Source organism: Trachypithecus francoisi, unplaced genomic scaffold (genome assembly GCF_009764315.1).
Source record: "Trachypithecus francoisi isolate TF-2019V2 unplaced genomic scaffold, Tfra_2.0 Contig00626, whole genome shotgun sequence".
Classification (NCBI taxonomy): Eukaryota; Metazoa; Chordata; class Mammalia; order Primates; family Cercopithecidae; genus Trachypithecus; species Trachypithecus francoisi.
The window spans coordinates 4,233-75,644 of record NW_022680774.1 but is presented as its reverse complement, the minus strand read 5'-3'; the positions used below and the strand labels follow the sequence as shown (position 1 = coordinate 75,644).

At 49.5% G+C, this 71,412-nt stretch overlaps 2 protein-coding genes and 1 long non-coding RNA gene across 3 annotated transcripts; all 3 read right to left on the bottom strand.

Annotated features, from left to right (window-relative positions):
* Positions 1 to 26,551: 26,551 nt before the first annotated feature.
* On the bottom strand, positions 26,552 to 30,369 carry LOC117087202. Its single transcript, XR_004438725.1, has 3 exons — positions 29,800 to 30,369; positions 27,665 to 27,806; positions 26,552 to 27,287 (listed from the first exon to the last, which is right to left on the bottom strand). It is a non-coding gene; the product is annotated as an uncharacterized LOC117087202 (long non-coding RNA).
* A 2,663-nt stretch (positions 30,370 to 33,032) lies between these two features.
* Positions 33,033 to 39,043, bottom strand: LOC117087205 (SH3 domain and tetratricopeptide repeat-containing protein 1-like). The gene is made up of 5 exons (XM_033217137.1): positions 39,036 to 39,043; positions 38,676 to 38,856; positions 37,369 to 37,512; positions 34,748 to 34,869; positions 33,033 to 34,033 (listed from the first exon to the last, which is right to left on the bottom strand). The coding sequence occupies exons 1-5, from the start codon at positions 39,041 to 39,043 to the stop codon at positions 33,826 to 33,828; spliced, it is 663 nt and encodes a 220-aa protein (XP_033073028.1). The 3' UTR covers positions 33,033 to 33,825.
* On the bottom strand, positions 38,756 to 45,814 carry LOC117087199 (SH3 domain and tetratricopeptide repeat-containing protein 1-like; the record flags this gene model as incomplete). The annotated part of the gene is given in 4 exon segments (XM_033217114.1): positions 38,756 to 38,856; positions 41,799 to 42,481; positions 42,484 to 44,034; positions 45,769 to 45,814. Coding segments are annotated over 3 exon segments (2,031 nt in total), but the record flags the coding sequence as incomplete, so codon positions are not given.
* Positions 45,815 to 71,412: the final 25,598 nt, after the last annotated feature.

Sequence of the window (71,412 nt, the reverse complement as noted above, 5' to 3'; positions counted from 1 at the left end):
AGGACACAATAAAAAGAGAAAACTATACATCACTACCCCTGATGAACACAGATGCAAAAATCCTCAACAAAATACTAACAAACTGAATCCAACAGGAAATCAAAAAGATAATACACCATGATCAAGTGGGATTTACCCCAGGATGCAAGGATTGCTCAATAAACACAAATCAATAGACACACTACATCACATCAACAGAATTAAGGACAAAAACCATATCACTTCGATAGATACAGAAAAAGCATTTGATAAAATTCAACGCTGCTTCATGATAAAAAGTCTCAACAAACTAGGCACTGAAGGAAACATACCTCAACACAATAAAGGCCATGTGTGACAAACCCACAGCTAACATAATGGTGAATGGGGAAACACTAAGAGCTTTTTCTCTGACATCTGTAACAAGACAAGGACGCCCACTTGTGCCACTCCTATCCAACACAGCACTCAACGTCCTAGTCAAGAGCAGTTAGGCAAGAGAAAGAAATCAAGGGCACCCAAAGTGGAAAGGAGGAACTCTAACTGTCTGCTTTCAGACAATATGCTTTTATATTAAAAAAAAAAAAAAGACTCCAGCAAAAATCCCTTTGAACCGATAAACAAATTCAGTAAAGTTACAGAATACAAAACCAACATATAAAAATCAGTAGCATTTCTATAGACTAACAATGAGCCAGTGGAAAAAGAAATCAAGAAAGCAATCCAATTTAGCTACAAAAATATCAAATAAATATTAAAATACCTCAGAAGAAGTCTAACCAAGAGGGTTAAAGATCTCTATGAGGAGGCCGGGCGCGGTGGCTCAAGCCTGTAATCCCAGCACTTTGGGAGGCCGAGACGGGCGGATCACGAGGTCAGGAGATCGAGACCACCCTGGCTAATACGGTGAAACCCCGTCTCTACTAAAAAAAATACAAAAAACTAGCCGGGCGACGAGGCGGGCGCCTGTAGTCCCAGCTACTCGGAGGCTGAGACAGGAGAATGGCGTGAACCCGGGAGGCGGAGCTTGCAGTGAGCTGAGATCCGCCACTGCACTCCAGCCTGGGCGGCAGAGCAAGACTCCGTCTCAAAAAAAAAAAAAAAAAAAAAAAGGAAGCTTATGAGAGTAGGTAATGAAAATAAATATTCACACAACTCGGCCGGGCGCGGTGGCTCAAGCCTGTAATCCCAGCACTTTGGGAGGCCGAGACGGCCGGATCACGAGGTCAGGAGATCGAGACCATCCTGGCTAACACGGTGAAACCCCGTCTCTACTAAAAAAATACAAAAAAAATCTAGCCGGGCGAGGTGGCGGGCGCCTGTAGTCCCAGCTACTCGGGAGGCTGAGGCAGGAGAATGGCGTGAACCCGGGAGGCGGAGCTTGCAGTGAGCTGAGATCCGGCCACTGCACTCCAGCCTGGGCGACAAAGCGAGACTCCGTCTCAAAAAAAAAAAAAAAAAATTCACACAACTCGAAACAGGGGATGGTGACACATAAAGCTCCAGCCTGGCACAGGTGTCCAGCCAGTGAGGGTGGGGACACAGACTTGTACGGTCCCCACAATCCCCCAGAAGTGCCACAGACATGTGGGTGACCTGAGACAGAGCCAGGCTCCGAATTCCAGGAGTTGTCTGGCTCTTGTGCACCCCATGTGGTCCACAGTGCACGACGATGCCCCACGTCACCAGTCCCGATGCAGAGCACAAGAATGTCCCATGTCATGAGCCCCCGCTGCAGAGCATAGCCCGAAGGTGCCAGCCCAGGCTCCTACACACACTGGCCACCAAGGCACTGGCCTCCAGGAAGGAGGACCCCAGAGGTCGTGGCAGGGTGTGGTTCTGCTCTTCATCATCCCCGAGAAGAGGGGAAAGTCCCAGCAGACATTTGGGGAGCCTCTACAGGTGGCTCTGGGACTCTGAGCAGAGGTTCAAAGATGTCCCCAGATACGCCAGACTCAACCCTAAAACAGGCCATTCTTCCAGATATACCCAGACTGGAACCTACAGAGGCCATCCTTCCTAGCTTTCCTCTGGAAAAGCAGGCTTAAAAGAGTATCGACTAAAAGGGGCCACCAGGAAGAGGGACGTCCTATCTTTAAAAAAAGAAAGATTTTTTTTTTTTAAAAGAGGCATTGAGGCTCTGACCCATCTGAGCACAGAGTACGTGCTCGGCAGCATCTGTCAGAGCAGAGCAAGCACACACATGCTCTCCATACCCTGTGCTCCCGGCCCCCGTGGTCCCCGCACCCATGATCCCCGCACCCGTGCTCCCCACCCCTGTGCTCCTGACACTCGTGCTCCCCACACCCACGATTGCCACACCCACGCTCCCCACACGTATCTATCCTCCCCATGCCTATGCTCCCTGCACCCGTGCTCCCCGCACTGTGTTCCCTGCGCCCATGTCTGCTCCTCGAGCTCTCTTCCACTGATTTCCTCTGTACGTCCCTCTTGATAGTCACTGTCATCTTGAATCACCTGGCTAAATGGAGGTAAAGAAAATGTCTAGAGTAGCACTTTGGAGGACAGAGTGGAAGTGGCTGTTTACCAAGCAGGGCTATGAGATGAGCGCACCTGAACCCCATTAATCCTGATGGTCAGTTGATTAGCCCTGTTCAGCAGCTGGGGACACTGAGGTGCAGAGGGACGGGCTTGCTTACCCGGGACGATGCTGACAGTGTGGGCCCAGCCCAGTCCCACAGCCACCAGGAGGAGGCTCCCGAGTGGGCAGGCGCAGAGGTACAGCCCAGAGAACGCCTGGGACCCTGTCACAGACTCCTTAGGAAGGAAACAGAGAAAGGTCCACAGAGACTCAAGCAGTACAGAAGAAGGTCACCCACAAGTTAAAAATAGATGTTTGTACTTTATCGTCCCAGCGTGCTAAAAATCCAGCTCGCTCACATGAACGGCCTGACGTGAGCCCGGCCTCCTTCAGCACTGGGCTAAGGGAGAGCCGCACCTGCCCCTCTCCCGACAATAGCAGGCTCGGCAGCTATTCTTCAACAGCAGCTATTCTTCAACGTACTTGACACCCTTCTGTGAGGATTAAGCTACACTCTGTCGACACTGGGTAAGTTTAATCTCGACACAGCTAACCGTGTCGATCTGCAGTGAACAAACAACTTACTTTGAATGATTCTGTCCCTGACAAAGGCCCTGAATCTCCCAGTAAAGCTTAGTGACACGACTTACCTTTCTGTTTTCATTTCAGGTACACTGGCCCATGAGGTCTAGTTTACCTGCTGATAATGCCTTGGAAAGACCTCCAGGGGGCCCCACACCATTTTCAGCTTTATAGGGATGTGACTTTCCCTTTGATGACAAAGATGATGGGGAAATAAAACAAGGATCCAAAACAGATGCCTGTGTGTTTCCTGGGAGTGATAAGGTCAGGAACTGCCGCTCTGTGTCAGGTGAAAGAGTCACAGAGAGAATGGCACCAACTCCTGAGACAGGACCTGATGCATGGTGCAGCCACCGCCTGTGGCCACGGAATTTCCAGGGAATGCAGGCCCCAGTTGCATGGTACAGCCACCATCTGCGACCACAGAAATTCCAGGGAATGCAGACCCTCAGTCACATGGTACAGTTACCATCTGCGGCCACAGAAATTCCAGGGACCGCAGACCCTCAGACACATGGTACAGCCACCGTCTATGGCCACGGAAATTCCAGGGAACACAGACCCTCATTCACATGGTACAGCCACCACCTATGGCCACGGAAATTCCAGGGAACATAGACACCAGTTGCGTGATGCAGACATCACCTGCAGCCACAGAAATTCTGGGGAATGCAGACTCCAGTCGCATGGTGCAGCCACCACCTGTGGCCATGGAAATTCTGGGGAATGCAGGCCCCGGTCTCTAAAGTGTTATTTGTTTTATGAACTTTACTGCAGTGAATGTGGAAGAGTTTCTCTCTGTGCAGAGCTCAGTATCCAGAAGGGAAGTCGGCCTTCGGAATGCCTTCCTCCTCTTCAGAGCTCGGGGCCCAGGGCTGACGCCCTTGGGAGGGGTCCTTGTTTGGCAACTGTGCCTGTGGAGGGTTCCCCAACACTCACTGTGCACCTCCTAGGAGCGGAGACTACAACAGGGAGCCAGAGACTAAGCTCTGCTCAGACAACAGTGAGCTGATGGCCTTCCACTCTAAGTTCCAACTGCACGGAGTGTGTATTCCATGAATGCTTGTTAAATGAATGATTCATGTAAGGTCGTCTGGGCTGACCTTTGCTGGTCTGCTGACTGTGGGCTTCAGAGCATAGACCTCATTCTTGAAGCAGCCAGTTCTTCCCAGAGTGAGGGCTGCTGGAGTTTGGACAAAGTGTAGGGCTTCTGTCCTGCAGAAACGTGCTCAGGACCCTGCGCTGGGCACGCTGGGGGCCTCTCCAGCAGGAGATCCCCAGTCCTGACCTTGCAATACCAGTGAACCCCAGGGGAGTCCCAAGTGCTCAAAATCAAGTAAATGTCCGTTGTGATTTAACATATCCATTTTAGAAGAAAGGGCAGATTGTCACCTCCCTCCTCAAACTAGGGACCATAGATCGATCCACGGCCCTAACTGAGGCTCTGCCTTAAATCCTGCTAAAACTACCAGCCAAACACTCAAATTTACATTAGAGTTAAAGGAAAAAAACAAACTAACCCAAACACGTGTAAGAAATTGTCAAGTAACCTGTGATACACCAACCCAAAGATTAAACATTAAAACAATGAAGTAGCAAGATATTAAAAGAATATAAACTCTATGTACATCATGGCTCAAGGTTCTAAAATTACACAGAGACAAATGGAATGGAAGAGGGATAGGTTTACAGATACATTTTTTATTTTTTAATTTTTAATATTACTCCTCTAATGTATGATTTGACTAACCAGATGATAATTCAGCCAAAAAAAAAAAAATCAAGTATGCCTATAGATAAATATATAAAGAATCCTTCTGTCTGATGCCAATGGAATTAGTTTGGGTCTGGCCCACAGTCTTCAATCTTTTAATGAAGACACAAAAACGGTCTTTCAAGCTTCTAGGAAAAAAAAAAAAGAAAAGATTTAAAACCAGGACCCCAGAAGAAAAGGACCCGCTGTGTATCACAGCGTCTCTCCACGCCTCTCCACCCCGGACAGTGCTCCCTCTTTCCCCATTTTCATACCTACTGCACAAAGCACTTAGTAAAGAACTATCTCAATTCATGAGTCGCACAGCGCAAAGGGCCGATGTCGCTGCCAAACATACCCTGCAGCCCCAAAACGAAGCAGCAACCCCCAGTGCAGGAAGAATGACAGGCTGCTGGTTGTAATTTTAAATCTCACAACTCAATGTCTTTGCACTTTCCTGCTTTGTTGGTTTCAAGGGCTTATTAAAATTAACCCCCCCTACTGGATATTGAAGAAAGAAAGCAGGACAGTTGTGCAGGCTCCGAAGAGGCAGAGCCCTAGTTCCGCAGCCACCACTGTCTTTCTACCCACAGCAGACGGGTTAACCAATTAGTCTCCCTTAGAGGGCACTGTTTATGATCATCGCGAACAAATGGATGCAATTGCTTCTTTTGAGATGTAGCAAGTTTTGGGCCCTCAGCAGATAAAACAAACAAACAAACAAACAAACAAACAAACAGAAAAACAGGGCACTGGCACAATAGTCATAACCTCTGCGTGACACACACACAGAGGGAAAATTAAAGCCGTGGAGGCGGAGGTGTTCGGAAAGGGAAGGTGGAAGCAGGAAGGACGCCCACAGAATAGAGTGGTCAGAAACCGACCACGTCACCAAAGGGCGCCTTAGACGGTCCAGAGGACAAAATGCCCCTCTTTCCAGGGTAAACACCCATTTGCCAAACTAAGCCAGTGACCGCAAGCAAGAGTTTGCTTTTTTTTTAAGGCGTCGAGTAACGATGAGAAGAGCAAGAAATGAGCTTAATAATGGGACTGACAGGGCCCTGGGCTGGTGACTCAGTTGATGTGCACAGCATCAAAACCCGGGTTCCTCAATGCGCTCCCTCTGCAGTTCAGGACAGCACTACAACTCACCCCATAAATCACTGCTTAAAAAAGCAGTTCTAAAAAAAGAGACGACCCATTTGAAAGCAGCTGGAGGAGGACGACAGAGAGTGACTCTCAGAATCCAACTGCTTGTAGCCTCGGAACCATAACAAGAATATGAAACTAGCGGGTCCAGTGTGAGGCAGAACAGAGATGCTGTCACGGCTCTCCGGGGGCTGAGCGGGAAGCCCATGGCTCAGTCCTCACAACGCCCTAATGGTGCCCGGAGCAGCCCACAGGCCTGTGTCCTTCGTGTGGGTTCACCTTCCTCGTTTCCTGGGTACATTCAATGTATAGCCTTTATTCGCCAAGAAAAGAACATTCAAATCAAACTACTGTCATAACTGAAGCACTCTTAACACTCCAGTCCACACGTTCAAAAGCCCACAAATATCAGTGCTGCCACTGTGCAGGTAACAATGTTTTTGATGCATCATGCACCTAACCAGTAACGATGTTTTCATGTTTTCTGTAGCCATCTCATTCAGGATACTTAAATATCTGTGACGACTTGACACTTAGTTATCTGTGACTTTCAGATAGATTTCACAAGGCTACCTGGCCAAGAAGGCCTCACCCTCCTGATCCCGGGCACAGGCGCCCCTACGTGCCCCTGGGGCCTGGGGCGCGCACTCTCCATCACCTCCCGCTCTTCAATGTTAAATGTCCTCCGGGGGCGCCCGCGTCGTGGGCCCAGGCTCAGGCCCCTCCTGGAGAGCCGTTTCCACATTGCAGGGCAGGGGAAGCCCAGAGCCCGCGCCGCGGCGCCGCTTACATCCAGGAGTTCCTGCTTTCTGGTCCTTCCCGTCCACGGAGGCTGGCGGGGAGGGCCTGGGACCCATTTTAGTTTTCAGTTTTGTCACCATTCGGAAGGTGACAGCACATGCGAGCGCAAGAAACCCTTTGTGTAAATCTTCCAGCGGAAACGCTAGGGGCTGCCGGACCGCCTCGGAGACGCTAGGCGGGAACCCAGAGCACCCCCGCCGCGTCCTGCATTGCAGCAGCCGGGACCCCGCCCACACCGCGCGGGGCACGAGGCGACAGGAGGCGTGCGGGGACCCGGCCGTTTCTTTCTCGACATGCTGGGTGGTGGCGTGGGGCGGAGTTGGGGGCCGGGGGGCCACTTAGGAAGTGATCGCGCTGTACCCTCGCTTCGGAGGGGAAGCCCGGCCCCGTCCTACAGCTCAGACGCAGAACGACCCCCGAGGGCGCTCCAGGCGACCCCCTCTGCCAGGCTCCATTTAAAACATAAACCGAAGGGGATGAAAAGCGCACTATCTTCCGGATGGAGGTTCCTACCGCCATGTCCCTTCCTCCTCCGCCTCACCCGGCAAGGACCCCGGGGCTGCCTTGCCGGCTGCCGCTGCCGCGCAGGTACCCCTGCCCTGCCGCTCCCGGGCACCAGCTTCGACACAGTTCTCCCGATGGCTTCCCCGCTCTTCTCCCCGGTTCTTCCCATCGCTTCCTCATCTTTCCCCGGGTCCTCCCATCGCTCCCCCAATCTTCTGCCTGGTACCCCCATCCCCTTCGCTCTGTTCTCCCTCTCTCCGTCCGTCCGTCCCTCCCTCGCCGCCTGGAGGGGGGCGCGCACCTTGAGCATCCCCGCCGCTGGTCAGCACGCCGATGGCCTTGCCGGCCCGGAGAGGTGCTCCAGGAACTTCCGCAAGGAGCCCTTACGGGCCCGGGAGTCGTCCACGTCCATGGCGAGGAGGCCGAGGGGAGTCGGTTGTCCGGGTGCGTGGCAGGCAATGGGGACCCTGCCGGCGCGCAACGGACTCCGAACTGCTGCCCCACCCGCGCCCCCGCTCGGCGCCAGGGCCAATGGGCGGTGACGGGCGGGGCCCGAGCGCACCGGAGGGGCTGCGGGGGCGGGGGCGCGGCTCCGGGCAGGAGCAGGGAAAGGGGAGGGAAAGCACAGAGGCTGGCGGGCGGGGGGGGGGGGGGGGCGGGTGTGGGTAGAGCACGTACGCGGGAGTCGTCCTATGTGGGGGCCGCGCTAGCGGTGGGGGAGGCCGCAGATGCGGGGGTACCGCCACAGGTGGGCTGGGTCCCTGCGGGTGGGGCCGCGTTGCTGGTGCGCGAGCCTCGCGGGTGGGTTGGAGGACTCTGGTTGGGGGCTTTAGAGGTGCCCGGAGTGCCACAGGTGGGGACAGGGGCAGCGTTCGGGAGAGAGGAGACCGCAGGGGGGCGAGGTCACAACGTTTGCTGGGTGCGCCATGGCGGGCGCGGAATAGAACGCGGGGAGCATCTCCCGGGGGGGGGGGGGGCAAGGGAGACCGTGAGTGGGCGCGAACGCCGGGGCGAGTGGAAACCCCGCAGTTGCTGGGAGCGCCCATGGTGGGGCGGGATGGAATTGGGGCGCGGAGACCCTACCTGGACGCGGAGGCTTGCGGCAGGCCGGGCTGCTCCTGCTGTTGTCGGCGCCGCCCGGCCGCTCGCACAGCTTCCTGTTGCCCACAGGATTCCTCCGGGGGCTGCGCTGGGAGCCCGGGCGCGGCTTCCTCGATCCCCGCCCCCAAGTTTTCTCTGCAGCCTGAAGTCGGGAAGGACGCACAGACAGTGGATCCTTCAGGTGGTGGGAAAAGCTGAGCGCGGTGGGCTTAGCTATGACGAAACTGAGATTTCCCGGGCCCACGGGGGCTGTGGCACTCCTGGGCCACCAGCCCGGCCCTTTGGGAGAAGAAGCCTTGGGGTGGAGGAGGGTATCGGGGCGCGACCCTCAGAGATGCCTGGGCGCGCGAAAGTCAGAGTGGGGTAGGAGGAGGCGCAACAGGACTGGCCTGGCGGGGAGGCGGGACGACCCTTCCTCCACACGGACACGTGCGCTGCTGTACACTGTGCCTACCTTGGCTGACTTCACTGGCCAACTCCACGAGCTGAAATATGCACATGCAATGCGCTGTGCGGTTGTCCATCCACAGCTTAACAGCCTGGTGCCAGTTACCCTGCGAAGAGAGAGGGGGCAGCCCCCACAAAAGCAGGGGCTTATGGGGCCCCGGTTCCTTCAGTGCTCACCCCACGAAGTAGGGCTGCCAAACGGCCCCACTCGAGGGCTTACCGGAGGATGGTCCTGCGCAGTGGGTGTTTATTGAACAGGTAAGAGACAACAAAAGAGACTAAGAAGAGGTTTGTTCTATGAACCGTTGAAAGTGAAGCAATCGCAGAGGAGAGTTTCGCCAAAGGGCAATCCTGGGGAAAAGATGGAGAGGCATGGATTTTTCTTGGATGTGTGCCTCATCCTGGGGCTCATCCCGCTGAGTATCAAATATTCATTGCAAAAGAGGGAAAAAAAATAGGCTGCGGACAATGCTGGATGTCTGCTCTCCCCCATGGCCAGAATTAACGGGGAAATTCCTAACCTCTCGTGGTCCTCAGAATCACCTGTCCTATGCACACCCCCACTAAACCACTGAAGTCCAGTTTCTGGGAGCGCAGCCAGGGAATGTGTATTTTTAATCAAACCACCTAAGTTACTCTGATGAGTGCAAAGTCAGAGAGCGCTGCTCTCATGCACTGAGCCTGAGCATTATTCTATTAATGAAAAAGGAGAGGAGTATCCTGGGTGTCTTAAGGTGGCAGTTGAGTGTCCTTTGCCTTCTGGCGGGCAGAAAAGCAGACCGAGGCTCTAAGCACCTGCACCCACCGCTGGGCTCAGGATCTATCCAATAGAAGGGCTAATTTAATTATTCATGCCTTTTTAGAGCATATTACTTGTGGAGAAGGTGGGGCACACTGAGTTTTATTTCAACCAAATACCCCTTATCTCCTTATACAATTGATATTTTTATATTGAACATTAGGGGATGGGTCATTTGTCATCAGATTGTCTATAATACAGAAAAAGATAGACACAACCTAACAGTTCAAACATGATGAGTTAAATAAATAATGGTAAAAATAGACGCTACAATAATATTTAGTGCTTTTACCGCTACGAAGATAAGTGTCTACTGACATGGAAATATGTTCAGGACATACAAATAAGTGAAAAGGCAGGCCTAGACACAGTGCGAGCCTGTGCGTGCGAGTGTGTGTGTGTATGATTCTGCATACATGTGTAAATGTTTCTGAGCATTTTATTTCCTTTCTTTTCTTTAGTATAGATAATGCCATTTTTCTCTCCGATGAACAGGTATTGTTTAGGGAATAAAAATAGTTAATTAAAAACAATAAAATTTAGAACGTCAAGACCCCCAAGGTTACGGATTTTGTTCAAAAGTTTGTCTGTATATAAGGGCTTGGGTCAGGATGGTCACTGACGGTCCTCACACATCTGTTCTTATGAGTTTGGCCCATTGCTCAGTCAGTCAGGGAATTAACATATATTAATATATACCTGTACGTAAGATGGAAAAGAATAGCTATGACTCTTTTTTTTTTGTGACAAGTCATGTATTTTAATGGTGCTAAAACGAGAGGTTTGCTTTTTTTTTTTTTTTTTTTTAATATTTGGCCTTAGCAATGACTCCTCTCAACAGGAACATAATCTCATGTGCGTCCGTGTGAAGAGCCCACCAAACAGGCTTTGTGTGAGCAACATGGCTGTTTATTTCACCTGGGTGCAGGTGGGCTGAGTCCGAAAAGAGAGTCAGCAAAGGGAGATAAGGGTGGGGCTGCTTTATAGCATTTGGGTAGGTAAAGGAAAATTACAGTCAAAGGGGGGTTGTTCTCTGGCGGGCAGGAGTGTGGAGCTCACAAGGTGCTCAGTGGGGGAGATTTTTGAGCCAGGATGATCCAGGAAAAGGAATTTCACAAGATACTATCATCGCTTAAGGCAAGGACCGGCCATTTTCACTTCTTTTGTGGTGGAATGTCATCAGTTAAGGCGAGGGAGGGCATTTGCAATTCTTTTGTGATTCTTCAGTTACTTCAGGCCATCTGGGCGTATACTTGCAAGTCACAGGGGATGCTATGGCTTGGCTTGGGCTCAGAGGCCTGACAGATATTACATGCCGTGCTGACCCTGCAGCTTCTACCCAGTAGGACCTGAGTTGTGTGTTCTTTATTGTCCCCGGACAGATGACTCCAAACTGTGGCCCACACCAGCACACAGTTATACCACAGGAATGATTATTCCTTGGGCCACGAGTGCAGGCTTCACTGGGCCCTCTGCCCCAGGGGCTCTCCGCGGCTGCAGCAGGTGTCTGCTCAGGGCTGCCATGTCTTCTGAAGGCTCAGGCTCATCAGGGGAGGAGCTGCTTCCACGCTCGCTTCTGTGTTGCTGGCAGAATTCTATTGCTTGCAGGCTGTTGGACTGAAGGCCCCAGTCTCTCCGTAGCATCAGCTTCAGGCTACCCTCTGCCCTGGGCAGGTGACTGGCTTTGCCAGAACTAGCACCCATCAAGAGGCAGGGGGAGAGTTCCAGTGGACGGAACCTGCAGCCCCTCCCAATCCAATCTCAGGAGAGACCGCCATCTCTTTTGCCTGGTTCTATTCATTAGAAGTGAGCCGCTGAGTCCAGCCCTCTTCGAGGGTCTGGCTGTGCACACTAGGGGCAGGGACCAAGGGGAGCCACTTGGGAGGGGAGGTGCTGCCTGGGACCTGCCTAGGACAAGGTGAAGGAGAACATGCATAGGGACAGACGCCCTTCCCACTTCCCCTCTGTGGTGAGTGCAGGAGTTGCGGATGTGCCCTAAAGGAGTTGTGGCATCCCAGGAGGGAAGCAGCTCCCAGCCATGAGGGCACCATGACCCAGTGCCCCAGCATGTCGGGCTGCACATTTCAGGGCTACCTGAGCTGCAGCCTCTTCCCCTTCCCTGCTGTCTCTGCCTGTGCATGGAGTGGGCATCTCAAATCTGCAGAGGCCAAACTGAGCTCAGGCCTCTGCACCCCCGCACAATTCCCCACCGCTCAGTCTTCCTCAGCTCAGCTCCTGGTGACTCCATCTTCCCAGGGGCTCAGGCTGAAGCCTTGCAGTTCTCCTCCACCCCGGCATCTAAGTCCCTCAGGAAAGTCCCTCGGCTCTTCGTTGCATCTGGAGCCACTGGGGCCAAGCCACCACCTCTGACCTGGACCGGAACAGGCTCCCTCCCCATCCCCTGCTCTGCCCCCACCTCCATGCCTCATGTGTCCTCAACTTCAAAGTCAGGGTGCACCTATCAGGATGTAATTCAGGCATCTTCTCTGCTGACTCAGAGTCACAGGCCCCACGCATGGCACACTGGCCTGTCCTCTGGTCCCTTCAGATCCTGGTGCTGCCCAGAGGCCCATGCAGGCACCTGACAACCTCAGGACCAGCCTGCTCTTTCCTCAGCCCAGACCCTCTCTCCCTACCCACTCTGTCCACCTTCCTCAGGTCAGTCCTGCAACGTCTCCTGCATGGTGAGGCGTCCGCAGATCGCCCTCTTAGACATTTTGGGCTCCATGCACACTCCTGTTCCCTCCCTGCTTCTCTTCAAACATCTTCATCCGTGTCACACATGGGGCATTTCACCTATCTGCTGGGCTTCTCCAGAGGTCCCCCTGCTGAGCTCTGAATGCCGTGGATTCAGAGATCTTTGACTATTCCCTGCTGCAGGCCCAGGGCAGCAGCAGAGCCCAGGACAGAGTGAACCTATCATGGGCGCTGCTGAATGAATGAATGAATGAATGAATGAATGAGTGAGTGAGTGAAGGAGTAAATGAGTGAATGGGTGAGTCAGTCAGTGAATGAGTGAGTGAGTGGATGAGGGAAGGAGTAAATGAGTGAGTGAGTAGGTAAATGAGTGAATGAGTGAATGTGAGTGAGTGAGTGAATTGCTGAGTGAGTGAATGAGTGAGTGAGTGAATGGGTGAATAAGTAAGTGAATGAATGAGTGACTTAGTGAATGAGTGGGTGAATAAGTGAGGGAGTGAGTGAATGAGTGAGTGACCGAGGGAATAAATGAGTGATGAGTGAGTGAGTGAATGAGTGAGTGAATGAATGACTTAGTGAATGGATGAGTGGGTGAATGAGTGAGTGAACAAATGAGTGGGTGAGTGAGTGAATGGGTGAGGGAAAGAGTGAGTGAATGAGTCAGTGAGCGAACAAGTGAATGAGTGAGTGAAGAAGTGAGTGAGTGAATGAACGAATGAGTGAGTGAATGAGTCAATAAATGAGTGTGTGAGTAAAGGGTGAGTGAATGAGTGAGTGAATGAGTGAAGAGGTGAATGAGTGAGTGAATGATTGAGTGAATGAGTGAATTAATGAGGAAATGAGTGAGTGAGTGAATAAGTGAGTGAATGAGTGAGTGAGTTAGTGAATGGCTGAGTGAGTGAATGAGGGAATGAATGGGTGAGTGAATGAGAGAGTGAATGGCTTAGTGAATGAGTGAATGAGTGAGTGATTGAGTGAGTGAATGGGTTAGTGAATGAGCGAGTGAATGGGTGAGTGAGTCAATGGGTGAGTGAGTGAGTGAATGGGTTAGTGAATGAGTGAGTGAATGGGTTAGTGAATGGGTAAGTGAATGAGTGAGTGAGTAAAAGGGTGAGTGAACGAGTAAACGACTGAGTGAGTGAATGAGTGAGTGAGTGAATGAGTTAACTAGTGAATGAATAAGTGAGTGAATGAGTGAGTAGGTCGCTCAGAGGAGATGAGGACCGGAGCTGCCCTCTGACTGCTACAGTAGAGAGGAGCTGAAGGAGGAGTCTGAAGGATGGGATGTGCCCACTCGGTACATATACCCTGCTCCACACATCCCCAAAGAAACCCAATCTCGACGGGCGCGGTGGCTCAAGCCTGTAATCCCAGCACTTTGGGAGGCCGAGTCGGATGGATCACGAGGTCAGGAGATCGAGACCATCCTGGCTAACACGGTGAAACCCCGTCTCTACTAAAAAATACAAAAAACTAGCCAGGCGAGGTGGTGGGCGCCTGTAGTCCCAGCTGCTCGGGAGGCTGATGCAGGAGAATGGCGTGAACCCGGGAGGCGGAGCTTGCAGTGAGCCGAGATCCGGCCACAGCACTCCAGCCTGGGCGACAGAGCGAGACTCCGTCTCAAAAAAAAAAAAAAAAAAAAGAACCCAATCTCACCAGAGTGGTCTCTTGAGAATTATTAGTAAGAACCTTTTTTCCCAATATTTCATATATGCAGGATGATTTCTTACTTTCCTTAAAAAGCCAATCGTTTTTTGGACTTGGAATTCTCCACTGCTGGTCCACACCACTGTATTCTCACAAAGGGGCATCCCCCGAGTTGGAGAAAGAGTCATTCCCAGGAATGGATAAAATCCAGAAGGGCATCATCAGATGGGGCAGCTTCTCCTATCATCCTCCCCTTCCTGCTTGGGTTACCCTGAGTGACTTGGTTTGGAGGTCTACAAAATGCGGACATATCAAATTTGGATAAAAGCCTAAGCAGTTGAAGAGGTTGCAGTGCTAGCAGGAAGGTCTTTGGCTCCCGGCATCCTCCTCCCCTGCAGTCTCTGCTGGACCCAGGACTCTGACTCCACCTTCGGCCTTGGGGGTTTCCTCCCTTCCTTCCCAGCCACTGAGCCGCCTTGGGCTTATCTGCAACCTCAGAGGCGCAGCCCTCCTCCTTTCCTCCTGCCTCTTCCTCCGTTCCCACTTGCCTTCTGCTTCTTTCGGGACTTTGGAAAGTCCAAGAATAAGCAAAATTGTAGACCATAAAACGCTGCCTTCAGCCCATTCCCCTCCCACCACATTCCCTTCAGATTCCTTGATCTTTCAAAATTATTTTGCTTTGTATCTAGATGCTAAACTTTATATAGAAAACAGGTGGGGTTGATTTCTCGGCCGAGTACAGTGGCTCACACCTTTAATCCCAGCGCTTTGAAGGCTAAGGTGGAAAGATTGCTTGAGGTCACATGTTTGAGACTAGCCTGAGCAACACAGGGAGACCTCGTCTCTACAAAATTCAAAAAAAAGAAAAATTAGCCTGGAGCGATGGCACATCTGTAGTCCCAACTACTTGGGAGGCTGAGGCAGAAGGATCACTTGAACTCAGGAGTTTGAGATTACACTGAGTTACGATTATATCATTGCACTCCAGCTTGAGTAAGAGAGACTGTCTCCTAAGAAAATAAAAATAAAAAGTGCTGAAGTCCATATCCAAGCCCACAGTCAATTGCGACACGTGGATCTTTTATTTTTATAATCCTCCTCTCTTGTCTAAGTGCCAAATGACACTCCCATTGTGTGTAACTACTTCCACCTTTGTCTGGCTTCTCTTTCTTTATGTATTAAGAATCACGTTTCATAGAGTTCTGAGAAAATAAATAAATAAATCAGCTGTGTGCCGTGGCTCATGTCTATAATTTCAGCACTTAAGGAGGCTAACATAATGATTGCTTGAGACCAGGAGTTTGAGACCGGCTTTGTCCACATAACGAGAGCCTGTCTCTACAAAAAATAAAAAAATAAAATAAAACATTAGCAGGACATGGCACACCTGTAGTCCCAGCTACTCAGATGGTGGAAGCCTGAGGATTGGTTCGACCCTGGAAGATTGAGACTGCAGTGAGCTGTGATCATACCACTACATTTTGGCCTGGGTGACACAGTGAGACTCTATTTCTAAATAAGTAACTAACTAACTAAATTAATTAATTAATTAATTAATTTAATTAAATAAAAACAGGTGGAAGCTTCCCAAGACTTTGATGCAGAAACAGGTTGCCCTGAACCAATTAAAGTTAATATCTAAAAACTGGAAAGAAATGAAAGAAGAAAGCTGCATTATTTCTGTAAAGTATGAGGTCATTACAAGTTTTACTTTCTCTAGGACATTTTCTCAGTGGTGTCAACTGAAGTCCACTTCACAGAATGACTTCATCTCCTGAGCACATTGGGGAACGATGATTAAAGAGACTTCCTGGCACTCCCGATACTTTTAGTGTCACATGGAAGCACCGAGAGTCATCTGTGTGAAATAGGTGGTATTACAGCGAAGACATTGGTTTGTTCTTTCACAAACGTCATCGGAACATTTCCCTAATGACTAGCGTTATGTCAGAAAATAAGCGGAGAGAGATAGTTCTTTACTGGCAAACAAGTTACCTAAATTTCCCAGTTAGAAAAAAATCATGATTTTAGCCATGTCAGATGAGGTCAGATATGCCCTATGCTTCAGTTATGGAATGTTACCTCTGAATATTGATTGACAGGTATCTTCCACAACCTGTGACCTGTCGCTGTGTACAAGCTTGAATTCATAACTACCAGTCCTTGAAGCTCCCTTGCTGCCCAGGCTGGACTGAAGTGGCTCCCGACTGAGGTATTCAAGGGAAAACTCACTGAAATATTTGAAACCACCGCCATCAACAAGAATGCTCTTCCTGTGTGCCAGGATGTACACGCAGAGCATTTTCTTTTTTCTTTTTTTTTCTTTTTTTTTTTTTTGGAGATGGAGTCTCACTCTGTCTCCCAAGCTGGAGTGCAATGGTGCGATCTCCACTCACTGCAAGCTCCGCCTCCCGGGTTCATGCCATTCTCCTGCCTCAGCCTCCCATGTAGCTGGGACTACAGGCGCCCGACACAGCACCTGGCTAATTGTTGTATTTTTAGTAGAGATGGGGTTTCACCGTGTGAACCAAGATAGTTTCGATTTCCTGACCTTGTGATCCACCCGTCTCGGCCTCCTAAAGTGCTGGGATTACAGGTGTGAGCCACCGCACCCGGCCTCAGAGAGTTATCTTGTTAGTTGTATAAGCCAGCATCTCGCAGGAGCTTTTACCTTCTTTGGGTGTCAACTTTGAGATTCTGATGTAAGCCACAGACCTCTTCCTCTGCCTGCAAGAACACCCACCCACAATCACCTGTTGACTGGTTTAGAGAACTCCTGAGCCTACAGCCGCGTCCACCTACAGGAGGAGGAGTGAAGCCTAGACCAGGGACAGGGTCAGAGCTGCGGTCACTCATCCAGGGGTGGACAGCTCTGCATTCTTGGGAGGGCCCAGATACCCTCTTCTCTTGGAAGGCCAAGCCCAGAGCGTAGGTGATCTTTGAGCCCAAATAGACTTTGTGGTCTAGGGAATGAGAGACACATTCACCAGGGGAAGAAATTGGGGATCTTGGTCCTGAGTTTGTGGGGCAGACTCTTGCCATTTTCCTCCCCCTTTCCCTGCCATGCCTTATTTGAAAAGAGGTCACTTCCATTTCAGTAAGCCAAGATGGAGTCACTGCTCTCCAACCTGCGCAACAGAGTGAGACTCTGTCTCAAGAAAAAAAAAAAAGAGATCACTTCAAAACTTCCCTGTTCAAACAGTTGACCCTTGAACAACAGGGTTTAAACCGCGTGGGTCACTTACTTACACATGGATTTTCTTTCACTTCTGCCACCACTTAGACAGCAAGACCAACCCCTCCTCCTCTCCTCCCACCTCCTCCTCCTCAGCCTACTCAATGCAAAAATGAGGAGAAGAACCTCTATGATGAGCCACTTTATGAATAGTAAACACATTTTTGTTATGATTGCTTTCCTCTAGCTTACTTTACTGTAAGAATACACTATACGATACATATAACACACACAAAATGTGTGTTAACTGACTATCTGCATGATCACTGAGGATTCCACCCAAGAATAGGCTATTAGTAAGTTCCTTTTGGCTGGTCAAAAGTTATTGTCCAAATTTCAACTGTGTGTCGGGTTGGTGCCCTTAATCTCTGCATTGTTCATGGGTCAATTGTATTGCTTAAGATGGTCATTGGAACACTCTTTAGGGCTATTTCTTTGTTTAAAAAAGTTTTTGCCACGATGGCCACTCATTTAGGGCCTAGGATTCCTCACTTCTCAGCTCCTGCTGCTATAGACCAGTGCTGATCATTTTTGTTGCTCACATACTTGTCACTTCCATCCGTCACAGGACCCACGCCGACCTTCCAGGAGCTGCTCCTTCCACTGCCTGTGATCCTGAGGGTCAGCGCTCCAGTCAGGCCAAGTAGCGAGATCAGTCCTCTCCTCTGCCCTTCATGGATGGGCACAGGATGCAGGTGGTGGGGGTAGTCCACCCGTTTCCTGCTAATCCCACTGGATCATCAGGTGGGGAGAGTCAGCTTGCATAGTGAAACCAAAGAGAGCCGCAAGATGGAGAGTGAGAGTGAGAAACCAAGAGAGTGAGATACACACACACACACATCACACAAAGAGAAAGAAAGAGGGAGAGTGAGAGGGACAGAGAGAGAGAGAGAAAAAAAAAGTCAGAGAAGCAGACACAGAGAGACATAGAAAGGAGAAAGAGATGAGAGGAAGAGAGAAACAGAGACACACACAGAGTCCTAAAAAGAGACAGAGAGAGACACGGCAACCAGGAGAGAGACACTGAGAGGAGAAACAGAGACAGACAAAGTGAGAGGCAGAGAGAGATGGAAAGAGAGATGGGGAGGGACGGAAAGAGAGAAGCAAAAGCACAACATTCCTTGAATTGCTTCTCCCTGAAGTCACCATTCTATTTCTGCACTTCCAGTCGCCACCAGAATCTTTCTAAGTCACCTGTCCTCCTTCCTTCCTCATCTTCCCACGCACTCTTACTAAAACCTCCTGAAATCTGCCTTCCCAATGACAACTCCTCTTTGAAATGCCACCACTGACTTCCAAACAACCAGCCAATAAAAAAGGTTTTTAAAACAATGACTTCCACCAGTTACTCAGTTTTACTAAAGGTTATGGTGCTGTTTCTTAACACTTCTCTCGAAAATCTTTCTCTTTGTTTTTTATCTCTTTGCATGAATTCACATGAAAATAGAGCACATATTATAGTGAATATAGACTCTAAATGATGTTTTGTGTTGACCTTATTATTAGTGATAAACACTGTATAAGTTATTTATTTTTGTCATTTCTTTCTTGCTATGGTTTGAAAGTGTCCCCCAAATTTCAAGTGTTGGAAACTGAATCCCCCATGCAGTAGTGCTGAGGGGAGGGATCTTTAAGGGGTGATCAGGTCATGAGCGTTTCAACCTCGTGAGTGGACTAATGCTGTTATTGAGGGAGTGGGTTCCTTATCACAAGGGTTGGTCTGTTACAAAAGTGAGTTTGACCCCTCTTACTCCTTCATGCTCTCTTACCCTTCTGCCTTCCTGTGGGATGACACAGCACAAAGGTCCTTGCCAGATGCCCAACACCCCTCAACCTTGTAGTTCCCACTTCCAGGACTGTGAGAAGTGAATCTCTGTTTTTGTAAATTACCCAGTCTCAGGCACTCTGTTAAGAGAAGCAGAAAACAGGCTAAGAAAAAATGTTTTAGGATCCTCTTCCCTCACAGTTGCAGTGAGAAGTTTATAGGTTTTGCTTTGTGGAAGATAAAATGCTAAATAGTAGGCATAATTTTGAAGGTTTCTCTTTCCATCCAAATATTTGATTCATTTTAAAATTTCTGTTACACTGAGTTATTGACTGTCATGTGCGTCCGTGTGCAGAGACCACCAAACAGGCTTTGTGTGAGCAATAAAGCTTTTTAATCACCTGGGTGCAGGCGGACTGAGTCTGGAAAGAGTCATCGACGGGAGATAAGGGTGGGGCCGTTTTATAGGATTTGGGTAGGTAAAGGAAAATTATAGTCAAAGGGGGGTTGTTCTCTGGTGGGTAGGAGTGGGGGTCACAAGGTGCTCAGTGGGGGAGTTTTTGAGCCATGATGAGCCAGGAAAAGGAATTTCACAAGATACTATCATCCCTTAAGGCAAGGACCGGCCATTTTCACTTCTTTTGGGGTGGAAGGTCATCAGTTAAGGGTGGCACGGCATTTACACTTCTTTTGTGATTCTTCAGTTACTTCAGGCCATCTGGGCATACATATATGTGCAAGTCACAGGGGATGCGATGGTTTGCTTTGGGTTCAGAGGCCTGACGTTGACCTTTGCTTCTGATGCCTCAGAGATGTCTCGAAGAAAACCACGGAGGAAACCTCAAGTGCCATGTAGTCTGTCTTATCTAAGTGCCCTCTGGACTTCGAGAAGGCTCTTTCTGTGAACCAGAGAGCTAACAATGTAGCCCAGCTCAAGGCACTTTCTTGGAAAAGCTTTCAGAACATAGCCATTCCTGGGGAGCATCACAGTGTTTAGACTTCACAACAGGCACCAGAGAGCAGTCAGAAGGCCATGGAATATTTTGCCTGAATTCCTTCCAGCATTGTGTTCCAGGAACCTTGAAACTCCCTCTCCCTCCACGTGGGTCTTAGGTTTCTCTTTCCAAGCCCAAACAGACTTGTTTTTAAACAATCCCCAGGAAGATGATGTCTTAACATTATATATAGTTGAATTGTAAATCTTCTAAATTCAGAAAGAAAGAGTATGGAAATAATTCAGAAGCCCTTGAGTTTTTAGCGAGAAAACTCTGCAGTGAGGGGAGGACTCTTTTTATGTTGCGAATTCCCGGCGGGGTTCTTCCACACACGATCCTTGCTTGTGTCTCTCTCCAAGCCTGTCTGTGAATAACCCACTCATCCTTCCAAGCTCAACTAAAACGCCAAGTGACAGAAACAGTCGGTTCAACATCTATCTCCTCCTTCTCTTCTGACCTAGGCTCCGCACTAAATGCTTCATTCCCCAGCTGTCTTTGTGCACCCATGTGGCCATGTGGGTCCACTCTGGCCCATGTGATATAAGTAGAATTGTTGAGCAGCAGGACGTCCAAAAGGACTCCTTAAAAGGAGCCAAACTACTGAGTATGGCTTTTTTTTTTCTTTTTCCTGCTGCTTTGAATGCAGCTGTGATTGCAGGAACAAAGCTACTCTCTTGGGGCATGAGGTGATCTAGAGGATACAACCACCTTCAGTCAAAGTGCCTGAGGGAATGATAGGAGAAGCTGGACTCTCTGTTATGATCACATATCCAGTGCACAAGGGAGGATTGCCTGCCTTCAGATTCCTTTCATGTGAAAAGACAGACCTTTATATGTATGAGCCTCTGTTAGCTTGTGTCTTCTGTTTTATGCAGCCAAACTTAACCTTAACTGCCACACACCATCTACTTATATTTTATGATGCTCTCTCTAATCTCTTAGGTGATTGTGTCCCCCCAGAAACCTATGGAGAGCTGAAGGGGTTTTAGGATCTTGGAATCCACCCTCCTCCTTTGGTACAAGAGGACAAAAGCCAGAGAGCAGTGCGATGGCTGAGGTATGCGAGTGTAAACCAAAAAGTACCTGAGACTGATCTCAATCCATGTAAAAGTCAATTCTGCCAAGGTTAAGGCCATGCTTGGAAGAAAAAAACACGGAATCACAGAAACAGTCTGTGGTCTGTGCCTTCCTCCCAAGATGATTTTGAGGGCTTCAGTAGTTAAAGGGGAAGGGTGGCCTGAAGAGGAAGGGTGGGCTGGAGGGAAGGATGGGCTGAAAAGGAAGGGTGGGCTGGGGGGAAGGGTGGACTGGAGGGGAAAGGTGGGCTGGAGGGAAGGGTGGGCTGGAGGGAAGGGTGGGCTGGAGGGGAGAGACGGAGCCTGTGGTCTTCCTCAGGTTGCGAGAGAGCAGATGGGGAATCATCAGTTATGTCTTCATCTCACATGCGGTAAATCAGTCCTTTACATAAGATAAGGTGAACATAGACCAGCTTCCTGTGGAGATATGGAACCCTTTATCTGTAGCTATCTGCTTAGGAACAAAAGGAAAGGCAGTTTCTTGCATGATTCAGCTTCCAGCTTAATGTTTTTTTCTTTTTGGCTGAAAATTGGGCTCCTGAGGCTTTATTCTTCCCTGCAAACTCTATTGTATGTGAAAATTGTTGTTCAGGATCTAAAGTTGTTTACTTACTCCAGCTACATCCCTTAGCTCAATTTCCGTTTGGAGTGGCTTCTGGAAGGCTGGAATTGAAATCCACCAGGGCCCATTTCAAGGTGTTCCCAACATCGCCTGCGAAAAAGGAGCCCGAATACGCTTCCCTGAGGATGCAGGTCAGTCATCATAACGCACAGAAACAGCGTTGACCTCAGCCTGGGGCCATTGTCCTGAAAGGGGATTCTTCCCAGCTCGGGCCTGAGACTGATCCCTGAGAAGCGGCCCCTCCATCCCTGAACCCTTCCTGCTTGTGTCTCCTCACTTCCTAGTGATCACGGCATTCAGGCTCAGAACGCTGCAGGCCTATCCCACTGGAAGCTGCTGAGGTGCCTCCTGCCACACAGGACGCCCGACACAGCAGCAAGATCAAGGGACCAGCAGGGAAGAGGCTGCAGTCATTTGGGGGAACAGCCTGAAAATCACCTGGAGCCTGGTGGCAGGTGGTCCCACCTCCTCCCTAATATTAGGTCCCAGAGAAAATGACCTAATGACAATATGAACAACTCATGTCACTATTAGCAGAATCTTTTTATTCTTTCCTTAATTTTTTGTCATTAAATTGAGCTCAATATGCCCATTTTCTTTTCTTTTTTTTAGAGAGTCTTGCTGTGTTGCCCAGGCTGGGGTGCAGTGACGCGATCTCGGCTCACTGCAAGCTCCACCTCCCGGGTTCATGCCATCGTCCTGCCTCAGCCTCCCGAGTAACTGGGACTACAGGGGCCTTCCACCATGCCTGGCTAATTTTTTGTATGTTTAGTAGAGACGGGGTTTCACCGTGTTAGCCAAGATGGTCTCGATCTCCTGACCTCATGATCCGCCTGCCTCGGCCTCCCAAAGCGCTGGGGTTACAGGCGTGAGCCACCCTGCCAGGCCTATAGGCCCATTTTCTGCTTTTAATGCCACCAATACATGAAAGTCCAGAACTATTTCTGTAAAAAATAGTTTCATTTTCATTATTTTATGTTTCATTACATTAATTCTATTATTTTATTCTCTTTGTATTTTTTAGAGGAACTTCAGCGTGAGAGGGGCTATGCCTGCTGCCTTGTGGCTGCAGAAGGATAGAGAAGGAGCCTCTCCAAAAAGGGGTTACATGAAAGCCCTGAGGCGAGATACTCACTTCAAAGGGTTCAAGACAAGGACACTCACTTTGTTCTGTGCGCTGTGGAGACAAGGGTGAGCGCTCCTCAGTGGCACCAACTGGTTCCCTCTTGTCCTCAGTTGCCAGTGCCCTGGGACATGTCATTTGGACAAAACCCTTTTCCATGTCCTGCCATCCATTCCACGGAGGCAGGAGAAAGGGGTCTGGAGGCAGGAACATAAGGCCGATTCACCCTGACTTTGGAGAACTAAATCAAATGGAAACTCTTGGGCTATGACAGGAAATATCCTCTCCATTTCCACAGGGCATCCACCGAGTCCATGACTTTGTCCTTTGACTTCATCCTCTTCATTTACATAGGGTGCACACCAAGTAACCAATGGAAAGCTCTAGAGGGGATCTGAACCCCAGAAACTTCAGTAACAGGCTCCCTGTGCTCAGGCGCTCCCACCCTGTGGGGTGTGCTTTCATTTTGCGTCAGTCTCTGCTTTGCTGTTTCATTCTTTCCTTGCTCCATTTTTGTGTTGTGTCCAATTCTTGGTTCAAGGCATCAAGAACTGGGAGACCTTCAACCAGTAACATTATCTTAATATCTTGTTTTAAAACTGAATTCTGCTTTTCATCTGTTCACCTAGTTTTTAGAAAATGACAATGAAATACAACTTGGAACTTACCACAGCTTAATACGAGGGTCACTATGAGCTATACAACAGGTTTGATGTTCACAAGTTTGCAACATTTTTTATTACTCTTTCATGTACAAACTACAATAAATATTTTATTTTTTATGTTTAACTATGAAATATATGACACATAAGAGTCTATAAAATTTCGGTGGGCACGGTGGCTCATGCCTGTAATCCCAGCATTTTCGGAGGCTGAGGCGGGTGGATCATTTGAGGTCAGGTGTTCAAGACCAGCCTGGCCAATATGGTGAAACCCGTCTCTACTACAAAAATACAAAAAGTGAGCTGAGCATCATGACAGGTACCTGTGATCCTAGCCACTCAGGAGGCTGAGGTGGGAGAGTTGTTTGAACCCAGGAGACAGAAGTTGCAGTGAGCCGAGATCGTGCCCTTACACTCTAGCCTGGGCTACCTGAGCAAAACTCCACCTCAAAAACAACAAAATAAACAAAACTGAATGCATAATCCGATAGATTAATAATTGCACTGATGTCATCATCCATTAGCATCGAGTGTCTTGAAAGACTACAATATGCCCCTCCTTGATCACCTGGATCTTCCTTCTTCACCCAGACATAGGACTAACGTGTTAATGTTTGTCTTGCTTTTCATAAGGTTTATCATTTCTGTGTGTATTATTAAGCAATGTCATATATAATGGTTTGTGAACTGTATATGGAATAGCAGTGTATTTTTCAGCAATTTCCTTTGTTCACTGTAATTTTTCATTGTTGATGCTTCTAACCGCAGTTCATTTTCACAGCTGTATCATATTCCACAATGTGACTATGGCAGGTTTTTTCTTTGATACAGGTGTATTTCGATTGCTTTCAAGTGTTTTCTATTTCTACAATCACCGTCTAAATATTCTTGCCCCATATGTGTCTCTTGGAGAAGATAGTGCAAGGGCATTTCTGGGGCAGACATGCCTGAGAAGGCAAGTGTGAGGCCACAGAGGGGCGTGCCTAGCTTTTTATGAAGTACAGTTTTTTTTTTTTTTTTTTTGAGACGGAGTCTCGTTCTTTCCCCCAGGCTGGAGTGCAGTGGCTTCATCTCGGCTCACTGCAAGCTCTGCCTCACAGGTTCATGCCATTCTCCTGCCTCAGCAACCCGAGTAGCTGGGACTACAGGTACCTACCACCACGCCCGGCTAATTTTTTTGGATTTTTAGTAGAGATGGGTTTCACCATGTTAGCCAGGGTGGTCTCGATCTCCTGACCTCGTGATCCAGCCGTCTCAGCCTCCCAAGGTGCTGGGATTACAGGGGTGAGCCACCACGCCCGGCCAAATTACTGTTTCTTAACAGGAGCGACAGCAGTGGATACTTTGCCAGCAGTTGATCTTTTCCAACTTTGGGATTTTTGTGGCTCTGCTGAATTTGTTTCTTGAATTATTGGATGTATCCACAGTACTATGTTTACTTATGTTTTGTAACTTTTTGCACGTGGGCTTATCTTCCTTGGAATTTTATGTGGGGAGATATTTTGAGGACAGGATTGCATTGTTTCAGCAAAGACATTCACTCACATGGGGTAGAGGTGAAGTTAGCAGCCGCCTGGTCCCACATCGATTTGACCCATGCTCTCCAGGTCTTCCAGCATGAACTCCTGGAGGACTGTTTCTCATCAGTTCTCAGGGTCAGTGGTTTTCCCTCCACCCAGCACCAGTGCAGGGACAGGTGCTCTCCTTGCTGCTCCTGCTCTGAGGTGGGCTTTTATTTGAAGTCTAAGATGTCAGATTTCTGACCTCATTTTGGAGAGACATCCGGTTTTGTTTCTGATGCCCCATCCTCTGTGCACCCGTCTAAACAGAAAAAAAATTCCACTTTGGTTCCCGCCAATTCTTTATTGACTGCTGTGGATTCTATCCTTCAATGCCAGCTCAGTAATGCACTTACAAAGATGCATTTTTGTAGGTTTTACCCAACATCTCAGTTGTTTTTGTTGGGAAAGCTATTTAGTGTCCCTTATGTTGAAAATTGGAAACTGGCAACACCGTATGTAGAGAGCTGCTCTTACCCCTTTCCATCATCTTCATGCTGGGTCCAGCCTTCTTTTCCTCTGTGATTAAGCTGCCACAATGGGCCGGGTACGGTGGCTCATGCCTGTAATCTTAGCACTTTAGGAGGGCAAGGTGGGTGAATCACCCGAGGCCAGGGCTTCAAGACCAACCTTGCCAACTTGGTGAAACTCCGTCTCTACTAAAAGTACAAAAGATTAGCCCGGGGCCGGGCGCGGTGGCTCAAGCCTGTAATCCCAGCACTGTGGGAGGCTGAGACGGGCGGATCATGAGGTCAGGAGATCGAGACCATCCTGGCTAACACAGTGAAACCCCGTCTCTACTAAAAAATACAAAAAACTAGCCAGGCGCGGTGGCGGGCGCCTATAGTCCCAGCTACTCGGGAGGCTGAGGCAGGAGAATGGCGTAAACCCGGGAGGCGGAGCTTGCAGTGAGCTGAGATCCGGCCACTGCACTCCAGCCTGGGCGACAGAGCGAGACTCCGTCTCAAAAAAACAAAAACAAAAACAAAAACAAACAAACAAAAAAATACAAAACACTAGCCGGGCGACGAGGCGGGCGCCTGTAAGTCCCAGCTACTTGGGAGGCTGAGGCGGGAGAATGGCGTAAACCCGGGAGGCGGAGCTTGCAGTGAGCTGAGATCCGGCCACTGCACTCCAGCCTGAGTGGCAGAGCAAGACTCCGTCTCAAAAAAAAAAAAAAAAAAAAAAAAATTAGCCCAGCATGGGGATGCATGTCTGTAATCTCAGCTATTCAGGAGGCTAAGGCAGGAGAACTGCTTGAACCGGGACCTGGCAGGCGGAGGTTGCAGTGAGCCGAGATCACGCCACTGCACTCCAGCGTGGGCAACAGAGTGAGATTTTGTTTCCAATATATATATATATATATATATATATATATGTGTGTGTGTGTGTGTATATATATATATATTTATTTGAAGTTTTATCCAATGAGAGCAGGTGTTCCGGAAGACCTCATCTAAACACAGAATCAGAATGGGGGGCCCATGTCACACCTGCCATTTTTTCATCTTTACAGCTGGGCTTTTCTCGTCTTCTCTGCTGGACTCTGCTGTTTCCCACAAGGTCTTCAGAGAGTCTGCCCTGAATCCTACAACCAGGAGATGAGAAGCACAGAGTGACACCAGCAGGAGAACATAAAGATGCGGTGACAGTTGTCCTCCTCCTGCAGAGTCCAGAGCAGTGCACTCCTACCGCTGGTGCCCTAGCTAAGACTGGGCGCCAACAGGCCCGATGATAGTCTAGGAGTGCTGCAGTCAGGGTCCCCACAATGGGCACCCAGCCTCTGCCCTTGCACTCTGCATGAGCGTGACCGTTGTCACCTCAGAGCCCCTGGGTACAGATCAATGCATCTTACCACAGCTGCATGTGAGGAAGGACCATGTGAGTCCCAGGAAACAGCTGAGGCCCTGCAGGGGGAGGTGGCCAGGACCGAGACCTGATGTCTCTGTGGAGAATCGTCTGTGGGTGTGAGTGGCACTGTGGGGTCAGTGCCCGGGTTCTGCTGCTCCCCCTCCTCAAAGATCAGGGCCCGAGCAGGGGCTGGCATGTGTGTGGCACCTGGAACTGCAGGGCCACCACCTTTGTGTGAGGCCGTCATGGGGACCTGAATATGGTGTCGTGTGCAGACCCCGCCCATCCGTTGGCCCCAATTCCTGGCCAGCTTCTGCCAAGGTGAGAGGGTGGAATTTGGAAGGTGGCTGTAAGCTGAAGCCTGTCCCCCGGTGGCTGACATACAGTGGTGACACTCCCTGTGTGGGGGAAAGAAAGAGAGATCAGAATGTTATTGTGTCTATGGAGAAAGACGAAGACATAAGAAAGTCCATTTTGATCTGTACTAGGAAAAATTCTTCTGCCTTGAGATGCTGTTAAACTGTAACCCTAGACCCAACCCTGTGCTCACAGAAGCATGTGCTGTATTGACTCAAGTTTTAATGGATTTAGGGCTGTGCAGGATGTGCCTTAGTCAAAATGTGTTTGCACGTCCTGGACTCCAGGCTGCCAGCTGCCTGTCCAGGGTCTGAATGTCCTACTGTGACCTGTTTCCTCACCTGGCCCAGAGGACAGATAGGGAAGGCTTGTTTTGAGGATTAGGCAGGGTAATCCCAGTCAGCCCTCATTAGCTTACCTATCCTCCAGGTCTTTTTGGTTTCTTTTTTCTCTTGTTATGAAACTCTGGAGAATTGTCCTCCAGCCTGTCTTCAGCTGGGGAGGTGGAAAGGCTGGACCTTGCCCTTGACTTCAGGGCCCCTTCTGGGTGCCCCCTTCTCCTAGGGTTTTTAAAAGAATATACTTAGCAACATACCCTGTACCTGAGAGAGCTGCAGAAAACCTCCTGCGTGTCCAAACCAGAACACTTTGTTCCCTGACCCCGGACCCTCATCACACCCCAAAGCCCAAATACTTTCAGGTGGCCAGCTTCAGACAAGATTCTGAACTCAATGCTTGTTTTCTGAGGTCTACACAGGCCCGTATGATGGGGCTACCTCCATTCTACCCTATGCCTCCCCCAATCCATTAGGGGCCTCAACCCCAGTGATCCCTAACTGGGAACAAGGTTCCTCAGGCAAGGAATGCAGCCCTCCCCAGGATGCTAGCCTGGTCATGTCCCAATGGACATCAGTCCTGGAGCAAGAGGTCCAAGGTAGGGAGTTTCACCCCCCATTTCACTAGGTGTGGTGACATTTCTGGGTTCCTAGCCTTCAAGATGGGATTTCTTTACTGGGCCACAGTGGGGGAAACCGAGGCACAGGGCTGGTGAACAGTAAAGAAAGAAAACCTCTGTGACTAGGAAACGTGTCACTTGCCCAGCACAGCCGCTCCAGGATAGCACCCTTTGGGATGTACCGTTGAGCTGTTCCTGGCACGTGGCGTGGCACTGGTGTGGAGGTCAGCAGCTTGTGGAGTTGGGGGAGGGGGTGTTGGCAGGAGCGGGTAATTTTGGACCCACCATGGGGAGGAAGGGGACATTGCCCCTTTCCCCACACCTTGGGCACAGCAGCAATTTTCTTCTCTGATGTGTGTGGGCACCAATGCCTATGTGGGTGTGGGTGCGTCCTCCCCTTTTGTTGATGAAGAACCTTCCTGCAGCCATTGGGGTGGGTATGGGCACCACACGTGCCTGGAAGCAGGGTGGTGCCTGCGGAGGCTTGGCTACTATATGTCTCCCTGCCACCTCCCCAGGGGAAGTAGGCCCTGTGCCCTAGTGTCCCTCATATCCAGTCCCTCACATTCTTCACTTGGCATCTCTCTGCCTGATTCTTCCAACTCAGCCCCTGCCAGGTTTCTCCAAGCCCTGTGGGCCCTGGGATGGGATTAAAGGAGGCAGCAACTGTGCTGCCTGCCTCTGCCTGAAGTCAGGGATCCCTGGCCGCTACTGGCATCCGGTGGGCAGGGTAGGTGGGGAGGTCATGGGTCAGCTTTTCCACTCCCTAGCCTGCACTGGCTAAGTCACCAGGTGTAACTGGCCAGGAGGCTGATCTGTGTCCTCCACAGTCCCTTGATGCATTATATTGAAGCCAATCCTTGTGTGAATGACTTGACCTGTTGTTACCGCCCAGATCAAACCAGAACCGGAAGACTGTTGCACTTGGACCCAGAGCCTGGGGCTGAGGCTGCCGTGACCACCCTGTTCTCTTCCTTCTGGGGTCCCCAGGAAGCTCCCAGGACTGAATGATCCCCATAAAACACAGTGGCCAGGATGGGAGGGCTGGAGGTCAACTCCCCCCCGCCCCTGCCACCACAACCAAGAGGCCCCCATGGAGGTTGGCCCTGAGCTGTGGGTCCCTGTGGGATGCAGGTTCCCACGGACACTTCAGGGGGTGAGCGTGGGTCCTGGCTGATGGGAGCCTGGTGGACACTGGGTGTGTGGGGCCTATGTAGGTGGGTTGGACAGCACTGGGCCTAGCCAGGGAGCCAGGGACTGGTGTGGCCAAAGTGGGTAGCAATATGTTGCCAGAACAAAACTACAGTGCAACCAGCCCAGCTGGTAGGGAGAAGGAGGCCTGCCTAGCAGGACCATCCACCCCTGTCCTGGCCCCAAGCCCAGACTGCCTGCCTGTACTGGACATTGCCTGGTCCAGGAGGCCTGGGCATGTGGGTCAGGGGGTGTGTCCCTGGGTTCCAGACTTTGGTGGACCCTTGGGAACTGAGCATCCTCTGGGCAGGAGGAGGGCCCGCGGTCCACTGTTTGCATGTGCCCCTGGGGGTGTGCCCCCACCCCAGCTTCTCAGCCCGCACGGGGACGTGGCCAGGGCTCCTCACCTGCTCTGTGGCTCCAGCTCTGAACAGCTCACTGGTGACTCTGACAGCTTCCTCCTCAAAGGATGGGTCCTCGTCTGTGGGAATGGGGTGTCCCAGGCCCCCTGCAGGCAGGAACCCACCCCCAGCTCCTCTGCTGGGCTCTCCTGGGCTTTCTTACCTACTGGCTTGTGAGAGCCGGGTAGCCAAACTTGGTGTGCTGTTTTTATCTTGGGCTCTTTCTTAGTGTGTGTTTTCTGTAACTACTGCCGTGTAGTTCTTCTATATGAGTTTTAGGTAGAGAATCTTGCCCAGCCAGAGGTCCCCCATCCCAGAGAGCCTCCACTTTGGCGCCCCCGGGCTGGTCCTGCCTGTGCTCCGCTTGGTGTGAGTGTTGAGTGTGATGGATCCACGTGGCTACTTGACCCTGCATCTCCTTCCTCCTTGTTGCTGAGGCCAGTTCTGTTCTCTCTTTCTCCACCTGAACTGCATCTGAAGCCAAGATGAAGGATGAGAAGTGGCTGCTAAGAAGGACCCTCCTGCAGCGAATATGCTGTGAGGAGGCTGCGCTGGCCCAGCCTGTCATTTCGTTCTCTAAGCTCATTCCAGAGGTCGGCCAGGGGCAGCCTGTCCCTGCCTGCTCTTGTGACCCGTGAATCAAGAATGGATTTTATATTTCCAAATGGTTGAACAAATAAAAAACTAACACTTCATGACACTGAGAAGTTCCATGTCCATAAGTAAAGTTTGATGGGGGTGCAGTCATGCCCATCTCTTCACAGGCCACCTGCAGAAGGCTGCTGTGGTGCAGCCATGGCAGAGTTGCGTCCTTGAGACAAAGATCAGTTGGCAAAGCTGAAAATACTGATTCTTGGCTCTTTAGGGAAACAGTTTCCAGTCCCTGGTTTAAAGGTTGTGTGTCAGGACCCCAGGATCTTGGTCAGCTTGTTCTTCACTCAGGACCTGCTGTGGCCTTCGCTAGTATGTCTGCAAAGTCTGCGTGCTATGGTGCCTCTCATGGGGGCGTTGAGCTCTGTCGTGCTAGATTTCAGGGTGTCTGCCTCATGGTCACCTGTCTCACCAATAGACCCTGTGGCCAGATTCAAACTAGCAGGAAGAGTTGGTCTTTGGCAGCAGGGATACCTTCGAGCTGAGCTGCCACCCACCCTAAGGTGGTCCCATGATACCCACTGTCTGGGTCAAGGTTGGGGCAGCGCTGGTGTCCTGAACGGCCCTGCGATGTGGATCGTAATAGCCTGGGGGGAGAGGGGGTTGCTATTACTCCCCATATTGTGGGGAGTGCCTCACCCCCTGCGATGTGGATCATAAGAGCCAATTACTCCCCCCTGCAATGTGTGTCTATTATTAGCAGTCTCTTTTGTTCAGGATATTAGGAACAATTTCACAGGATGCGTGTACACAGCCTGCGACAGGAGAACGAATACAAATCTCTGCACCTCCGCATAATAGGAACCATATCACACAATAGGCGTATACCTTTTGGGAGATTTGGGGTAATGTCCTCCTGTGTTTCCCTGAATATTCGGAGACACATCACAGGGCGGCTGTGCACCTACTACTCTCTCGGCAGGAACATCATACTTTACCTACTGGAAATGAGGAGCAATATCACAGACTGGGTGTCAAGCCACTGTCATATTGGAAGTAATATCACGCTCTCCCCACAAGTTATGAGGAACAACATCACAGGGGTGTGTACCTTCTCCGGTAGTGGGAGTAGGATCATCATCTCTTCCTGTAGATGCCAGGAACAATATCACAGGGTGGGTGTACACCACGTGTGTTTTTGGAAGCAATGTCATTCTCTCTTCTAGGTTTTACGACTCATATCACAGGCGGGGTGTACACCCCTTGTTATATTGGATGGAATCTCATCCTCTTTCAACTTGTATCTTTAGAACAATATCCCATGGGGGCTGTCCATCCCTTCAATATTGGTACTAAGACCATCTTCTCCTTTCCTGGATATAAGAAACAATATCACAGGAGGGTGTACACCCCTTGCAATACTGGTGCTAATATCATCTCTCCCCTGTGGTTATTAAGGACAAAATCCCAGCTGATAGTACTCCCAATATCCCAGAAGGTGCACACACACCTGTGATATAGTTCCTAATATCCAGCGGGAAAGCGGCTGATTTCACTTTCGATATCGCAGTGGGTGTACACCGCCCCCAACCCCGGGGAATCGTTCCTAATATCCAGGCGGGAAGAAGATGACATGGCTGACAGTATCGAAGGGGGTGGACACCTCTTCAGTGATATGGTTCCTCTTATCCAGGGGGTGAATGGATGATATTACTCCCAATAAAGTAGGAACCGTACAGCCACCCTGGGATTTTGTGGCACACACGGAGCAGGGGCGTGAGAAGGCCCTGAGTCACCGCAACTGCTCATCCAATGCCCCCCGGCCCAGCCGAACACTGGACTCTGTGCTGGGTGCATGGCTGAGCCTAACATCCTTCCTCCCAGTCTGAGGGACCTGGGACTGAACACTGACCACAAAGGTGGCCCAGGCTGTGGCAGAGGGAAGCCCAGGAGCCTGTGGGGGGCCCAGGAGGCCCCTGACTCAGCTGGGGGTGGGAGGCAAGGGCATCCTGAAGGCGTGGCAGCATCCTAACTAGATAGGAAGGAGCCAGCCAAAGCACGTCTCTGTGTGTGCCTGTGCGTGGTTGTGTACCTGTGTATGTGGTTGTGTGTGTGCCTGTCTGCATTTGCATGTGCATTTTCCATGTGCCTAGTGTGTGCAGCAGCTAGTGAGTGGCAGGCTGAGCCAGGACACACCTAACCACCCACCTATTCAGGGCTCACTCTCACGTGTAGACTAAAGGGGACCGCATTTTAGAGGCAATCGGCAAGGATGCCCATTTACCCCTGCCTCTCTGCCAGCCTTCAGGCGCCATCCAGCCCAGCTTTCTCTCCCACTTCTCTGGGCCCTCGGTCCAGAGCCTCCTATACAAGGAGGAGGGTGTGGCCTTGGAAAGACAGCCCAGGAGTAGGCCAGCCGGTAGTAGGCCACGCACTCGTTCAGCCGGTCCCCTGGGGTGTAGGCCAAAGGGGCAAGTGTGAAGATGTGGCTCCCTGGGGCAGTCAGGCACAGGCCCCTCAGGAGCAGGTATGCAGACCCGGGGCAGCACCTGGCTTGCCTCCAGGCACCTGCGGTCACCTGGGCAGCTCTGGCCAGTCCCTTCCGGTTCCCAGACTCACTTTCCATCTGTAAAGCAGAACAATAAGGCCTGCCCTGTCTACTGTGAGGCTTTGGCAAAGTCGGGCTTGGATGGCCCAGCTCTGTGCCTACACATAGCCACCTGCCTTTGCTCACTGGTTTTAACCAGGGGAGCCCAAAACCCATGCAGCCCAGGTGCTCCCGGGCACCCCGGCTCCATGCAACCCACAGACGTGACATCTGACTCCTCCTGGGTGTGTCACGATCAGAGCCCCTCACCTTGGGGAGTCACTGCGTGCCTGAGCTCCAGGTCCCCCCACAGTTGCGCAAACCCAGCTAGGCTGTCTCTGATGTCCTCCCCTTTGCAGGGCGAGTGCTGTGGAGCCTGCATTCAATGCATTCCCACACAGCTGCACATCTACTCTGTACTGGGCCCCAGGGCACAAGGCCCTGGGACATGCGGCCTGCCCAGGCTTCCCTGTCTCTGGAGGAGGACAGACGACCTGGCACAGCACCAGGGGATGCCCGGCCTTAAGGGGCAGGCTGCTGGAAGGGGAACTGAGATTTCATCAGCCAGAGAGTTGTGTGGTTGATGAAGGTGGAAAGGGCACAAGACAAAGGGAATGCGCCACTCAGCCTGGCACATACAGGGACCGAGATGCCTGGCATGTCTGGAAGGCAGAGGGCACAGTGGGCGGCCCTTGTGATCAGCAGCGGGAAGAGACAGAGGAAGCAGAGCTCAGCCAGGCAGGGAGCTCTTCGCTACGTGAGAGACCTCGGGCTGTGCCCCACGGCCAGACAGGGAAGCCAGCTGGGCAGATCTGCCTGCCTGGACAGGAGACCGGGAAAATCCAGCAGCTGTTTCAGCTCCTGCCCTGCAGACATGGAGGCTCGGCTCTGGCAAAGTGTGGGTCCTGGGAGGGCGGGCGCTCAGGGGACTTACCCAGAGTGATGCTGACAGCTAGGACCATGTGGACAAATTCCAAGCCCTCCTGGGGCTCCTCGAGCGTGGCCAGCAGTACCACCGGCTTGTTGCACAGCTGCGGCTCACCTTGCGGTTGCCCGTAGTCACTGCCAGGGGCAGAACCCGGTCCTACCACACAGGCAGGTGGGGTCAGGCTTCCCGCAGCACCCACCTTGCCCAGCCACCTCCTCAGAGCTCAAACATGTGCTTGGAGCTTCCCACGCCCCAGTTACCCGTGCACCTCCACAGAGCTCTGTGCTCTGGGATAACGCATGGTTCAGACACCCAAGTTGGGGGCTGAAGAGTCATCTGAGGCCCATTCAGCTACACCTGGCAGCCTCAGAGCAGCCTCTCCCACCAGGGCACCGGGGGTCTGACTGGGGGGAGCCAGCACTCCTCTCTGCTCTAAAAACACCACATTTATCTGTGCCCAGAGCTGAGCTCAGAGGAAGGGAGAAGCCGTCCCCGTTTCGGGGTGCATGCAGATCTCAGCCCTGGCTCTCCCACTGACATGCTGTGTGTCCTTTGACATGTCCCTGTGCCTCTTGAGCCTCAGTGTCCTCATCTGGAAGATGGGGACAGGACTTCCCGCTCATGATTGCTTGAGATCATCAGGTGCAAAGGGTAGAGCTGCTGTCATGTCCAGACCCGAGCGTTTGTCCTGGGCAGGGGCACGGTCAATATCATTCCCAGCGAGATCACTGGGAAACTAAGCATGTGCATGCCTCCAGATGGGAGGCCTCTGCCCTGCCACACCTGTGCCTCAGCCCTCCAAGTGCCCCCCCTGAGGCCCACCCACATCAGCCCACAGGCCAGCTCACCTGGTAGAAGGACACAGCTTTCTCCCGCTCCCAGGCCCCATTGAAGAAGATGTCTCCAGTTGCCTCAAACAGCTCCACCCCAGGTTGGAGTCGCCTGTGTACAGGACCACATTCCGTGCCACCTGAAAGGAGGCAGAAGTTCCCTCAAGACCCACACCTGGCGAGGTGGCCACACCCACCTTCGCCAGCCTCCTTCCTCTCACACACTGTAGGTACACCTGAGCATTTTTCAGACCTGTGCATTAGGGCTGCCCCACCACTGGCATGAGGACAATGAACTGATGCACCCGAGTGTCAGGAGGTGACTAAGCAGCTGCAGCCCAGGAGCCCGACACCTGTGAATCCTACCACCAGGGCTAGCCCTAGCCCACCCCCCCTGCACTCAGTCTCCGTGGCCCCCAGATTGCTGGGAGCCCATCCCCTGGTTCCTTTCTGTGTTGCCACATCCCTGCCACAGCTCAAGGCCACACATCAACAGTGTTTGTGGGTGGGCCTGGTCTCCTCTTGGCCATGAGCTCTTGATCCTTCTCCTCAGCTCAAGGAGGTATACAGCAGGTGCTCAATAATAAAAGCTTCACCAGGCTCGTGGGCTTCACAATTTGTCCCAGATCACACTGTGTTTGGGAAAGCCTCTGAAAACAGCCGCTATGATAGATTCATTTTGTAAGGAGATGTGCCACGTGTCGCTTGGAGCAAGTTCTTCTGTGTGTTAACTGAGTGGTCCCATTCTTTGAGCATGTGCTGTATACCAGCAGGTGCTAGGCACTGTGAGGGGCCACACCTCTGCCCTCAGGGAGAAGATGCTGGCCACTGGGGGAGGATGTGAGGGAACCAGTTAGAGAGAGGTAAAAGGCACACAACGGGTGCTCAGCAGTGGCTTAGGAATGAGTAGATGGATGGATGAATGGATGAGCAGATGTATAGACACATGGATGGGTGAGTGGGGGCGTGGCTGGAATGATGTGTGTATGTCTGTATGTATGGGTGAGTAGATTATGAATGGGTGGAGGGTAGATGATGTGTGTACATATGGATGGATAGATGAATGTATGGATAAACAAATGGACAGACAGATGAATGGAGGAATGGATTAATAGATTGGTGGGTGGATGCATGGATGGACAATAGGTGAGTGGATGGATGGATGTTGGATGGATGTATGAATAGATGGGTGGATGGATGATGGATGGATGGAAGGATGAACAGGTGAATGGATGGATAATGGAAGGATGGATGGATGATGCATGGATGGATAAAAGAATGAACAGGTGAATGGATGGATGATGGAAGAACAGGTGAATGGGTGGATGATAAAAGGATGTATGAATGATGGATGGATTCTGGAAGGCTGGATGGATGAATGGATAAATGGATAGATGATGAATGATGGAAGGATGAACAGGAGGTGAGTGGATGGATGATGGATGATGGAAGGATGGATGGATGATGGATGGATGGATGGATATATGGATGAATGGATAAATGGATGGAAGGATGAATGATGGATGGAAGGACGGAAGGATGACCAGGTGAATGGATGGATGATGGATGGATGGATGGATGGATGGATGGATGGAAGGATGAACTGATGAATGGATGGATGATGGATGGATGAACAGGAGGTGAGTGGAAGGATGGTGGAAGGATGGATGGATGATGGATGGATGGAAGAATGAACAGGTGAATGGATAGATGATGGAAGAATGGTTGGATGAATGGATGGACAGACGAACAGGTGGATGGATGGTGGCTGAATGGATGGATGATAAAAGAATGGGTGAATGATGAATGGACGGATAGATGGATGAATGATGGATGGATGAATGAAAAGATGAACAGGTGAATGGATGGATGATGGATGACGGATGAATGGAAGGATGAGCAGGCGAGTGGATGAATGATGGATGGATGACGGATGGAAGAATGAACAGTTGAATGGATGGATGATGGAAGGATGGATAGAAGGATGGATGAACAGGTGAATGGATGGATGGACGGGTGAATGGATGGATGATAAAAGGATGGATGATGAATGAATGGATGGGTGGGCAGGTGAATGGATGGATGGAAGATGGTTGGATGGATCGAAGGATGAACAGCTGAATGGATGGATAATGGAAAGAAGCATGGATGGATGGATGGATGGAAAAACAGGTGAATGGATGGATGGATGATGGATGGATAAAAGGATAAACAGTTGGATAGATGATGGAAAGATAGATGGAAGGATGGATGGATGGATGGACGGACAGGTGAATGGATGGATGGACAGGTGAATGGATGGATGATAGATGGAGGGATGGATGATGGATGGATGGATGGGTGGGTGGGTGGAAAGACGAACAGGTGAATGGATGGATGATGGAAGGATGGATGGAAGGACGAACAGGTAAACAGATAGATGATGGAAGGATGAATGGATGGGTGGATGGACAGGTGAATGGATGCATAAACAGGTGAATAGATGGATGATAAAAGAATGGATGAATGATGGATGGATGAATGGACAGATGGATGGATGGATGGAAGGATGAACAGGTAAATAGATGTTAGAAGGATGAATGAATGGATGGACAGAGAGTGAACAGCAGAGAGGCCCTCCTGCCTCCCTTGCCACTCACCTGGATGTACAGGTCCACCAGCTCGCTCTGCCGCAGGATGTAGTAGATCTTCCCTGCTTGCAGCCAGGCATGCGCCTCCTCTACTGGAGGTGAATGGGAATCCCCAGACTTTGTTTGGTGTAGTCCAGAGTGGATCTGTAGGTCCTGGAATCAGACACAGGTGTCAGAACAAGGGCTCTCATCCTCCTGGAACCAGTCTGCCTCCTCCTGTGCGTCTGGTGACAGATGAATCTGGAATGTGGGGACTGGGAACGGCCCTCTTGTGTGTGCAGTGTTCTGCCCTTCCCAGGCTGCTGGGAGGGCCAGGGTGAACACACACAGCATGGAAAAGATGAAGGACATCCTTCTGAGGGAATCGAGCATCATGCTGCCCTGTGGCAGGAGGAGTGTGACAATCCATCTCCCCTGCCTCCCAGACATGGCCTGTGTCTTCTCCAGACGCACCAGGAGCCGTTAGTGTTCAGAGGCTACCTAGGTCGATGGTTCTCAAGGTGTGCAGGCATCACAGTCACTCGGAGGCCTGTCTGTATAGCTTGCTGGCCCTGCCGCCAGAGCTTCCGGCTCCACAGACCTGGGGCAGGCCCCAGAACTCCCACTTGCCACAAGCTCCTAGGTGATATAGATGCTGCTCTGCTGGTCCAGGGACTACACTTTCAGAAGCATGACTCTAGCACACTGGCCCATTTTCCTTCTGTGAACCTGAGGCCAAGACTGGAGCCAGTCTCCCGGGTCCCCATGGAATCTGGCTCCTTCCCTGCTCTCTTAGTAAGTCCGACACTAGAGAGGCTGTGTGTGGGGTGGCCAGGGCCACCCCACCAGGTCAGGATGCTCGGGGGAAGCCGAGTGGGCCACATATGGGACGTGAGACCGTGAAACCCTGCCCCAGGGAAGCAGGTGATACAGTTGGCTCTGTCTTCTGTGGGAGAGAAGCCACAGGTGGCTGCTGTGGTCACATTTAAGGGGACAGATGAAGGCCAGGAGTGAAGACTCGGGGCAGGCAGAGGTCAGATGACAAAATCCACCAGAGTAGGAAGAACAGCCCAGAGTGCACATACTGCCTCTGCTGGGGTTGAGATGACCTTTGACCCAAAAAGCGAGGCTCAAGCTGGGACTCACGAGCCAGCAGCAGCCCTGGGACGACCCCAGACCCACCAGCTCAAAGCATCTGATGCCAAGGAACCAAATGATCCAAAGGAAAGGGGCTGATGGGGCCCTGGGCCAGCTTCCCTGTGCCCCCTTCCCTGCCCTGCCCCTCCCAACCCCTTTGTCCCCCTCCACACCACCACCACTGCAAAGTCAGCTCTCACCACTTGGTGCCCAGGGACAGGTAGAGCTGACTGATGGTCTCCAGGAGCTGCCCCCTCCAGCACCTTGTTGGTCACCTTGTGGCCAGAGAGAGTTGGAACTCGTGGGAGAGGACAAACTGGGCCTCGCTGGGCATGACGACGCTGTAGAAGTAGCACAGCCACTGGACGGTCCGCAGCTGGCCTGGGCAGAAGACAAAATGGAAGACGTCAGCCTCCCAGCATCGAAGCGAGGCTGGCTGGGCTCAGAGGCCCCTGCGCTGTGCTTGTCTCTTTCACACCTCTGTGAACCTGGGCCCCATAGGCGGGGAGCCTGAGCTCAGACAGGCCATGTACCTATACAAGGGCAGACACCAACCACACCGTGACATGGGCACAGCTTGGTGCAGATGCTCATGGTAGAGGCTGGCCTTCTTTACAACTCCCAGGGCCGAGGTCCTGGCCAGGCTCGGCCCCTGCACCAGCCAATCTATTTCTGCTTCACAAAGTCCCTCTGGCAAGGACCAGGGCCGCCTTCAGCCTGAGCTGATGAGGCCAGGGGCACAAGTAGCCCCTGTCGCAGATGGAACCCTGAGAGAGCAAAGCCAAGCCTCATGTCTGCCACACATGGCATCATGTTGGGGGAATGGGGTTCAAAGCCAGCCCCTGGTGTTCCCACACATGCTTCTCTCATGCAACCAGTCTCCAAAACCATAGGCTCACTGGCCTCTCCCAAAGCCACGGTGCTGGGAACAGTGGAAAGCTTCTGATTTTCTAGTGTCAGAAACATTCCGAAGATTAACACCGGAAACCAGGTACGCCGAATGGACATCTGTCACACACGCCCCCCAACGACAGCTGAATACACACTCTCAAGCGCCCATGGGACATTCCCAATGACAGACCATGTGCCAGGCCACAAAACGAGCCTCAGTGAATGGAGAAGGACTGAGACCAAAGCAGAAGTGTTCTTCAGCTGTACTGGCACGAACTGGAATCAAGAGTGAAGGAAAGTGGGAAATTCAAAATATGTGGAAATTACACACTCCTAAACAACCAGTGAGTTAAGAAGAGACCATCAGGGAAACTGAAAAGTAATTTGAGAAGAATGCAAACAAATGCACAGCCCGGGCCAGCACGGTGGCTCCCGCCTGTCATCCCAGCATTGTGGGAGGCCGAGGCGGGAGGATCGCTTGAGTCCAGGAGTTTGAGATCAGCCTGGGAAACATGGCGAAACCTCGTCTCTATAAAAAAATACAAAAATTAGCCGGGTGTGGTGGTGCACATCTGTAATTCCAGCTACTCGGGAAGCTGAGGCATGAGAATGGCTTGAACCTGGGTAGAAGTTGCAGTGAGCCAAGATTGCACCACTGCACCCCAGCCTGGGCAATGGAGCAAAACCTAAAAAAAAAAAAAAAAAAAAAAAATAGCACAGCGTATCAAAAACTCCAAGATGCAGCTAAGGCAGTGCTGAAAGGAAAATTTATAACTGTAAATGTCTACATTCAAAGAAAGAAGAAAAATCTCAAATCAAAAACCTCACCTTCCACCTTGAGAAACTAGAAAATGAACTAAACCCAAAGTGAATAAAAGGAAGAAAATAATAAACCTAAAAGTGGAAATGGGAAGTAAAAATACAGAGAATGGAAAAACAAAAGAGATAGTCAACAGAACCAAAAGTGGGTTTTTTGAAAATAATAACAAAATTGACAAGTCTTTCACCAGACTGACCAAGAAAAGAAAGATGGGACACAAATGACTCAAATCAGAGACTGAGCACCATGGCTCATGCCTGTCATCCCAGCGCTTTGTGAGGCCGAGGTGGAAGGATCGCTGAGGCCAGCATTCAAGACCAGCCTGGGGGAACATAATGAGACCCCATCTCTAATAAAAAATAAATAAATAAACAATGACAAACCCAAGTTTCTAAAATCAGAAATGAAAGAGGAAACATTATTGCCGACCTGACAGAAATAAAAGGATTCCATGAAAACACTACGAACAATTGTACACCAACAAATCAGACCATCTAGACACAACAGCCAAACTCCTAGAAGGACACGAACTACCGAAAGTGACTCAAAAGTGAACACAAGTAAGCATGTGGGGTATCAACCCCACCCTTGGTCTCCTCGACCGTTCAGCGCAGGGTGGGGAGACAGGGACACATGATCTCTATTCCCTGGCCTGCATTTCCAAGTCTGAATCCCCCAGCACCCTGGGGAGGCCTCGTAGGAGGAGGTGCCACAGGCTATTGTGCCAGGAGCCACCGGAGGCTGCAGTGGGGGCTGGGGCGCTGGGCTCCTGGAGGGTCTCCTTCCAGTCAGAGAATGCCCCTGGGGAAGAAGCCTGGGTATGAACCCCTCACCCCTCCTTGGGAAGATGTGTGGGACTGGGGCCCCTTCACACGGTCCTTTCCAAAATCTCATCCCTCCTAGGGCCAGGAGTGGGTGCCAGGCCTGTGCTGGGAAATGGGCAGATTTGGCCACAGCCCCTGGGGCTCTGGTCCAAGCCACAGGAGGCACCTCTGAGTGGTCTCACTGTGCCATGACAAAGTGCTGCAAGGCAGAGAGGACTCAAGAGTATCCCTTGTCTCAGCCATTTCCCTGGACTCAACTTCCTCATCTATTCTGTGGCCTAGATTTCGGACAGCACTGCCCACCTACTGTCCGTTTACTGCTCAGTGTGCAGTGACTGTTCGACAGCACTCCATGGCTCCCCAGTGCTCTTGGGGAAAAGGCCAAGCCACAGCCTGAGGCCCCAGGCCCTGCTTAGCTCTCCAGAAGAGCTTCTCACCATCCAGCAACCCACCCACTCCCAACTCTGCACCTCCCTGTATGAGCCCTGCTCACTCACCCCCCCACACCCCATTCATCCCCGCTCACACTCCCGCTCACTCACCCCCATCACACCCCCGCTCACCCACCACACTCACTCACCCCCGCTCACAACCCACTCATCCCCGCTCACTCACCCCCACTTGCTCACCCCTGAGCCTTCACACAGGCTACACCACCAGCCCCTCCCCCACCACCAGCCCCTCATCCACACCCATTACTTGACTAAATCCTCTCAACCCTCTGGTCCCAGACTAAAGAGGCTTCCCTAATTCGGGGCCAAGTGCTGCCCCGCCATCACGCCACTCACCCTTTTGTGGCTTCTCTGGCCTGAAGCTCACGTTCCCACGCTCAGCACCTGCTTCCCAAGGACCCCACAAGCTCCATTTGTGGGTTGGGCCTGGCACACTCTGTACGAACTGCTTTTGCATGAACTGCTCTGTGGCTTTGGGCAATCACCCGCCCCTGTGTCCTCTGTGAAGTGGGATGACAGGTGAGCAGGGCTGCCGAGATCCCAAGCAGATAACACAGGCACCAGAACTGGCGTTCAGGGCCTGGCTCATGGAGGGGCCCCAAGTCCCAGCTCAGCAGAGCCTGCCTTGATCCCAGGGTTATGGCCAGGGATTCCCAGCAGGCAGGACTTTCCGTGCTCAAGGCAGGATGGTCCCTGAGCAAACCGGAAAGAGCTGGCTGCCCCAGTAGGGCACAGAGGGCCTGGCCCTGAATGGGAACTGCCTGTCTCCAGGGCGCTTGCCAACATCTGCTGCTGGCCATGACTCAGCACTTTTGATGGTGGAAAAACCACCACTTGTTTCCGAATCACAAACCCCAGCTGTGCCCTGACCCGAGTGGCCCCAGAAGGCGCACAGGAGGAACTAGGGCACTCACTGTCCACGTGGTCCATCTCCACGGCGACCAGAAGGGCCCACTCACAGTAGCCCTTGCCCTGCTGGGCCGGGTCCTGGCGGGTGCAGAGGTGACCCAGCTGCAGGAGTGGGTGAAGTCCCGGCCACACTCCAAACAGGGAAACCTCGAGAACAGACGCGCGGCCTCCAGAAGGTAGTGCTGGGCCAGCCTGCTGGCACCCGCGTGCAGGCACAGGGTTCTGAAGTTGGCCAGCACCACAGCCTGGTTCCTCCTCTGGCCCAGGTCCCAAACCACCCATAGGGCACGGTAGTAGCCCTCGGCTGCCTGCCTTGTCCGGCCCGTCCTCTTCAGAGTCACGGCCACCATGTTGGCAATCACACCTTCCTGGTCCTCGCTGGCCACCACTGCATCCTGGACAGACTGCAGAATGTTCAAGGCCACCAGGATCTGCCCATGAAGCACGTGCAGCCAGGCCAGGGCCACCAGGGAGTCCACGATGGCACAAACTCCGGCAACAGCACTGGCTTCCACCACCTGCGTCATGAAGGTGATGGCCGGGCCGTGGTAGCCATGGTGGCTGTACAGCTGGGCCAGGCTGGCGTGGAGAAGGCCACGCAGAGCCTGGCCTGTGCCCAGGGTTAGGGAGGCCAGCGCTCGCCTGAGGTAGTGGGAAGTCTGGGTGGGGAGGCTGTGGGGCTGGAGGGCGTTCTGGAACACCAGGTTCACGCTCCTCAGCGAGCCGGCCAGCGAGTCCTGTGTCCTCAATGAGGCTGTCTTGACACAGCTCAGCACCAGGTGGGGCAGACACTTTCGGCTGTAGATGTCAGCCAGGAGCAGGGAGCAGTCTGAGAGCCACGCAGCGTCTGGGGCTCCGGAGTCCCTGTGCAAAAGCAACAGCCGCTCTAGGAAGGACAGGGCCTCCTCGGGCTGCTTGAGGTGCACGTGGTGCCTGGCCAGCAGGAAGCAGGCCCGGGCCTCGGCCTGCAGGCTCTGACCACCCACCGCCCACTGCAGCGCCAGCTGCAGGAGCTCCCCGTCCGCCTCGGTGCTGCAGATGTGGCCGGGCGTCCCCAGGAGCAGGGCCATGGCTTTGGGAACCACCTGTGTAAAGTTCTCCCGGTTCTGCTTCCAGTAAAGGCTGGTCAGGTTGGCGTACACAGCCACCACCTGGAACAGGTCCCCGAAGCTGCCGTCCAGGGTCCCCAGTGTTTCCTCAAAGTACACCCGGGCCTGGGACAGCTTGAGCCTCCTGCAGCACAGCCACTCCAGGAGGAAGCAGAGCCTGGCCAGGGCCATGAGGAGGCCAGCTTTCTTGGCCGCCCCTCGGGCCTGTGCCAGGTGCCCAGCCAGCTCCTCCTAGTCGCTAAAGCTGCAGAACATGCCGCTCAGCTATGGCAGCGCCACGTTGTACAGGCCACGGAAGCTGGCCTTGTATCCGGAGGTGTTCAGGAATAGCAGCCGTGAGCTCAGGGCCTCTGGATCCTCCCAATCGTCTTCAGCTTCCAAGCAGAAGGAGGGCTCCTCGGGGTCCTGCAAGCTCACGTTGCTGGATGCCGCACAGAGACCCCAGGACGCTGGCTCTTGGGGGCAGCCTGGGCAGGCCTTGCATTGTTCCAGAACATCCCTCACCTTCGGAAGGGTCTCCTGTGGCTCCAGGCCCAGGCAAGGTGGCGGTATTTCTGCAAGTCACAAAAATACCTAGACAGATTAGAGTCCAGCAGTGAGTCCTTGGTCCACTGGGGGCAGGGTCCCCGCATCCCCGCCCTCTGTGTCCCTGGTGCAGCTTGCATTAGCCCTGGAGAATTATGTGCAATGCAAACCCGGGGCCTGGAGCACGTAGGAACTCCAGCACTATGGGGACAGAGAGAACACGCAGGCCCGTGGCCCGACTCTCCTACGAAATCACCCTCCTGTCCTGCTTTGTTGCCCACCTGACAGCATGGTTGAGGAGACTAGTCAGCTCAGCGATCCCTCAGAGATGCCTTTCCTTTAGAAAGAATCAAAGCCTTCTAACTGGACCCATGTGTATGCAGCACCACAACTACAAATGTAACTTCTGTCAGCATATTGGGCCTCCCGGTGGGGTACAGGAATCCATGAAATCCTCAACAGCCAATCAGAGCTATTGATCAGCTCAAAAGCTGCTATGCAAAATTGGTAAAGCCACCGACAGCACAGGACAGGGGTGTTGTACCCAGGTACCAAGCTCTGTGCAGGGAAACGGACCATCCCTGCAGGAAGGATGGGAAAGCTTCCAGGCCCCTGTGGCCACCTTCACCTTGGATGGTCTGAAAACCTGAAGCCCACAGTTCCTAAAGGGTTAACAAAGGCCAGACTGCTCAAGCAGTCCACTGGCACCTGCTGTCTTTAGTGGATTCCTAGCCAAAGCCCCCTCCCAGAGGTGAGCAAATGAGCGCATTTCCTGTTGGAAAACCTGGGATGAAAGGAGGCATTACAGGGAAGGAAAAAACTAGATTTAAACAGACTCTTTTTCAAGCTCACGTGTAAAAACTATTTTCAATACAAACTGTCTCCTTATTCATCTGTAAAGCCTTGGAATTAAAAAATAAATAATATGATTTAGAGGCAAATGTCTGACTTGACTTCACTAGATTAGCTAAGAAATCTCCCCCACCCGGCAGAGGCACACAGCCCCTCCCAGCCACTACCCTGGCCTCTGGGGCAGCTGGAGAGCCATATGCCTTTGCTCCAGGGACTTTGGCAGAGGGTGGAACCACCCCCTCCCTGAGGCTAAACCTACTACAGCCTTCCCTTCCCCACTGGCTTCCCAGGCCTCCTCTGGGACCTTGTGCCTGCATCCCAAATGTACTGGGATGGATCCCATTCCCAGAGAACTTCCAAGGGCCCTAGGTGCATCCACATCACCAGGCTGTTCACATGCGGACCCTGTGTGAGGGGAAGAGACAGAGCCCCAGAGCGGAGATGGGAGGGTCTCCCTGAATCAGCCCCTCAGGAAAGAGCAGACCCTTCAGGGACCTCAGTTGAGGCCCCTGCAACCTAAGGCCCTGAATTCTGCTACCCGCTGAGGGCAGTGTGGCCTCCCATCTCTGAGGCAGAGCACAGGGCGAACTGCAGCTTCTCCAGGTCATGAGAAAGGAACCCATAGCTTCATGTGGGCCCCAGCAGTGGAAAGGATGTCCCATCTCGGTCGAGGACCAGGCGGGGGCCAGCATGTTCATTGGAAGAAGTGTGGGACCCCACAGCCTCCAGTGTCATTGTAGACGAGAGGTTCAGGCCCACCTCAGTCAACATCCCCCAAGCCCCCAGCCCGCACCACAGAGGGGTGACAGCCGCATCCAATGCCAACCATACTCAGCTCTGTCACCTCCCCCGGCGTTACCCCAAGGCCCAGCCCATAACCAGAGAAAGCCTGAGCCACCTGCAAAACCCACCTTGTTCCTGCGGCTGCTCAGTCTCAGCTTCCTCTACTGAGTCTGGCAAGGGAGAAAAGAGAAGCAATCAATCCCCCCAGCCAGCACCTCTGGTCCCATGTCAGGTTGAGCTGGGTGTCGGTGCTGCAGGGTGAGAGCATTGCAGGGTGCGGGGATTGAAAGTCATATCATCCTCTTCCCTCCTGGATCATGGGAACAACATCACTGGGGGGTGTACACTTTCTGCGATATTGGGAGTAACATCGTCTTCTGTGCCTTGGAATATTAAGGACAATATCACGGGGGGAGCGGGTACATCTTCTGCAATATTGGAATAATATTATCCCCTCTCCCCCTGCATACTAGGAAAGATATGAGAGTGGGTGTTCACCTCCTGCGATATGGGGATTAATACCATCTTCTCCCCTTTCGGATATCAGGAAGAGTATCACATGGGGGTGTACAGTGTCTGCGATACTGGGAGTCATATCAACCTCTCAGCCTTGGAATACTAAGAAGGATATCACAGGGTGGATGTACACCCCCTGCCATATTGGGAGTAATATCAGCCTCTCCTCTCCATGGATATCCCAGGCTGGATGTACGCCTCCTGCTCTATGGGGAGTCATATCCTTTCCAGGATCCTCATAACAATATCACAGGGCGGATGAACACAGCCTGCGATACTGGAACTATTATCATCCTCTCCCCCTCTGGATACTCGGAACCATATCACAGAAGAGCTGTATCCTCCCTGCGATATTGGAGTAATATCATATGCTTCTTCCATGAATATTAGGAGCAATATCACCGGGTGGCTGTCCGTTCATTGCTATGTTGGGAGTCATGTCATACTCTACCCCCTGGAGATTAGGATCAGTGTCACAGCGTGAGTGTACACCTACTGCGATATTAAAACTAAGATCATGTCCTCTGTCCCTGGATATTAGGAACAACATCACAGGTAGGTGTACACCTCCTGCGGTATTAGCAGCAATAATATGATTAATTAGTAAACATCAATGATCGATTTTAATAATTATCAGGCCGGTCTCGAACTCTTGACCTCAGGTCATCTGCCTGCCTCAGCCTCCCAAAGTGCTGGAATTACAGGCGTGAGCCACCGTGTCCGGCCAACACTTCTTAACATCTCTTTTTGGACCTCAATTTAGCATGCCCAAAACGCACTTTTGATTCCCCGTGCTATAACCCACTCCTCCCATAATCTTCCCCATCCCAATAACAGCATCTCTAGTCTTCCAGTTACTCAGTCCAAAATCCTTGACATCATCCTTAAAACTTCTTTTTCTCTCTCGTCATCCAACCCATTTAAACTCTCCTTTCAAAATATATGCCAGACCTAACCACTTCTCACCTTCCTCATCATTTTCAACTAGGTCCAGCCCTCATCATAGCGCTCTGGGTTACTGCAAAAGCCTCCCAATCGCCAGGCACAGTGGCTCATGCCTGTAATCCCAAGCACTTTGGTAGGCCAAGGCAGGTGGATCATCAGACGTCAGGAGTTCAAGACCAGCCTGGCCAAAGTAGTGAAACCCCTCTACTAAAAATACAAAAAATTAGCCGAGCTTGGTGGTGGGTGCCTGTAATCCCAGCTATTCGGGAGGCTGAAGCAGGAGAATCACTTGAACTCAGAAGACAGAAGTTAGAGTGAGCTGAGATCGTGCCATTGCACTGCAGCCTGGGTGACTAGAGCGAAACTCCATCTCAGAAGGTTAAAAAAAAAAAAAAGCCTCCAAACCCACCTCTCTCCTTCCGACTTTCACCCTGCCCTGCATTCTACCTTCCACTCTCAAACATTTCAGAAAAAAAAAAAATTATATCTACAGAGAGAGAAAAAGAAAGTACAAATGGGGTGAAATGTTTGGGGAACCTGAGGGAAGACCATACGGGAATTCTCTGTACTATTTTTGCAACTTTTCCGTAAGTCTGGATTATTTTGAATTCAAGAGTTAAACAAAGGAGAAAAAAAAAAAACTATCTCCCTTTGTGAATCCATCCTGTCTTTCCCCTGGCAACTTAAGGACACTCTCAACTAAGCACATCTATTTTTTCATGAACCCTAAAAGAACCCTTGCCTAGTTTTGACTTTCTGTGCTTGGCAGAAGGGTGTGTGTGTGTGTGTATGTATTTCATATATACGTGTGTGTGTATATATATGTGTGTGTGTGTTGTGTGTATGTATAGAGAGGGAGAAATATATATGTGTGTATATATAAATATATATTGTATATTTACAATGGTAATATATATATGTGTGTGTGTGTGTACATATATTACATACCCCATAGCCTGTCCTTAACCAGTTCTAAACTTAGTGGGGAAAATACATACCTAAGCAGAGAATTTCAAAATAATATGATGAATATTTTGATACAGGAATGTGTTACTATGGAACACGCTGCTAAGACACAAAACCTCCTAGATAGGACAACGAATGAATGAAGTTTTGCACCTATAGTCACTCCCTCTGATATCCCCACAAACGTTTATAGTTATATGCATTTGCTTTCCCCAGGACCCCCGTTTCATAAGGGTTACTCCTAAAGCCTTAGCAAGTTCCTACTACAGCTGGCACGCATGCCATTCAAGAAACAGTGGCTGAGGCCGGGCGCGGTGGCTCAAGCCTGTAATCCCAGCACTTTGGGAGGCCGAGACGGGCGGATCACGAGGTCAGGAGATCGAGACCATCCTGGCTAACACGGTGAAACCCCGTCTCTACTAAAAATACAAAAACTAGCCGGGCGAGGTGGCGGGCACCTGTAGTCCCAGCTACTCGGGAAGCTGAGGCAGGAGAATGACATGAACCCGGGAGGCGGAGCTTGCAGTGAGCTGAGATCTGGCCACTGCACTCCAGTCCGGGCAACAGAGCGAGACTCCGCCTCAAAAAAAAAAAAAAAAGAAAGAAACAGTGGCTGAGTGAATGACGAGTTAAGAACCATTTGTCAGCCAGTGCTCAGTAACACAACATGCACTGGTATGCAAATTATATTTTTGTTGAAAGCAAGGGCAGGATCACAAATTATCCTTCCAGAGAAAGCAAACCTCAAAAGCTTCTTTACCTAATAAAGCACATTATAAGAAGCTCCCCTTATATAAAAGAAAACCTCCTCTTCGTTATCAATGGCATGTAAACCTAATAAGCCTCCGCCCCTGATGACATCTGTTCCATCCCCAGGGCTAGATAAAGGAGGTTCCGGAAACCCGGGTAGTTGTGAAGGGGGCTCCCAGCTCTGACAGTCTTGAACCCTGCGGGCGCGGAGGTCACACAGCAGAAGAACAACCGAGGGAAGCATCATCAGGCTTTGAATATGTTTGAACCAGAAACGGCAAATAGGCTTCAACCAACTGAAGACACCAGAGATTCACGGTGGCCACCTGAGGGCTTGTGCTCTTAAAAAACAAAACTTTAAATTAAAATTAAAAAATTAAAAAAGCAAGGGGTCAAGAATCCATCAGGTCTGACTGAGACGTGTATCAGTGACTAACACCCCATATGGCAAAAGTACTCCAGTGCGCTTTGGGTCCTCACAGCTTCAGCAGTATTCAAAGGCGTGTGCTTCCCTAAGACTAAGCCACGGGAATAGCCCCAGCAACACTGCCAGGAGAAACGTCTAACACGGATTCGGCTAGAAATACAGTTGTCTTTAACAAATTACCACTGAATAAATCCTGACTTATTAGAGCCTGCGAGAATGACATTCTCAATGATAACGGTTATCACTACAATCTCCAAACATCTGCGATCCTGCAAGGAGGAACTGTGACAGCGCAGGCCACGTGTCCAGAATGCTTCCCAGACTGCCTGTTACAGAATAAAAGAAATGAAACCCCCTAAGAATGTCTTCACTCACATTTAGCCAGTTGTTCCTTTGTGTGCATCTCTGTGCTAAAATGGCCATTCTTCCCCACAGCCTGAAGTCATATGCTGAAATAAACGAGACTCACATGAAGCCAGAAACGTGCAGATGCGAGGAAACCAACACAACCGAAATGGGCTGGAGCGTGTGGCCAGGAGGATGGTACTTCCCAGGAAGCAATTACTTCATCTCTGCCCATGAAGCAGGCAGTTGTCACTGTGCCCCAGGCCCACACCAGCCACTCAAAGTAGGTTCTAACCAAACTACCTCCAACAATCAACATAAATACACCACACTATTGGCTTCTGAAAGGACACCTTACAACCAACAAGAAACTGTAAGCACAACTTTGAAAAAGTGTGCAACTAAAAGCCTTGGAAAGGGATAAACACTGCCACATTTTGACTCAAATACTGTTAGGTGGTAGCACCACAATAATTCGCTGAAACAAAAGAATGAATGAGGAATACGTTTATATAGGAATCAGAGGAAGCACGACTAATCATTTAAAGAAATAGGTCAAGAAACTGTTAGGTTCAAATGCTACCTTGAGACACTGTCAGGGCCTTATGCAAATTCACTTCTCTTGGTCCTGTTTTGGACTAGGGAATCTGTTGCTTCCCAAAGCCTTCCTTCTGTGATTCCAGCCCAGATTTTAGGACTGCTCTCCCACTTGGTATATGAAAGCACTTTCTATGTATAATAGCAAGAGTACATTTCTGTGTTGAATGCGGTTTGGGACCTACTCTATGAGGAAGAATGTCATCATGTAACTTTAAGCATGATGATAAGGCGCACTCTAGATAAGGATAACACATAAAATGTGGCCATACACCTGTGCGTGCCTGGCAGGGAGATGGAGAAGTCTCATTTAATGAAGCCGGGGTGCCTGTTGCACCTGAACATTCTCAGTCCACGTCAAGTTCACAACGTCCTTCTGACATCAAACCACATGTATCCCATACATTTCCATACTTTCTACCCAAGATTAAAATATGCAGAGCACCGTGATAAAGCCTCCATCCCCAGCATGTTGGCTCTTATTCTGTAGAATTCCATACTTGAGGTGCAAAATGATCACTTTGTGAAAGAGCCGCACAGGAGGGAAAAGGTAGGGAAGGTAGGGAAGAGAGCAATGTCAGGCCTCTGAGCCCAATCCAAGCCACCGCATCCCCTGTGACTTGCAAGTATATACCCAGATGGCCTGAAGTAACTGAAGAATCACAAAAGAAGTGCAAATGCCCTGTCCCGCCTTAACAGATAACATTCTACCACAAAAGAAGTGAAAATGGCCGGTCCTTGTCTTAAGGGATGAGATTCTCTTGTGAAATTCCTTTTGCTGGTTCATCCTGGCTCAAAAAGCTCCCCCACTGAGCACCTTGTGACCTCCACTCCTGCCCACCAGAGAACAACCCCCCTTTGACTGTAATTTTCCTTTACCTACCCAAACCCTATAAAACAGCCCCACCTTTATCTCCCTTCGCTGACTCTCTTTTCGGACTCAGCCCGCCTGCACCCAGGTGATTAAAAAGCTTTATTGCTCACACAAAGCCTGTTTGGTGGTCTCTTCACACGGACGTGCATGACAGGCAGGTGCAGAGCCAGGAAAGGACCTGTGATGTGAACAGAAAGGAATGCGCCTCCCTGTACTCACACTCGGATTTTATGACAATGTGGGCAGGGGGCTGAACTGCATGCCTGAGAACATTCCTCCAAGTTCTTTTGCTGATTTTCTAAATATTGGTGTAAAATCTTAACTCAGACAATTTTTTTTTTAGATCGCTTCAATCCACATCTTTGTCTGGTGCTCAGCATCATGTCTACATGGTCATCTAGAAAACCAACTTTGGTTCTAAGGCTCACATCTTCCTATAAAGTCCCAGGGATTTTACAAGGGAATGCACCTCTCATTCGCATCAAGAACACACACAACTACCATTAAAGAAATGCTTAATTTGCTTACATAATTTTTTAAACACCCAGATTTGAAATACAATAGAGAAGACAACTTTTTCATAGCTCTGCTTTCCAACTGTGAACTGCGGGTGGAGAAAATAACCTACCATGATTTCTAACCAGTCAACAACCTGTCTTCCCTGGCTGCAGTAGGAGCAATCTTTCTGAGCTCAGAATGAAAAAGATCCCAGCTGTTTAGGGGACAGATAATCATCAGTTCTCAGCGGGCTTCCCGGGTCCCAAATCCCCATGTGATACGTGAGAGTAAAAAGCTGTCAATGACCAAGCATCTGAACGCTTATCCCACCTCGCCATCTGCTTCGCCTCCCATGCAAATTTAAAAATAATAAGCCTGCTATTAGAGAACAGAGTTGGTGCTGCATCTGTCTTCCTAAAATTATGGATAATTACAAGCCCATAATGGCTTCCAATCAGATTTGAGTGGTCACTTAGACAGAAAGCTAAAGTGCCTCAGCCCTAAACTGAGAAGAAAACAGAAACTGGGCTGCTCTAGGTGTGATTTTTTCCCCCTTGTTCTAACATTGCTGTTCCCGAATCTTCTTCTACTGTCTTGTTTATCAAATGTATGAGAAACAGGGACATTTAAAGACATGATAGAAATGGCAACCTTTTGTAGGTACAAACTTTGTGAACTTTATTTTCAGCTGCTGGGTTTTTTCTCCACAAACTGTGAGCCTGGAGTACATTTTCTCCCTCGTGGTTACACATTGAGTCAGGGAAGGTGGCTTTAGCAGTAAAGAGGGGAGTGCAGTGAGAAGTGACCGGACACTGAGAAGGGCAGACAGGGACTCTACCTGGGTGGCCTGCAGCACTCCTGGGCCTCGGCCTTTACTTTTCTTTTTTTTTCTTTTTTGAGACGGAGTCTCGCTCTGTCACCCAGGCTGGAGTGCAGTGGCCGGATCTCAGCTCACTGCAAGCTCCGCCTCCCAGGTTCACGCCATTCTCCTGGCTCAGCCTCCCAAGAAGCTGGGACTACAGGCGCCCGCCACCTCACCAGGCTAGGTTTTTGTATTTTTTAATAGAGACGGGGTTTCATCGTGTTCGCCAGGATGGTCTCCACCTCCTGACCTCGTGATCCACCCATCTCGGCCTCCCAAAGTGCTGGGATTACAGGCTCGAGCCACCGCGCCCGGCCTGGCCTTTACTTTTCTATCTGTACAAGGGATCTAAAGGCCCGTGATTCTCGGCCACGACAGCTCTTCATACACACATACGCAAACATCACACGCCTATGTGAAAAGCGGTGACACTTGGCTGATTTCCTGAAGAAGTTATCTTGTATCATTTCTACTCAAGTACTCCACCTCCTTCCAGACAAGTATCTGAGGACGATGGGCTATCCCACAGCAATGTGTGTAACCTCTCCTGCTTACGATCCCTGTTCACATAGCATTTTCCAAAAGCATTTGGTGTGAAGTGACAGAAGAAAGAAGAATCAGGTTCTTTCAGCCCATTCATTCATTCATTCATTCAACAAATATTGACTAATTATCTATGTACCAGGCACTGGTGATATAACAGGGAACATATATTTTTGTAGGTAGAGACAGACAACCAAAAAGTATGTTAAAGAGTGATCAATGCTGTAGAGGAAAATACACCAGGAAACAGGAAAGAAGAATACCCCTAGCCACCCTACACTGGGGTGATGCTAGTGTTACAAAATGGAAACAGCAGCCAGGTGCGGTGGCTCACACCTGTACTCTCAGCTCTTTGGGAGACCCAGGCAGGCAGATCACCTGAGTTCAGGAGTTCAAGATCAGCCTGACCAACACGGTGAAACCCTGTCTCTATTAAAAACATAAAAATTAGCTGGACGTGGTGGCACACGCCTGTAATCCCAGTTACTCAGGAAGTTGAGGCACAAGTATCACTTGAACCTGGGAAGCAGAGGTTGGAGTGAGCTGAGATCACACCACTGCACTCCAGCCTGGGTGACAGAGCAAGACTCTGTCTCCAAAAAAAATAAAAATAAAAATGAAATGTAAACAGAGAATAAGATACCAAAAGAAAGAACATGAACGATTAATTGTAACAAAAGCCTTTGTAGGCTGATACTTTCCTTCCTGGATCCTTGTCCCTTACAAATGGAAAAAAAGGGTGGGTAGGGGGTAGCATCAAAATGATGTTTTAAGATGGCTTCGGGTTTCAGATGTCTGACAGCCATACTCATGTACTTCAAGGAAAATGCTCTAGCTCTATAAGTCATCTGGACAATGGTTTAATGTCTTTTTTTTTTTTCAGAGAGTTTTTAAAATACAGGAAAACGTGTGTGTTTATTTGGCTGCTCTGTGCCCGTACACGTGCAAACTGTGCTAACAGGTTTTTCCATGTTTTCCTGAATTTTCCAGCTTGCCATAAACAGGCTTCCATGTCTTAATTGTCTATAAAGAGCACAAACACCCAAAAATGCAAATCAAGACAAGCTGTCCCTTCAACTGCTGCTGCCATGATGACAGTGAGCGACAATTGGCCAAATCAATACGCGGAGACTGAAGCTGTCCGGCAGAGAGCACAGGGTCGACTGCTTTTCCCATAGCATTTAAAGAAACAAGCGGAAACGGCTCTCCATACAGGACAGACACGTCCTTTTTTCTTTGAATAAACACTGTCAATGCCCAAAATACTTTCTCCATCACACTATCTATATGGAATTCAAGTTCCTTCCAATACCACGAGTAACGCCAGTGACAGACTATGTTTAGCCATAATGACCCATTAGCATGTTTTTCCTCTAAAATGTTGAATAATAACATTGAGTGCGCACTCACGATGTGCCAGGCTCTGAGTTTGATCTCGTTTTGTTCTCCTTCAAATCCTGTAAGATCAGTACCATATTCTCTCATTTTTCATAGATGAAGAAACTAAGGCAGAGAAAGGCTAAGTAAGTTGTCCATGGTCACAGGTTATTTAGGAACTTTTCTCCAAACTTTCAAAAGTTAACTACTGCCACTATTACAAATGGGTTTTTGTTTGTTTGTTTTTGTTTTTTTGAGACAAGGTCTTGCTCTGACCAGGCTGGAGTGCAGTGGCGTGATGATGGTTCACTGCAGCCTCGACTTCCTGGGCTCAAGTGATCCTCGCACCTCAGCCTCTCCAGTAGCTGGGAGTACAGGCGTGAGCCACCACACCTGGCTAATTTTTATTTTGTATTTTTTCTAGGGATGGGGTTTCATATGTTACCCAGACTGGTTCCAAACTCCGGGCTCAAGAGATCCTCCCCGGTCAGCCTCCCAAAGTCCTGAGATTACAGGTGTAAGCCACGGTGCACAGCCCTACAAAGGTGACTTATACAAAGTCAGAGCAGTGAGCAGGAAGAGAACAGAGACTTCAGCGAGTCTCCTGGCTGTTGCAACACCATATCCCTCCTCCATACCGTAATGTATCTACACACACCAAGCTCCTAGACGTTGAAGGCAGGCCGGCTCACAGACGGAACAGCAATCAAGAAAGAGAAGATGCAGACATGCGTATTGATTTCAGCTCAAGCGTGCCTCTCTGCCCTGCAGCTGCACAGGCAGAAACCAGGGGCCGTGAGTCTGAGGCAGTGTGTTTGGTTCCTGGCAGGTAATATTTTGGGAGACCATCCCATAAATTAGTGTTACACTTCTCAAAAAGGAAGTGTGACTTTTATAGAAAAATCAATTCCATTTAGGAGAAAGGCCTAATAAAACCACAAAAGGATAATACATTCATACAACAACAAATTCAATTCATCTGTCACAAACTGAAATCCCAAAGCCCTCTGGGCACACAGCTGCTTTTCTGAGCTGAAATTCAACTCCAGTTGAGAAACAGGTCAACTTTTCTAAAAAGATTTCTTTTTCACATGCCTTAAATAAAAATTCCTTTCCCTCACTTGCAATTTTCCAGATTTAATGGCTCTGTTGGCCTTCCTCTCATTTAGGCCATGAGCACTGACTGCATGTCTGCTACGGCCGGGGCTCAAAGGGAGGCACCCTAGGGAACACAGATGACCGCAGCACAGTGACACCCTCAAGGAGCACACATGGGGAAGGCAAGATGATACAATTGCAGCCTTCATACAGAAAAGAACTTGGCATCCATACCCCGTCCCATTTCTAGAAAACAACGATGCTGAGTCAGTAACATGTACGGAACAGCCTGCAGTGTGGAGGCAGGCACGAGGGGGCTCCATGCGGGGAAGAGCACCTTCAGAAGGGGCATGCAAACAACGTGGAGGCAGGAGACGCCCCCACGCACAAGGGCCAGCCTGGGGGCCTGTAGAAATGCCCATGCATCTGGGAGGAGGGAGAGAGGACAAGATACTTAAATGCTCCAAAATGAATAGAAGCCTCCCAAGAACCTCCCCCAAAATGGGGCAGGGATTTACAAAAGACCACACCGAGCATGTTACCTGAGCATAGCGCCACTAGAGCGAGCTATTCGAGGAAGAAACAGGGTCCCTAGAAGCCTGAGCCTCTACTCCCAGCTCTGCGACTCATTCACCCTATGACCTTGGTGAAGGCTCTTAGCTTCTGTGAGCCACAAGAGAATCATGGGAAAACAGAAGATATGAAAACTGCTCTGCCTTTTTCACAGAACTGCTGAGGGAATAAAATCAGATAATGGATTTTAAAATTCTCTGTGAATTACGAAGCAAAATACAAATGTATGAAATCATTCTTACCATTAATAACAGCACTGTAAAATTAAGAGCAGAGTTAAGACCACAGCATTTTCCACACCCTTACTCCCGAGAGAAATAGTGAGTCCAGCAGATGTATTTGGGCAACCTCAGTATCTAGGCTTCGAGAACCTCAAACAGCTCGTGAACTCTGACAGTATCACTCCAGCCCAGTGCTCATTAAGTTCTCCAAGACAGGCAACTGACATAAAATACTACAGGTTTTTCAGCTGGGCTTAAAGCCCTCCAAGCTCACAGCACAGCTAAACAATGAAGAAGAGGTTTTCTGCCACTAGACTCAAAAGCTGGCTTTTGTAGATTCCCATAGAAAGAAATTTCAAGGCCGGGCGTGGCGGCTCATGCCTGTAATCCCAGCACCTTGGGAAGCGGAGGCAGGAGGATCACCTGCGGTCAGAAATTCAAGAACAACCTGGCCAATATGGCGAAGCCCCGTCTGTACTAAAAATACAAAAATTGGCCGGGCGCGGTGGCTCAAGCCTGTAATCCCAGCACTTTGGGAGGCCGAGACGGGTGGATCACGAGGTCAGGAGATCGAGACCATCCTGGCTAACATGGTGAAGCCCCGTCTCTACTAAAAATACAAAAAACTAGCCGGGCGACATGGCGGGCGCCTGTAGTCCCAGCTACTCGGGAGGCTGAGGCAGGAGAATGGCGTGAACCCGGGAGGCGGAGCTTGCGGTGAGCTGAGATCCGGCCACTGCACTCCAGCCTAGGTGGCAGAGCGAGACTCCATCTCAAAAAAAAAAAAAAAAATTAGCCGGGCATGCTGGCGGGCACCTGTAATTCCAACTACTCAGGAGGCTGAGGCAGGAAAATCACTTGAACTCAGGAGGTCGAGGTTGCAGTGAGCTGAGATCATGCCATTGCACTCCAGCCTGGGCAACAAAAGCGAAACTCCATCTCAAAGAAAAAAAAAGAAAGAGCATTCTTTTTTGTTGATGTTAAATTTCCTGTGCTTAACACAGAGAAATCATACAACACTGAAATCCTGAAAAACATATCATAAAAAGCATTTAGTGACTGAAAAGACATTCAATATAACCTGTAACAATGAGTTCCCCTCCTCTGTCCAGCCAGCTCCACTAACGCTGTGACCCTTAACAATGCTTTCAGTAAAACAGAGGAAAATTAAGAGGACCGCTTACCCCACTCAGCTGACAGCTAAACCAGTGCTTCTCCCCGGGCTCACTAAAGATGACCTTTACCCAAAACCAGGCTGCAACAACCCTGTAACTGTTGACTAACAATTTCAAAATTCCCATAATCTTTATTCACTCCTAAGGAAGATGAACTGAAGCCAGGTGTCTCCAATCAGAACTAACAGAGGCCTTAAACATCAGATGGCCCATCCCCTTCTTTGACAACCGGGGGATCTAAAGCTGAGCTTATGGAAGAAAACAGCCTGTTTAGTAGCAAAGCGAAAACCAAAGCCTAGTCACCTAACCTCTGGTTCAGAACTCCTGCAACAATCCAGCACCTATATAGGATGAGTCTCCCTAACCAGAAACTCCAAAATCCACAACTTTTTGAGTGCTGACGTGACGCTCAACAGAATGTTCGTTGGAGCAGCTCAGATTCTGGATTTTTGAATTCAGGATGCTCAACCAGCAAGTATAATACCAATATTCAAAAATCCAAAAATGTAAAAAAATCTGAGACACTTCTAGTTCCAAGCAGTTTGGATAAGGGATATTCAACCTGCATTTTTTTTTTCTCTAATGAAGGAAATTAAAAATGAGGCCCAAGCAAAGTCATTCAATCCATACTAAAGTCATTCAATAGTTTAATTAGTACCCATTTAAAGTTAAGTGCTACCCACAGATATTTAAAAGGATGAACACATACATGCCTATAATCCCAGAATTTTGGAAGGCCGAGGCGGGAGGATCACCTGATGTCAGGAGTTCAAGACCAGCCCAGCCAGCATGATGAAACTCCATCTCTACTAAAAATGCAAAAATTAGTCTGGCGTGGTGACACACACCTGTTATCCCAGCTACTCGGGAGGCTGGGGCACGAGAATTGCTTCAACCTGGGGGGAACACGTTGCAGTGAGCCAAGATCACACCACTGTACTCCAGCCTGGACAAAACAGCAAGACTCTGTCTCAAAAAAAAAAGAAAAAAGAAAATTAATTTAAATTGTGTTTTCAAATGGAGCCCATGTTCCCAAAACACAAGCCCTGCTCTATGCTCCAAGGCACAGGGTGCCCCTTTATCTTAATACTCACCATATTCCATGGCAGTCATTGGCACATGTCTGTCCATCACACTAGACTTCCTGCGCATGAGGCACGAATCATATATTATTACCTTTCTGTTCCCAATGTCTGGCCTAGAAGACACTCAGTAAATGATTACTGAACTAAGTCAGTTACTAAGACATGTTAAACTTGTATTAAGAAAATTGATTTAACAAGTTTGCCAATGCAGCATTCGTACCACAAAGCTTAAATCTCAACCCACGGATTTATCTTGTGTTCTGCTAGATGATCACCTATTCACATTCAGAAGGCACCTAGTATGTGCTAGGTATTACTAATTGCTGGGGATCTAGCAGTGACAAAACAACATTCCTTGTTCAAAGAGAAGTTCTAGTATAAAGAAGAATAGAAGGAACAGACTAGATTGATGAGAGAGCTAAGAAAAGGACAGGCTGCCATGGGAAATACCTGGTCTTGTCTGGATGGTACATAGTTAACGAAGTCTGAGTGCTTCGTATAGCATAAGATCATCTCCAAAGAAGCGAATGAAGCTTTGATTCCCCAGTACCAGAAGTCACCATAAAGGTGCGTACAGCCACATGCTTAGTGTAGGAAGTGAAACCAAACAAAGCTCCAACTTCCAGAGGCAACGGTCCAATTATGAAATCCTCTGGCTACGTTCAATTGAAATTCAAGGTATTCAAGAGGCCAATATTTAAGTGATAAATTAACCCAACCACTTAAAACTAAAGTAGTCTTTGGTTCAAGGGGTAAGGGTATAGTACCTTTTACAAATTTGTTAACTCTTAATATTTACATTTAAATATGATGATGATGACCGGGCGCGGTGGCTCAAGCCTGTAATCCCAGCACTTTGGGAGGCCGAGACGGGTGGATCACGAGGTCAGGAGATCGAGACCATCCTGGCTAACACTGTGAAACCCCGTCTCTACTAAAAAACACAAAAAACTAGCCGGGCGAGGTCGTGGGCGCCTGTAGTCCCAGCTACTCCGGAGGCTAAGGCAGAAGAATGGCGTGAACCTGGGAGGCGGAGCTTGCAGCGAGCTGAGATCCGGCAACTGCGCTCCAGCCTGGGCGACAGAGCCAGACTCCGTCTCAAAAAAAAAAAAAATGATGATGATGGTGTATGATGGTGTAATAATAACTTTACTGAGTAGTTGCTATGTGTTAGGCACCAAACTAAGCACTTTACATACACATTTGCACGATCCTGTGAGATGATAATGACCCCTTGTCATTCCATTTCATAGATGAGTCAGGTTTATATCAGCTTAAAAACTTGCCCCAAATGATACAGCTAGTTAGCAAAACCCAGGCAGCCTGACTCCATAGGCCTTGCTTAAAGAAGTAATATTTATAAACGGTCCAGCACAGAGGTGATACAAACAAGAGTTCAATAAATGCCTAAAGAGTTCTTCATACCCAAAATCGTCTCCCGCCAATCAAACTAGACTTACTCTGGTTCTGCATAACCAACTGTCAAATTATTTTTCCATGAAGAAATGCTGGAATGGGTAGAGATCAGAATAGAGTGAATAACTGGTAAATATACATCACGGCAGGTAGTAACAGGATGTGGCATTTGGCTATTTCCACATTTGTTTGCATAACACTTTTTTCACAGTTCTAAAGCACAAGAACCATTCTAAGCTGGTGAAAGCATAAGGCACATCTATGATCCAGGCCTCCAATTCGCTGTGGAGCAGTGGTTCTCAACCTTTACGGTATATCCGAACCACCTGGGGGTTTTTAACAGCACTATAGCTGCCCAGGCTCTATTCTTGCAGATTCTATTTCAACTGGTCTGGAGTAAGCACGCATGCTTTTTTCACAGCCCCCCAGATGGAACTAGGTTTGCAAACCACTGTCCAAGATGCTCTCACACTTCCGCTCAGTTCAACACACACTCACTGAGATTCTAAGCACTACGAATCGGGCTAAGTTAACAAGTCAGACTCCACTCCCTAATAATATTGGCAAAGAAACCAATATCAGAGATGTATTCCAGTCCAAACCAAATCAATTGCCGGGTGAAAAAAAGGCCCTGGCATAGTTTGCCATACAAAACAACTTCCTGTATCTTCCCGGTCAGTAGCCTAGAGACTGACTCTGAGCCATGAGAATTCAGAACCAGGGGAAAATGCCAGTCTGAGGCATCTGCCACACTCCTAGCACACCCCCAAAAGTGCCCAGCTACATTTCACATCCACTGTCCTAACAGGTGTCGAAATAGGGAAGAGCAGTGCAATACAGAAAACAGAGACTGCTGGGCATCAAAAGCCTGGGGAATTCCAGTCCTAGCCCTGCTACCAATCGGTCTGGTCACTTCTCTCTGGTCCTGGTGTGGCCAACAGTTACGCAAGAGGGTGAGGTATAAAAACACAGATGTCAGGCAAGCTCCAACATCCAAAATACACAGAAATTAAAAAGCATTAAGGTGATATCAAGGAATGTATGCCATCAACCAGAAAAGTCACTGAAGTATTCCTTTTTCCATTCTTAAGAAATCAAAAGTGGAAGCAGAAAATTGAGCAATCAGCGTACCAAGTTGACTGGGGCAACAGAATACACTCACGGATTCTGCTCACAACAGCGGGGGTGACAGACCAACAGGAGAACTGCAGAGCGTCCCTCTCTCCTTTGTCCACCTATGCCACCAGCACGTGAGTGCGTCCACACGCAGCGCCCAGTCTCCTGTTCCACTGACGCCAGCGTCCACTCTCCACAAGCCTACTAAGTGTCACATGTGCTATGATGCTCTCTCATCTCATCACCATAGACATCCCTGCTGGAGGTGAGCATGTAATAGACAAAAATCAGAGGCCTAGGGAGGTTGAGACCCGCATTCCCACTGTGGTGAGGGTGCGCTTGAGAGGGACCCCATGACTGGGTCCTCCATGCCGCTCTCCTCAGTAATCACTCCCAGACTAGAGCAGCGAGGGGGAATTTTCTTCCTCTCACTATTTTCAGCCCCTTGGCTGACCCAGCATTCTCCAGAAAGCTATGAAGTCCTGGCAGCTCTGAGGCCACAAAGCCATAAACGCACAGGACACACAGCCCATCTGTCTCTAATGGGTCTTTTACTTGTCATGCTGGTCATTTCTTTTTTTTCTTTTTCTTTTTCTTTCTTTATTTATTTGTTTTGAGACGGAGTCTCGCTCTGTCACCCAGGCTGGAGTGCAGTGGCCGGATCTCAGCTCACTGCAAGCTCCGCCTCCCGGGTTTACCGCCATTCTCCTGCCTCAGCCTCCCGAGTAGCTGGGACTACAGGCGCCCGCCACCTCGCCGGCTATTTTTTTCTATTTTTAGTAGAGACGGGGTTTCACAGTGTTAGCCAGGATGGTCTCGATCTCCTGACCTCGTGATCCGCCCGTCTCGGCCTCCCAAAGTGCTGGGATTACAGGCTTGAGCCACCGCGCCCGGCCTCTTTTTCTTTTTCTTTATTTATTTATTTGTTTTGAGATGGAGTCTCGCTCTGTCGCCCAGGTTGGAGTGCAGTGGCCGGATCTCAGCTCACTGCAAGCTCCGCCTCCCGGGTTTACGCCATTCTCCTGCCTCAGCCTCCCGAGTAGCTGGGACTACAGGCGCCCGCCACCATGCCCGGCTAGTTTTTTGTATTTTTTAGTAGAGACGGGGTTTCACCGTGTTAGCCAGGATGGTCTCCATCTCCTGACCTCGTGATCCGCCCGTCTCGGCCTCCCAAAGTGCTGGGATTACAGCCTTGAGCCACCGTGCCCGGCCCATGCTGGTCATTTCTAAGAGCAGATGGCTTAAGAAAGACATGGCAAGTTACCACGAAATGACCCCTCCACTCCTCCCTGGGGGAAGGCTGACTAGGGAGCAGTCAGGCCGGCTTTGTTCCCCCACTCCCTGCATTCTTGTCCCTAAGGAGCCACAGAGAGTCCCACCAAATATAGGCAGGAGACAGCCGTCTCCTTCCTACAGCTGGAGGGGGGCAGGGTCCTCTTGGGCCTTTCTAAGTGCATGAAAACCAAACTGTGAGCTGTACTGACCCGGGCCTCACCCATGTTGCAGGCATGTACAACACAGGTGCCCAGTGGTATCATCAGGCAGAACTACGAATGTGCTTTCCATCGTTTTCATACAGTGATTCCAGAACCGCTATCCACACAGCTCCACTTCTCACACATGCGACGTGCTTCAGGGATTACACAGCATTTTCACCACGCCCCTCATCCGCTCCTCCCAGCAGCCTTGTGTGATCCCTTGAGTATGCTTCCTCATACTGAGGTTTGAAACCAAAACTTTCCCAAGAACATCCAGCTAGTGTTAGAACCAGGATATGAGGGCTTCTGATTCTAGAACCAGTATTTGTACCACTATTCCACATGGGCCCCTCCAGGGATTTCTGCCTGATCTTAAAATGCAGACAGCAAATTCATCTCTCTACAGTCCTGGGGTCCCCTATAGACAAGAAGCAAAACTTCTAACAGAAAGCTTAGACTTATTTTTAAGGCTACCTGGGATATTTAAGTTAGTTTGTTCATGTTTTGGAAAGATTGTTCCAATGGCAATGCGGGGCATGAAGTGTAGAAAGGATTCCATGATGAGACAGAGAAACAATTCGGTGGCTCTTACAACAGTTCAAATGAGGCATGAGGCACAACCAGAAAGGACAGAGGGAAAATGCATTGGAAAGAAATGCAAAATGAAGTCCACTCAGACCCAGGATGGAGAAAAGGGGATTAAGGATGATGGTGGTTTCTAGTTTGAAAGACGGATGAACAAGGGTGTCATGAACTACTGCAGAGTGGTATCTGGGGCCTGAGTGCACCAGTTTGTTTAACTATTCACCTGCTGAGCAGTCTCCGGGCTGTTTGCAGTTTCTAGCCTTTATAAATAATGCTGCTATGAACAGATACATAAAGGCTTTTGTGTGAACATAAGTCTTCATTTCTCTGGGATAACTGCCCATGAATGTGAGTGCTGCATCCTATGGCATTTGCACGTTTAGTTTTTTAAGAAACTGTCAAGCTGTTTTCCAGAATGTTCGTACCATCTTCCATTCCCACCAGCCAAGTGTGAGTGATCCCGTTTCCCCGCATCCTCACCAGCACTGGTCTTGTTACTACTTTTTATTTTATGCATTCTGATAGGTGTATAGTAATGTGGCTTTAGTGTGCACTTTTTCTGACGGCTCATGATGTTGAACATCTTTTCATGTGCTTGTATGTTATCTGAAATGTCTCTTCAGGTCTTTTATTCATTTTCAAAGTAGATGATTTGGTTTCACTGCTGAATTTCGATAGTTCTTGATATATTATAGATATGAGTCCTTTATCAGACATGTGATTTGCAAATAGTTTCTCCCAGTCTCCAGCTCCTCTCTTCATCTTTATTTTCCATTTTCCACTTTAGTCCATGATCCATTTTGAGTTAATTTTTGTACAAGGTATGAGGTTTAGATCAGAGTTCAGGTTTTTTTCCTATGAATAATCGGGTAGCCAGTAACTTTTTTTAAGAGACAAGGTGTCACTCTGTCACCCATGCTGGAACATAATGACAAGATCAGAGCTCGCTGCAGCCTCAACTCCTGGGCTCAAGTTATCCTCCTGCCTCAGCCTCCTGGAGTAGCTGGGACCACAGGCAGGTGTCACCATGACCAGTTAATGTTTTTAGATTTGTAGAGGCAGGGTCTTGTGCTATGTTACCCAGGCTGGTGTGGAACTCCCAGGCTAAAGTCATCATCCCACTTATATGGGGCCAGGCAGTGGCACATGCCTGCAATCACAGCACTTTGGGAGGATGAAGCGGGAGAATCACTTGAACCCAGGAATTCCAGACCAGCCTGAGCAACAGAGGGAGGTCCTGTCGCTGCAAGAAATTTTAAACGTTAGCTGGGCATGGTGTTGTATACCTGTGGTCCCAGCTACTTGGGAGGCTGAAGTGGGAGGATCTCTCGAACCTGTGAGGCAGAGGTTGCAGTGAGCCATGATTGCACCACTACACTCCAGCCTGGGAGAAAGTGAGACCCTGTCTCCAAAAAAAAAAAAAAGAAAAAAAAATGCTAGAGCATTATCCATATTAAAGACAGGTATTGTCTTTTTGAAAATTTAATTACAGTTATATAATGCACATGTAAAATGTCCATTTTGAAAGTTTGAAAAATATGTAACTCTAAGTATTCTTACCTTAAAATTCTGATTCCTACCTAAGATATCGCATACTGTTTACATAAGTATCACAATGCCTGCACAACGACTAAAAATGTGTACAAGGGAGAAAAATGAGCATGTATGCCTATTAATTAAGGTATATTTCCCCCTTATTACATAAAAAAGTCACCACGGCAAACCCCTCTGACTGTATCTATAGCAAGCCTACAGTTTTACCTCTCTGTATTATAAAATGCAAGGCTAAAATTCAAATACTAAACATTTCCTGAAGCAAAGGTAGTTTACTTAAAATAAATGCTTAGAGTCTCTATCGAAAATATGAAAAAGTTAGCTACTTCATAGCCATTCCAATCTAAGTTCAGCTTTTTCTTTTTTAATTGACACATAATTGTGTACTGTACATATGTATGGAGTACACATAGTGATGTTATAATACATGTAATGTATGTGATCACCATAATTACCATATCCGCCATCTCAAACATTTATCATTTCTTTGTGTTGGTAACGTGCAACACCCTTCCTCCAATTATCTGGAACTATATATTCTCTTTTTTTTTTTTTTTTTTGAGACAAAGTCTTGCTCTGTTGCCCAGGCTGGAGTGCAGTGGTGTGATCTCAGCTCACTGCAACGTCTGCTTCCCAGGTTCAAGCTATTCTCCTGCCTCGGCCTCCCTGGTAGCTGGGGTTACAGGCACCCACCACTATGCCCGGCTAATTTTTGTATTTTTAGTAGAGACAGGGTTTCAACACGTTGGCCAGGCTGGTCTCAAACTCCTGACCTCAGGTGATCCACCCAACTCAGCCTCCCAAAGTGCTAGGATTACAGGCATGAGCCACCACGCCTAGCCTGAAACTATATATTCTTGCTAACAATAGTCATCCTATGTGATAGAACACTAGAACTTATTCCTATCCAGCTATAATTTTGTATCCTTTAACAAATTTCTCCCTCTCTCTCTCTTCCCCCACCCTTCTCATCCTCTAGGAGCCTCTGTCTACTTTCAACTTCCATGAGATCCACTCTTTTTTGCCTTCCACATAAGAGAACATGTGCTGTGTAATTTTCTGTCCCTGGCTTATTTCATAATATCTTCCAGTTCCATCCACGTTGCTGAGAATAACAGGACTTCATCCTGTGTTATGGCTTAATAGCACTCCACTGTGTATCAAGACCACATTTTCTCTATCCATCATCTGCTGTTGGACACAGAGGCTGGTTCCATGTCTTGGCTATGGTGAACAGTGCTGCAGGAAACACAGAGGTGCAGATGCCCCTCCGACACTGATTTCCTTTTCTTTGGGTATCTACACTGTAGTGGGACTGCTGGATCACACTGTAATTTCATTTGCAGTTTTCTGAGGAACCTCCATACTGTTTGCCATAGTGGGTGCCCTAGCTTACTCTTACTCTTTCTTTTTTCTCTTTGAGACAGAGTCTCACTGTTGCCCAGGCTGGAGTACAGCGGTGCAATCTCGGCTTGCTTACTGTAGCATCCGCCTCCCGGGTTCCAGTGGTTCTCATGCCTTGGTCTCCCGAGTAGCTGGGATTATGGGCGCCTACCTCTGCACCGGGCAAATTTTTGTATTTTTTAGTAGAGATGGGGTTTCACCACCTTGGCCAGGCTGGTCTTGAACTCCTAGCCTCAAGTGACCCACCCACCTCAGCCGCCCAACAGTGCTGGGATTACAGGTGTGATCCACCACTTCCAGCTAATTTTTGTGTTTTTAGTAGAGATGGGGTTTCACCATGTTGGCCAGGCTGGTTTCAAACTCCTGACATCAGGTGATCTGCCCTCCTCAGCCTCCCAAAGTGCTGGGATGCCAGTGTGCACCCCACGCCCAGCCAGCTGCTCTAGTGTATACCCCCCTACAGTGTGTAAGAGCTCCCTTTTCTCCATATCCTCGCCAGCACTTGTTATTTTTTGTCTTTTTGATAATACTCATCCTAACAGGTGAGATGATACCTCACTGTGGTTTTGATTTGCATTTCTCTGATTATAAGTCATACTGAGCATTTTTTTCACATATTTTTTCGGCCATTTGTATGTCTTCTTTCAAGAAATGTCTGTTCGATTGGGTTTGGTGACACAAACCTGTAAGCCCAGCACTCAGAACGCTAAGATAGGAGGACAGCTTGAGCCTAGACCAGCCTAGGCAGCATAGCGAAACCCTGGCTCAAAAAAAGAAAAAAAAGAAATGTCTGTGTCTGTTCAGCTTTTTGACCTCCAAAAATTAAGAGCCCATTTTGGAATCAGACAATCTGCCTGATTCAGAGACAATCTGTGTTTGGTTCTACTCTGCTACTTCCAATGTGACTTTGGGAAGTTCCTTTAGCTACTCTGAGCTCAACTTCTCAACATTAGCCAGGACTAAATACCATCTGCCTCTGCTGGTTAACGCTGAGGACTCAAAGGAGAACCTCCACAACACCACTTCACAATGCCGCCTGGCGGAAGCCCCTCAATGCGGGGCTGGATCATCTGAAGCCAAGTACAACTTTCCTTTCCACTGTCCCAGGCTCACTCTGCATATGATTAGCAAGGAATAGCAAATAAAGGAAACCAAAATAATTGTTTAATTTTTAATAAGAAATTTTAAAAAAGTGGGGGTGGTGGGAAAATAGGAGGGAGAGGAGGGGAAGGAAAAGCAGCCGGTCACAAGTTCTAGTCCAGGGCTCATCCCGGCTACCTCACTCAGGCAATCACCAGTCCCCACCTCCTGGGGAGGGGTAGTTTCTCGGCTGGCTTCACCCATATGGAAGGCACTGCCACAGGTGTTCAGAAACCAGGAGCACCTTCAAATGGGCAATGTGCTTTGGGTAGGAGACCTACAATTTTACCAAAGAAACCACGGCGCAAAAGTGACCCACATAGGAGGCACCAACGGCTGTAAATACTTGCTGGCAAAAAGTGATGTCATACCTCCTGTACAGGAGACATACACCCAAATAAAACTTGGCAAAATAGCAGAGAAAAAAATACAGCAGACATCCAGTGCCATTCTGTTACAGAAATATTTATATCCCAAAGCCAGGGACCTCTCTGGAACACTGTGTTTATTTCCACGTTTCATGGAAGATGTTTGAGTGCACTCACGTGTGTCTCAACAAACTTCCAGTCCCTGCTCTAAACCCTGTGGCTCCTCAGCAAAACCCAAAAACAAGTATCAGTTTTCCTTCCAAATGGGAAATTTCCTGACCTAGCAAAACCAGCATCAAATCCACTTATTATGAGATAGCTGATTACAGGCGAAGCCCTCTAGTCCCAGGATGACTCCCCTCCTGCAGGAGCGGGAAGGATGGGCATAGCACTGGCCTGCCAGACCACATCTCCAGGCAGTTTCAAACCATGGCTGCTCAGGTGAGCCATGATAAAAATCAAAACCAAGTATCTGAAAAGTGCACATGTCAAGAACCAGACCTCGGACCAGACTCAGCAGAAACGGATGTTGCAAGGTTTGTTCCGAGACCTCCTCTCCATGCCCCCTCTCCCAGGGACCTCCCTCCTTGCACTAGGGGCCCAGGGCCAATGGACCACGCCCTTACCTCTAGCCCAGTGCATTTTCAGGAAGAGCTCCCAGACTGTACCAGACCCTGAAATGTATTCACTGAAGGCACTATTTCTTCAAATGATCATAAATCACCTGACTATAACAACAATTGTTTTAAAAGTGTTCTCTCTCTCTCTCGGGAATCGTGCCATGAGTTTCAGCAAGCAGCTTTGCTTCTCTCTACTGCAATTCTATCATTTGCAAAATGTTAACAATTACTGTGTTCACCCATAGCATTGTTGTAAAAAGCCTTAAGACCCACTTCATGTAGCCTGCCTGGAGCACAGACCCTGTCACATGGTAAATGCCCACTGAAGGTGAGTTATCTGTAGCTATTATTACCTAGCACTCCAGCGAACAAAAGGAGTCGATCAGGTCTCATCGTATCACCATGAAAGGATGTCCATGTAGACTGCAGAGTGGGAGTAGGGGGACTCAATGTTTATCAGGTACTATTTTGTTTTTTACAAAGTGTACATATATATTTGTAAGTACACTGGAAAAGATCTGGAAGGAAATACACCCAGTGTTAATAGTGACTACCCCAAAGACACATTCATCCAAACACACAACAGAGAAACACTCACTATCTTTCTGTCTTCCATATCATTTGAACTATTTTCAATAAGCATCTATGGCTTTTGTAAAGTTTTTGAAAGGAATTTATTGCATTTTTTTCTGGAGAAACAAGCAGGAGCATGAAAAAGGTGGAAACAGAAGGTAAAATGGAATGGGACTCAATGGAATTGAGTCCAAGCCAGGCTCAGCAGGCACACGAACCACGCACCTCTCACTACAACTCAATACCAGCTCTCTCTTCTCTTGGTCCAATGGCCCAAGACTTAGAGATAAAATGTTTATTGTGATCACATCAATCACACCAAGGAGCTTGGAACCACCGTTTCAAACTCCTCTGGTTCTGTGTACCTGCCCGGGGCTGTTAGCTTTCCTCCTGTGCCTTTGGCTGGCCCGTAATCCCCTAGTGGTGGAAATGCACCCTGACACTTAGCCATCATCCCCACAACACTCAGCACCGCATACAGACCAGGACAGTGATGCCCACTAGGACTGTGATTCTACTTATAAAGCAAAGGACCAGGGGCCAGATAGGACTTGTCTTTGGTAACTCACCAGCTGTTGCTTGTACCAGACAAAGCCAGGTCCCCTGATGCCCAGAAAAGAGCTAGTGTCTGTCCCACTAGAAACATGGTGAAAATGTTTTGCTTGCTGTGAAAAGATGCACTACCGGAAAAGATGGGTGCAACTTCTCATGGAGGCACTCAGCCCAGATCACCAGGAAACAGGGCTGCCGGATGAGACACTCGGCCCAGGTCACCAGGAAACAGGGCTGCCGGATGAGACACTCGGCCCAGGTCACTAGGAAACAGGTCTGCCGGATGAGACACTAAGCCCGTCTACCGGAAAGGAAATCTGGCTGGGTAGTGCAGGGAAATTCACACAGCCCAACGGCAGCAACAGCATGAACAAAACAAAAAATACCTGACTGGAAAGCCATAGCCTGGCTAGCAAATTGGAAACAGAGCCACAATCCTAGCAGCACACATCACTGCAACGCAGAGCTTCAGTCAGTGTGCACACACTTTAAGTAGAAATGTAGAATGTCCATGTTTTTGGAACAATAGGGCTATTTGTGTGCGTGTGATGTCAAAGAAAACAGCTGAGAAGAAACTGTTGGCAAGGAAATAGAAATAGGAGCCCTTACACATTGACAGTGAGATAACAGTATGGCCCTAACGGAAGGGAATCGAGCAACACCCATCAACATTTAAAATGTGCAGAACGCTGGATCCCACAATTCCATTTCTAGCAATGCATCCTATGAACATATTCATGCAAATATGCAAGAATTACGTACAACTCAGCATTGATTAATCCAAACGGTTGGGAGCAACCTAAATATTTACCAGTGGGGAACTGGTGGAAAACAGTGTTTATCTTATGCCAACATCTGTGTTTTTAAAAAGAAGATACATAGGCTGGGCGCAGTCGCTCACACGTGTAATCCCAGCACTTTGAGAGGCTGAGGCAGGTGGATCACGAGGCCAAGATATCGAGACCATCCTGGCCAACATGGTGAAACGCTGTCTCTACTAAAAATACAAAAATTATCTGGGCGAGGTGGCGCACGCCTGTAGTCCCAGCTACTCAGGAAGTTGAGGCAGGAGAATCGCTTGAACCCGGGAGGCGGAGGTTGCAGTGAGCTGAGATCATGCCAGCCTGGTGACAGAGCAAGACTCCATCTTGGAAAAACAAACAAACAAACAAACAAAACTGGCAACAGTAGTCACAGGGCAGTGACTGAAGTAGGACTGCCTTTCACTCTCCAGGACCTTTTGAATGTCGCTCATATTACATATTCAAAATATATGACTACAGTAAATATTTTCAAAGTAACTATGAAAAACTGGGGAAATAATAACATCTAACACACAGGACTGCTGCATAATTAAAGGATGAAAAACATTAAGCACTATCAGCGTTCAAAGGAAAAAGATTAACTCTAGCTTGGATGTCAGAGCGGGGATCGTGTAAAGGAAGTGAGTATTTCAAGTCTTGAAGGATAGAGAAGATTTAAAGAGACAGAAGTGTGGAGATGATGTCCCAGATGGAGATAAGAACATAGGCGAAGACGATGAAGAGATGAGAAGGTATAAATTCTAAGTGCAGCTCTCAGGCTGGGCTTCAGAACAGGGCTTAGGCAACAAGCTGGAGTGCAAGGCTGATGGCGGGAATGGAGACACTGAAACCCAAACTTGCATATCACGCCCGGACCATGAGCCTTGAATGCCAAGCCAGGGAACCCGTCCTTGATCTTAACAATGAAAAATCACTGGGCTGGGTGTGCTGGCTCATGCCTGTAATCCAGTGCTTTGAGAGGCTGAGGCGAGAGGATTGCTTGAGGCCAGGAGTTTGAAACCACCCTGGACAACACAGCAAGACTCTGTCCTTACAACATTTAAAAAAATAGCTAGGCAGGATAGCACACCTGTAGTCCCAGCTACTCAGGAGGCTGAGGTGGGAGGATCACTTGAGCCCAGGAATTTAGGGTTACAGTGAGCTGTGATGGCACGCCTGCATTCCAGCCTGAGCAACAGAGCAAGGGCATGTCTCAAAAATCAAATAAAATGAAATAAAATCACTAAAAGTTTGTATAAAGTATAAAATCATACCATATATGATTTAATCCAGATATATAATATAAATTAG

Coding starts and splice junctions, on each gene's coding strand:
- LOC117087205 (XM_033217137.1), bottom strand. Junction 37,513..38,675: donor CTGTCCCTGGGCACCAAGTG/GTGAGAGCTGAC, acceptor GTCTGATTCCAG/GACCTACAGATCCACTCTGG. Junction 34,870..37,368: donor TGGTGGACCTGTACATCCAG/GTGAGTGGCAAG, acceptor GCCTCCTTTCAG/GTGGCACGGAATGTGGTCCT.